Source organism: Strix aluco, chromosome W, assembly GCF_031877795.1.
Source record: "Strix aluco isolate bStrAlu1 chromosome W, bStrAlu1.hap1, whole genome shotgun sequence".
NCBI lineage: Eukaryota > Metazoa > Chordata > Aves > Strigiformes > Strigidae > Strix > Strix aluco.
The window spans coordinates 48522008-48594096 of NC_133970.1; the positions used below are offsets into that span (position 1 = coordinate 48522008).

The window sequence follows — 72089 nt, forward strand, 5'->3', positions numbered from 1 at the left end:
AAGAGGAGATCCAGCAGGGCACCTTCTCTGGTCAGTTCCCTCACCAGCTGTGTCAGGAAGTTGTCTCCCACACATTCCAGGAATCTCCAGGACTGGTCCTGCTCTGCTGTGTTGTATTTCCAGCAGATGTCTGGGAAGTTCAAGTCTCCCACAAGAAGAAGGGCAAGCAATCGTGAGATTTCTCCTAAGTGCCTATAGAATATTTCATCCACCTCTCTGTCCTGGGTGGGTGGCCTATAGTAGACTCCCACTACGACATCTGCCCTGTTTGGCCTTCCCCCTGATTCTAACGCAAAGACACTCCACCCTGTCTTCACTACACTTGTACTCAAAGCAATCATAACAGTCCCTAACATACAGCGCCACCCCACCGCCTCTCCTGCCTTGTCTGTCCCTCCTAAAGAGCTTGTAGCCCTCAACAGGCGCACTCCAGTCACGGGTGACATCCCACCATGTTTCTGTAATAGCCATGACATCATAATTTTCCTGTTTCATCATGATATAGAGGAAATATATATATAGAGGAAAGAAGCATATTTCAAAACTGTGTGTTAAGGTATGGGTCATATGCTTAAAACAATATTATTTCAGTGTTTTAAGTAATATCTGGGAAACCTGACAAATATTGTTTTCTTTGCATATTGTCCCCATAATATATACAAGTCCATTTGATTTTAGAGGGGAGAAACAAGTCAGTAATAACATAGTCCACACCAATGGACTTCAAATCATTCTACCAGTGTTTTGGAGGGAATTCAAAGCCTCCTCTGAGATATATCCCTGAGCCTGGGGCTGTGGGCAGGGATTTGATGGTGGATGTGCACCAAATCAGGAGGCAGCTCCCAGCTCCCTGCCTTTCCTTGGCACCAGCGCAAAGGGCCCAGGAAGTCGCCACCACTCCCACGAGGTGTAAGTGGTCAGGGTTGCTGTGGCTGGTTGTGCCAGCCTACTGCATCCACGTGCTGAGCCTCAACCCACCAAACCTCCACCTTCACATTTTGCTGATAATTTGCATGGTCATCTCCTGGGCCAACCAAACACTGGTAAGGACTTTCTGTTTAGCTGCAAAGATGTTTGCTGCCCCTGTGCTTAACCCCTGGGCAAGTTAGAAGACACCTGGGAAGTATTTAGGAATGGTCATATGGCAGCGGTATCTCTCTGGTGGACTATTTCTCTTTTACTAGGCCTTGTCAGATGCTCCTGAGAAATTGTTTGGATGATGTTTTTTTGTCTTTTTTTTCCTTAACTCCAGGAAAGGTTGGATAATGCCTTGTAATGTGAAGGTTTCTCTGCTGTCATCTGTGAATGTCAAGTAGAATTAGAAGTCTGCAGGAGTAGTACAAAAGCTAATCCATTTGGAGTCCTCTTGAGCACTTGATCTCCTTTAATCTTGGGGCAGTGAGCTTCACAGATTAATTAAGTGTTTCTAGGCTGTCACTCTTCAGTATCACTGGGTGCCAGCTTCCCTGAAAACAGACTATCAGCACCACCTTGTTCATGATGGGAAGACCCTTCTTAGGTGAGTATAGTCCAGCTGCAAGGCAGCACCACAGTGTTTGTAAGGTCACTGGTGAGTTGTGCAATCAGCCTGACCTGGGTAAAAGGCTACTATTGTTGGAGAATTTTTATTCAGTAGCATTTTGTGCTAACTTTGCACTGGAGCAAATGAGATGAACAGTCCAGAGAGAATCAGAAATCTATAACATTCAAGGACACATTCATTCACCTCTATGAATTCTGACTTGGCTACATAAAGAAAGCCCGTGTCATACTCTGACAGCCTCAAGTAATTCCAATTACACCCAATAAAATGCAAGAAATGCAGAAGCAAATCACTAACCCCAGTGAAAAGTAGCTGCCCCCAAAAAAACATTAATGTCTGAGCCCAGTCACCCCCTGTACATCTGAAGCCTCCCCAAAAGCCCAGATTAATAAATGGGCTGATTATAATCACAATAATTATAAGGTCAAGAATTTGGAGCTCTTTCTGGCCAAAGGGGAGGAGGAGTGAATTCCAAAACTGAGGAGCCCTTGCGTCATGCAGCGTCCCAAAAGCCCTCCTTCAGCTGAAGATACACCAGCCCCAACTCCCCCCTCAGCTGGTTATTAGCAACTCTGGGATCTTTCTTTGCAGACTGTCAGCTAGAGTTTTCCTTGGGGCTGCTTTGCTTTTGTAGCAGGAGATGGGTCGTGCTCGCCCTTGCACAGACAGCCTGTGTTTTGGGCTATGCTTGGGCCAGCCAATCAATGGGGCTGACGCATCCCTTTTGTGTTTTCTCTTGTTGTGTAACCGAGCATTTGCTCCTTGCTGTTTGAGCACCTTTAGGGTGAGGGAGGTCGGTTAAAGGAAGAGGTGAACGAGTTTGAACAAAGCCAGGCATCTTATATTTTCCACCTGGGAGTTATTAATGAATAATCATCATATTTTGGTAATACCAAAATCGCAAATCAGTTGAACTAAGCAGTAAAAGATTCAGTAGGATTTTTTTTTCAGGTTTTTTGAATTATCAGTTTGAATTCATCTTTAAGTGCTATGTAAAGCATAAAAGTAGTATGCTTACAGAGGATGGTGTGTTCAAAGCTCAGTGGATATGCTGGACATCTTAGGTCTACCCAAAACCAATTCTAAAGTCTTGTCCAGTTTGTTCACAACAGCCTAAACTTGCCCTCAGAAATCCTGGGAAGCTGCTTTAACCAAATAGTTGAGAAAAGGTTGAGCATAAAGGGCTAAAGCATGGAGTGGCTCTCGTTGAGATATATTCATGCACTTGGCAGCTTGAGGTGTCCATAGCAGGTGCTGGATTTGCTATAAATGGACAATTTATAAACAGAGCTGACAACTGGGAAAACAGAATGGTGGGAGTGTGGCATTCCAGAGCCAGTAGGACCTTGCTCATCAGATGCTCCCTGGTGCACTGTTCAGGAGAGCGACCTTGCTCAAAGAGGGCCAGCTGGCTTACAAGCAAAGGAGTGCTAACTTGGGGTGTCCACCAGTACTGCTAGGTATTTTCAACAGGCCAGTACAAATCAGTTTTTGACTTTTGTCCTTCCTTAATCAACAGTATATATTGGTTAATTCTTGCATTAACTAGTCTTTACTGTCTGCATTTTGTAAAGTGAGAAACCCCAAAACAGTTTTACTCAAGCTTACTTTTAAATGTTATTTAGGGTTTTGCTATTTTCTGAGTAAGCAGCATGGCTCATCATATGTTTGCACCTCACATGTTTTTGGAGCTAATTAATTATCTTCACTGAACATTTCTTAATTAGACTGAAGTCTTGAGTGATTTAAAAATATAGAGCATCCTCCAAAGAGGCAGGGCTTGTAGGGCTTATTATAGCAGATCTAGCTGTGAGACACTGACTCTGCAAGGTGGCTGGCTGGGCGTCATGCTTTGTGGATTAGATGATCCTTGCTTTCATTTTGATTTCTAAGGCCAAGCAAGTTCAGCAGGAACACAAGCATCTCACCACTCCTTCCACAGGTTTTGATTTGTTTTCTTCAATCTAAAACAAGCCAAGAAACAGAAAAGAAAAGGAAAAATACTGCTAGCTCTTTTTCCCCCTCCTCTTGTTTTGAGCAAGGATCCAGTTCCTCTGGGGAAGAGGAGAGCTCTGGGGTTTCAGCCCCTTCCCTCAAAGCATAGGTAGTATTGCACATGCTCTCACTTCTCATGGTGTGGTTGCAAACTCACAGTTTCATTACTTCAGTCAGGGCTACTTCTGCTTTGCAATCAGCCCTTCTCCATTCTGCTCTTCCTCATTCTTCAAGAGGTCAGATACACATAGAGATACAATTGTCATCCTTTTTTTTTTTTTTTCAGTCCTGCCCTATAATACTGCAACAGAAGCACTGCAGCATATACCTTTTTAACTCTGATGTGTTAATCTTAATGCTCCTTTTACTATTTTTCCTTCCTTATCCAGAAATGGGAGGCAAAACCTATCTCTAATCCCTACCAAGTCCAGTATAATAACTCACTTGCTTGTCAAGGCACTGTTTTAGGGCATCAGAGAGAAGTTCAAATCCTTGCTCCATCTGATTCATACTAGGAATTTGTTTAGGAGACACTTTCTCCTGCTGCCCTTTATTCACACTGTGTAAGTAATTAAATATTCATTGGGATAGAAAGAGGTGTTTTGTCCTGGGCACTAAATCACTCACAGCAGGAGGCTTTTCCCTCTCCAGGTGAAGTGAAGCTCTGAGCATCATTGTATTTGCGATTCTGCAGCAAGGCTTGTACATGTGCTCTCTGTCATTCTTCTTGTCCAGAAACTCATTCCAGGATCCAAGGAGCATTTATTGATGCAGATGATGTTTTGATTTGCTGCTATTGTTTATTTCAGCAAAGGCACATTTTCAGCAAATAACTTCATTTCTGAAGATCCTCAAGTACTTTGCTGGATGAAGGCTGTGGAGAGCAGGCCATGAGCAACAATTATGATGCCATGAACAAGAACTATGATGTCAATAATTATGATAAAATGTCACAAGTGGTCAGTACATTTTAAAAAAAAATATTCATAACAATGAAACACTCTGCATTGCAAAGATATTAAAAGATAATACAAAACTGAAGCTATGAAAAAGTAAAATCAGTTGTCCTGGTTTAACCAGGACAGGGTTAAGTTTCCCCAGCAGTGGGGGGGAGCTCTAGCCAGGTTATTCAGATACCATGCGGACGTCACATCCTGGCAGGTCACATTTCCTGGCGCGGGATCGCGGTGCACTCGTGGTTTTGTACATCTGCTCCTCTCACTGCTGTATTTGGTAGCTATTTTGCTCTGTTCATTGCTATCACTATTACTGTTATTGTTATTGTTGTTGTTTGTTGTGTTGCTATTGCACTGTTGTATTAAACCTTTCCTTATTTCAGTCTTGGGGCTTTGTATTTCACTCCCTTTGTGGGGGAGGGGCAGCGGCCGCGTGGTCTCAGACCCCGGCAGGGGCTAAACCATCACATCAGTAAATCAGGATAGCATATCTGAACATTAAAAAACATCTTGTGGATCAGCACTGCTTATTTTTAATACCTTTTGGAGTCCTGGAGAAGTTCCAGAGAACTAGGAGGCAGCTATGTTGGAGCTAATACTTAAAAGGAGAAAACAACTAAATAAGTCTAGGACTTATCCTGATCTTGATCTTAGGAAAAATAATGTTGATATAGGTTTCAATTAACAAAAAAATAGAGAGATGGCAATATAATTTAAGCCAAGATACACAGAGTTGTGGTAAATCAATCTTCCCAAGGTAGGCTGATGGGTTTTTTGAGATTGTATTGTTATAAATTGAGACCACAATGGACTATAATTCACTCTTTATTAATTATAGCAAGTAGAATATGAGCAAAGACAGCGCTGGACGGCAGGGGAGTCTGCGCTCCGCCAACTGCCGTGCTGAGTAGTTCAAACAGTCCCCTTTTATACATCTTTACTTCCGTGCTCATGAGGTAGTGGAGGTACTCCGCGCATGCTTCAGTTGTTGTTAGGGGGGGTCGTTTCCTGCCTCCTGGTATTTGTTGAGGCCGAAGTAAGAAGTCTTCCCTCTTTGTCTCATAGTTGACCTCTCACTCATATATCCTTATATGGGCTGTCTTGTCCTGTTTCTTGTCGCTTCCTGGAAATCTGGCGGTTATCTTGCATGAGCAGTATCTGGTTCAGTTTGTGTGAGCAATTGCAGTTATCTTATCTCACACAGGCGGCGTCCGGTGGTTGTTTGCATGAGTGATTTCTGTCGTCTAACTTTACATTGAGCTTAACATAAATCTTAATAAACAATACCTTAGTCCACAGTTTCTCACAATCCCCCCTTTTTCTTTTTATCCTATTGTTTATTAGGTGCTACTTTCATCTTCATTCTTGTAAACAATTTCTTTTTCACAATTTCGACATTTATTATAGCACTCACAATAATGATTTTCGCGTGGCATAATACATTCACAATAATTTTCATCTTCATTATTAGATACACTTTCATATTCTACTCTCGAGGTTAAAATAAGCAATTTAGCTGCGTCAAACCGTTCTTTAATAAAATGAAAAATATAGCGTAATATACAAGGCCCAAATATAAGTCCCAGGATCAACATAATAAGCGGTCCTGCTAAAGCCGACAACAAAGTGGTTAGCCAAGGTGAAACATTAAACCAGTTTTCATACCATGACCTGCCCGCTTCACGATCCTTTCTACGTTGGTCTAACCTTTTCTGAAGTTCGGACATGGTGTCTTGGACGACTCCCGTATGGTCAGCAAAAGAACAACATTCTTCACTGAGAGCTACACATAACCCTCCTTCCTTCAAAAACAATAGGTCTAATCCTCTTCTATTTTGTAGTACTACTTCTGATAAAGACTTTACTGAAGTGGCTAAATTTTGGATAGATTGTTCTATTTTTGCTAAATCCTCATCTACAGCCATTTGCAAACTTTGTAATTCCTGACCTTGTACTAGAGAGGCTATACCTGTGCCTGCTCCAACTCCACCCGCTATCAGTAGTGTAGCTAGGGTTACCGCTGTAATTGGTTCTCGTTTTTGTCTATTCCGGTCTCCCTCAAAGTGGTGCAATATTTCTTCCGAGGTGTGATAGATTAGACGAGGAACAATAATTACCTGCACGCAAAACTGAGATTGATTAAACACGTTTAGAGATAGACAAGGCGTTATTCCGATGTCTGAACAAACCCATTTAGCTCCTGGTGTCGGGATAGCCCATTTGTCCTTTTGATTTTTGTGTTTCTCTATATTGATATTAGTGACTGTTCGGTTGCATAAAGGCTGATACTTTTCGGGCACTGTACCTATACATTTTCCTTGACCCGTTACTAATTGAATAGTAATTCCTTGCGTATGATTCCTCCGGCCATCCCATGGACATTCTCGTGGGTTTGAACCATTAGACCATCGAATCCTTCCTGGTTTTCCAATTGCCTCAAAATATGGTGGTCTAATATTATAACATAACCAGCATTCTTCAGTTAAATTTGGTTTGCTTTCATTAAGGGTACGATAAGAGGCTTGCATTAGATTCCATAAAGGGTCTTTGGATTCTAACAACTTTAAATCCCTGGATAAGGAGAATTCAGTCATGGTACCATTAGCTGTTTTCAAGAAGGAGTCTGGGGAAGAGGTTGCGATGTTCACGGGGACAACCTTTTTTTAGAGAAAGTGGGTGGATTCAGGACCGGATTTGGTCCTACTGGTAAAGGATCGTGGGGTATCCTTTCTTTTATTATTTTGAAAAAGCTTCCTCTATCTGCTCCAGGTTCCCAATATCTAATTCCCCAGGTACGGCCAATTAACCATGTGTCATCTTCTGGTTGTTTAACTTCAATTTCTATTCTGTCGCATTCTGATGGAGATGATTTCCCCCCCCTTACAGATCCCCAGACCCCGGAGCCGTCAGATCCATGTTGTGGTGGAATGCAACCTGGAGGTCCCCAAGTGATACTTATATATTTATCTCCTTTTGTTGGCCAGTCTGAGGCTATTGTCTCGCAACCCCAATAACCGCAATAAAAATGGCCTGGATAGTTGCAATAACTCTTTCCAGGATTGGAAGCTGGACACACATAGAAGGCTTTGGAGTTGGCTTCCGTCGCCTCCCAGCCTCTCTGGATATCGACCGGAATCATTGAGACTAATTGGACAGTAAAATTCCAATTTCCCGGAGAGGTCTGGTTTTGTATTAGTCTAGATTCCTGTAAATTATATAGTTTCCAGAGCATTGGTTCATGGGGGTTTCCATTTGCTTGGGTTATTATCAATAACAAAACTAGCGGTACACCAGAAAAAAAAGGTGTCTGTCAATTTTGCCAATTTAAGTATATTTTTATCATCCCTGGGGAAGTTTGGCCATTGTTGCTTTTGTGTCCCATTGTTCTGATTCTTTTCTCCACAGTTTGTTCCTCCTCTGCCTCGCCCGTCGACTCGGTTGCTTCGAGCCACGGGGTGTACCATCTTCTCGGCAGCAAGGGAATTCTTCAGGAGAACAGCTGTTTCGGGCTTTCTGCCTGTTTATATAGGCTTCCCACTTTACAGCTTTAACTAATGGGATGAGGCAAGGCACAGTTGGTACTTCCCTTCTTACACTTTATAGCCAAGATTTCAGTTACAAAGGGGATTGGTTCGTTGGAATAGTAACAATAATATTGAGGGTTTATTCCTTTGGCAAAAATTTCCCACCACTCATGGGATTCTTAAATAATTTCTTGTTTAGACTCTAATTGCTTTGATTTTCACTCAGTGAGAGTTCTTTGGATTTTCCAACATTGTGTGCAAACCCCTATTGAAGGGTATCCACATTCACAGTGAGTCCACCATTTATCCTGGCATACCATACACTTGGAACAAGCAAACGGATAACAATTGCAGTTCAAATTATTACACTTAATTCGTATATCTAGAGTGTTTATATTATTTATATCAACATATTTTCTATATTCAATATTGTGTGGTTGCATGAGTTTAACAATTTCCTTTAGTACATTTTGTATGCTTCCATATATAATATACGAAGAGAGAAATAATTATTGCGAATATAAACAACAATACACACTTTATACCAAAAGGTAATGCGACAAAATGATCAAGCAAAGTCTTTATCTTTTCAGGGTTATCTTGGTGTCACCTGGAGTACTGATTACTTTCCAGTGGGGTCTTGTCACTGGGCCTTTAACGCGACTGGCATGAGTCCATCCACGCTCAGCAGTCCGGACAGCTGTTTCTGTTGTAAGCAAAACAAGATAAGGTCCCTCCCAATTGGGTTTTAGGGTTTCTTCTTTCCATGTTTTAACTAATATCCAGTCCCCCGGTTTGAAAGTGTGAATTTTTAAGTCCAATGGGGGTCGTTGCACAATCAGTCCATGTTCCCAAAGTTTGTTACGATGCTCTGCTAATTGTGAAACATATTCATTAATTACACGATCTCGAATTAAAACATTTGTTTGTGGACTTTCAATTCTATAGGACATTCCATATACCATCTCAAACGCTGATATTCCTATATCTGCTCGGGGTCTGGTTCTGAGTATTAATAGTGCCATGGGTAGGCACTTAATCCATGATAGTTTGGTTTCTATCATTAATTTAGTCAAAATAGTTTTGATTTCTCCATTCATCCTTTCAACTTTTCCCGAACTTTGTGGATGCCATGGCGTATGGTATTCCCACTTAATACCCAAGTTTTCTGCTAGATCTCTAACAATTTTTGACACAAAATGTGTTCCTCTGTCTGAGTCGATTACATCAGGTACTCCATATCTAGGTATAATGTGTTCAAGTAATACCTTAGTAACCTGGTTAGCAGTTGCCTTGGAGGTAGGAAAAGCCTCAACATAATGTGTTAAATGATCCACCATTACTAATAAATATTTGTAACGCCCTACTCTGGGTAGTTCAGTAAAATCCACTTGTATGTGTGAGAAAGGTCTGTATGCTGGGGAACGTCCTCCAAGAGGTTTTTGTCTCGTGTTGTTTCGATTAACCTTTTGACAGGTCTCGCAGGCTGCTGTGACTGTCTTTGCTATATTATATACGCCTATACAGGCAAACTGTTGATTGAAATGATCAACTAACGCCTGGGTTCCCCAGTGGGTTTTACTGTGTATTTTTGAAAATATTTCGAGTGCTATGCCCTTCGGCAAGACTTCTCTCCCATCTGGTAATACGTACTTACTATCCTGTTCCTTAGCTCCCATTTGTTCTAGTTTTTCCTTTTCTGCAGACTCAAAACTCAAATTTTTACTAACAGGTACTTGTTGTATAGTCAAAATCGTATTATAATTGCCTGCCACTCGTTTTGCTTCTATATCAGCTGCGTTATTTCCCCTGACTTGATAATTTGTACCTCGCTGGTGTCCCTTTATATGTACAACTGCTATTTTATTCGGCACTTTCAATGCCCCCAGAACTCGCCGAATTAATTCCGGGTGTATCAATTCTTTTCCTTGTGAGTTAATAAATCCTCTTTCCTCCCATATTTTTCCAAAGGTATGTACCACTCCAAACGCATAGCGTGAGTCTGTATATATAGTTCCATCCTTTCCCTTCAGTGACACTAATGCTTTCCACAATGCATACAGCTCACAGGCTTGAGCTGACCAGCTGGCACTCAGGGGGCCTGATTCTATTGTCTTAAATTCTCCTTTTTCCAACTTAACGATGGCATATCCGGACAATCGTTTACCTTCCACTATTCGTGATGACCCATCTATAAATAATACTTCTCCACATTGTAGTTCAACAATTAAATCCTGTCCCAACAGATTAAATTCTGCTTCAGGGACGAGCAAGAGTTCACCCATTCCAAATTTATTTTCAGTTTCGAATATCACATTTTTGATTTTGCTTACTTTAAAGGGTTCTCCTTTTGCCCCTATTACTTGTACTTTTTCAGGGGAAGCTTTACATCCCTCAGGTATTTGCCTAATAGTCGATTTCTCAGCCCCTGTGTCTACTAAAAAGGTGAACTCTTGTTTATGGGGACCTATTTTTAACTTTATCAAGGGCTCATGATGACTCCGGTCCCCTAAAATATAGAGCCCCTGACTCTCCTATTCTGCTTTCAATATTTCCTCATCTCTGATCCTTTCTCTGCAATTCTTCTTTATGTGTCCCTTCTTTCCACAGTAAAAACAACATCTCTGTTCCTTCTTTACTACTGTGTTCCCTTGTTTTATTCCAGCAGATCTGTGTTCACCAGTCCGCCCGTTGCGATCCTCTCTGACAGCTGCTACCATCATTTTTACTTGTCGCTTGCTGCTCTCTTCTTCCCGCCTTACGTAGACTTTCTGAGCTTCCCTCAATAATTCATCCAACCCTCTATTTTGCCAGTCTTCTAGCTTTTCAATCTTTTTTCTGATATCTTCCCATGATTTTGCTACAAACTGAGTTTTTAGGAGCGCTTGCCCTAAAGGGTCGTCTGGATTTACCCCAGAGTACAGTTGAAGGACTTTCCTCAGTCGTTCCAGCCACTCAGTAGGGCTCTCATCTTTCTTTTGCATTTCATTAAATGCTTTATTGATATTCTGGCCACGGGGTACTGCTTCTCTAATCCCCTGAATTACTATAGTTCTCAGATCTTGCATATGAGTTCTATGCACCGGATCCTGATTATCCCAGTTAGGTCTTTGGAGTGGCCATTTGATATCTGCTTGGGGTCCCTGGGCATGCTGAACATCCCACAGTCTCATTCCTGCTCGTCTAATCATATCTCTTTCCTCGGTAGTAAATAATTGACCAAGGATAGATTGCATCTCATCCCAAGTATAAAGGTTTGGTCCCAAAAATTGATCTAATCTTTCTGCCACTCCAAGTGGGTCCTCAATCAAGTTTCCCATCTCGGTTCTTTTAAAATCTCGTAGGTCAGCCGAGTTTAGGGGTATAGAAATATATCCAATCATAGGCTGAGGTCCCCCCATGGGCATTTCCCTTAGAGGATACATCTGAGCTGCCCCTTTTTGACTTCTAGTCACGCGTCTAGGAGGAGGGGAAGACCCTTGTTCCGACTCCGGTGGGGGAGTGGGAGCTCTGGGGACCTCGGGAGGGGCTGCGGGAGCAGGAGGAGGAATGTAAGGAGGGGGGGTTAGAAGGGTTTCGTCTAACTCTTCCTGCTTTTTCTTTTGTTTAGTTTTTACTTCATTCAGTAGGTAAAGTTTAGCTCCCGGTCTTTTTATCCATACTTCCGCATACTGACTCTCCTCCGGTTTAAGGGGTTTTTTATTATTGACCCAGAGGTTTAATTGCTGTCTTACCCAATCTTCTTCTGACCCATAGACTGGCCAAAAGGTATTTTTAGAAATCTTCTTCCCTCCCCATATCTTAGTACAGTATTCTATCATTTTCTGCTTATCTTTCCCTAGGGTTCCAGGGAAATACCTCCAATTGTCTAAGACATATGCCAAAGGGGTATTCTTAGGTACAGTGTGTACCCTTGCCATGGGAGTCGAAGGCTTGCTGCCCTTCGCCCCCATCTTCTGGAATATCCACAAACATACACTCACTCACTCCCCTTGTTCCTGGCCCAATCCCTCGTGGGAGATGGGAAACGCAGTACTTAAGAGTCCACACTCGCTTGGTTCAGTATATCGAACCTCTCATTCGTTATATTCCAGGAAACCCAGTCCCGCCCGAACAGCAAACCTGCGAACAAATTAGCAATATACTTACGCGTCCTGCGTCTTCGTCCGGACTCCCGTGCACAGAATTTTATGGGATTTTACCGGTTTCTCCTTTGCTCACTATTCTAGAATTTAGGTTCGTCGGTAAGGTTGAGGTAGGCTGTCAGTCGCGGGGCCGCGGATTGCCGCGGGGCGCCTCCCCGGAGGACAGAAGCCCACCGTTCCTTATCCGAGTCACGGCACCAGGAATTGTTATAAATTGAGACCACAATGGACTATAATTCACTCTTTATTAATTATAGCAAGTAGAATATGAGCAAAGACAGCGCTGGACAGCAGGGGAGTCTGCGCTCCGCCAACTGCCGTACTGAGTAGTTCAAATAGTCCCCTTTTATACATCTTTACTTCCGTGCTCATGAGGTAGTGGAGGTACTCCGCGCATGCTTCAGTTGTTGTTAGGGGGGGTCGTTTCCTGCCTCCTGGTATTTGTTGAGGCTGAAGTAAGAAGTCTTCCCTCTTTGTCTCATAGTTGATCTTTCACTCATATATCCTTATATGGGGCTGTCTTGTCCTGTTTCTTGTCGCTTCCTGGAAATCTGGCGGTTATCTTGCATGAGCAGTATCTGGTTCAGTTTGTGTGAGCGATTGCAGTTATCTTATCTCACACAGGCGGCGTCCAGTGGTTGTTTGCATGAGTGGTTTCTGTCGTCTAATTTTACATTGAGCTTAACATAAATCTTAATAAACAATACCTTAGTCCACAGTTTCTCACAGTATGTTGAGTGCTCTTAGTAGAAGTGTTGACATTAAAAGACATTTTATTTGGTTCTATATAAAATTAATTTAAGCATCAATAGGACATCCATGCATTATATCCTCTACTTAATATGTCACAAATGTAATTCCATGTGAGTATTTGCCAGTTAAATGTATTTTTACTGCAGCCTGTGCCATTTTATAATTTGATCACTGGCTTGGAAAAAATGTAATACCATTGCAAACAGAATTTACAATTGACATAAAGACTGAGAAGTGGAAGAGGGACGGGCTGCTGATACACAGTGATCTGGAGGGCTCTGTGGCATTGGCAGTGGGCAAGCAACGTGCTTTTCAGAAAAGCCAACTGTAAGATCATGCTCCTGAGCACAAATGCAAACCAGGCTGTGAGAGACTGAAATGTCAAATGATTGTCTCAAAGTTTGCTTGTGTGTGTGCTTTGAGTCACGGGGCGGTGTAGGTAATGCCTCAATCCTCAAGGACCAGCTGTGGCCTTTGGATTAGTCTAAGGAATGTCCCCCAAGGAAGCGGGAATGTATTGAAGGATGCACCCCCCACTCCCTTGCAGTTGTATTGACAAACTCCTTAGATAAGCCTCAAAGGGCCAGACATGGACTGAGTGAAACCAACTGTTTCCCCTCAAGCACAAGGACTGCTAATCACTGGCTCTATTGTGTAAACCAGACACCATGCTTGCCTTGCTAATGACTTTGCACTTTCGCCATTAAACTGATAAGAGGTGAGCATTTCTGCCCCAGAAGCCGGATGATTGCTCAAGAAGCATAAAGTCAGCAAAAACCTGTGGGAACAGAGGAAAAAACAAAGGTGGGCAGGGTGAGTATGCAGAACCCATGCTCCACCTTTTTCTTCATCTCTCATGGAAAGGAGTTTGTGGAACACCTGCCCCTCCCCGTCTAGTATGCTAATCAGCTGATAAAATGAACTTAGAAGGCAACAGAAAACTTTGCTGTGTGTGCACCCACCACTGAAGAACTGAAGACTGAGGACCATCTGGACACTGCTGGATCCATGGTGGTGACTATTCTTGCGACTCTATTCCGGATGCGTGCTTGATTTCTGTCTTTTCCTTCCATTCTGTCCTATCGCTACCACTCTTCACTTTTAATAACAAAAACTGTTTTGGGTGTACGGCATTTGACCTCGTTTGTGTCTTAATCTCACTTTTGGGATCATATCGAAACCTCTCCTGACATTGGATTGGGACACAGGCTTACTGCCGACGCGGAAGTCTCGGACACAACTTAGATGACCAATGTGATCAAGTTGATGCCACTTTATTAAAGGTTACACAGCAATTTATACTCTATCTCAAACTTCACGCGCCGCTATCTTATTGCTAATAGGCTAAAGCTACTTGTTCACGCGCCCTTTTGCCCCCTATGATTGGTCCCGGTGTGGCGTCCACGCGATGCTCTCCCCCCAGGTAGGCCCCCTGTTTTCGACATTCCAACATCTTTATCTCTTGGGAAGGAATGTAGTTTCTCAGGCCGTCTCGGCCTTGTTTTTGTCCTTGAACACAGCTGCAGCTTGTTGTTACAGTGAGGCCCCTCGGTTTGGATCGCTCATAATATGTCCGTTATTTTCCAGCCATTCCACAAATCCCCCTTTTTGTTTTTGAGCGATCCAGACTTCTCTTTTCTTAAACATTTGTTCACCCAGACTATTCAACATCCGTCACAAACACTGAAACAGACAGGGAAGAAGCAACATCAAGATTAGTAAACCTACTAGCACTATCAATACTCTTTTGACCAAGGTCTGCAACCAGCCCCTCATCCCGAGTCTAGTTGTCCAAGATAACAAGGACCACTGACAGGTCGTACAGGAATACCAGGCCATGCTCTATCCCCACAAATCAGAAAACACTCCAGGTGGAAGTTTAAAGCCTCCGGTGGTTTCTACGGAGAATCCTCCTGTTTTCAAATGATTCCAAGAAGAATGCCCTGTCACATTTTGACAACCTACAAATAAATCTCGGTGACCATTCTGAGCTAACCAAATATGTCATGGGTCACCAAACCAAACCACTCCTGTGCCATTCACTGGCTGCAGCTGAGGAACCACATTATGGCAATTTGGCATCTCCGTAACATCAACATACTTAACAGGTGTAACACTGGCCAACAAATCCAATTCTTGTAAGGGTAAAGAAGTTAACTGGTTTAGATTCTCAATGACTGTCTTTTGCCAAGCTGCATTACGCATGGAGGGCCAATTTAAAATGAAACAACTATCATCATCTGGTCTGCCAATCAGGTCCACTCTCTGTTGTTTCCAATATCCTTCAAAATCAGTTTCATTTTCCTGCAACGGAATGCCAATTAAACAGGTCCTAAAAGGATCATCTGCTTGTTGTAGACTCAAACAGAAATCCTTTATCCCAGATGCGTTTGCCCAGGTTACCCAAATGGTTGCTCTGGGTTCGATGTCAAGAATCCCTTCATGGCTTAATGTGAGCCAAACTAGAACAAATGTGGCCCACATTTGACGTGTAGTCATCATTTCACTTTCCTTTCTCAGGTGTCCTGGTACACCTGCCAGCTTTGAGAGCCATTCTTTCCCAACACCACAACTCTTATCTACTATCTTATTGTTCTAATTAACACACTGCAAAGCCAAATGTCTACAAAGCTTCAAACTCAATTTCTGCTAGAATCCTTTATCTAAGGTTTTCAATTAAGCCTATAACTTTAACAAACTACCGCTGTTTTCTAAAAAATTAAGCCTGCCTTTCTGTAACTAAAAGTGGATTGCTGATATGTTGGCTCGTTGGCAAATTCAGACAACCAGCTTGCTTCAGTATAAACTTCTGAACTGTGATAAGCGGCTGTATTCGAACAGCCGTGCAAAACGACTGCAAGCCCAGGAAAAGACAAAAGGCTTCTCTGTTTGCTGGATGTAGTGCTGTTAGCAACGAGGTCAGAACCAGGTTCAGTCGATGTTGATGTCTCTGAAGTGCCTCAAAACACAGGGTCCTCCGTCCAGTTTGCAGAGGCCTACGTAGATGAATTATTACCTGTAAAAACACAAGCAGGAACCCCTGCCTAGGACCTGTGAGTGAGCCTAGTGCTCTGCGTCGTTCTTCCTGACTTCCCCTTTCCAGGGCCGCACCCATCGACTCGGTACCCATCTGACGCCAGTATCTGTAACAACACAAGCATATCCCCGACCGGTCATTCTTAGTTCTGCAGGTCCTCTCCATTCTCCTGTAACGACATCCCTGTATTGAACAAAAACATTACTGTCACATTGGTTTGTACCAGATTTCAAACCCAAACTATGTATTATTACTGGTGGTTCATTTCTATCACCTGTGAACCGCAAAAAATTTAACACATACACCGCTTTTGCAAGTCGCTCTGCAGCAGCCAAGACTTCTCCCCCTTTTTGTTTTTGCAAAAGCGCTTTCAAGGTTTGATGTGCTCTCTCCACGATGGCTTGTCCCGTGGGGGAATGCGGTATTCCTGTGATGTGACGTATACCCCAGAGTTGGCAAAAATGAGTAAATTTCCGGGAAGTGCATGCCGGACCATTGTCAGTTTTGATCTCTGCAGGCACGCCCAGTGCCATAATTGCAGCATGCATATGTTTGATGACATGCCGTGCTGTTTCACCTGTTTGCGCTGTTGCCCAAAGGGCTAGAGAAAAGGTATCAATAGAAACATGCACATATTTAAGCCTGCCAAATTCTGGGATATGGGTCACATCCATTTGCCAGAGTTGTAAAGGTTGGAGTCCTCGGGGGTTTACTCCCAAACCGAGGCCTACTCCCACCTTCTGGCAATCGGGACAGGATTGCACAATTCCTCTAGCATCAGCCACAGGAATGTGAAATTGTCTGGCTAACATTTTTGCTGATTGGTGAAAAAACTGGTGTGACAGCCTGGCCTGTTCAAAGGTGTTAACGGCAGGGCCCGTCCAGGCTGGAGCGACAAGTTGATCGGCTCGAGCGTTTCCCAACGCAAGGCCTCCACATTGTTGATGACTGCGGATGTGCATAATAAAATATTCATCCTGACGTTGGTTCAAAAGTGTCAGCAATTGTAACAACAAAGTATGTAACACAGGATTTCGCACAGGTTTCACCATGCTGTTTTCCAGACGTTGTACTGTACCTACCACATACAATGAGTCTGATACTATATTAAGAGGTTCTTGAGACCAGCGTTGAAATGTCCAGATAACAGCTCGAAGTTCTAAAGTCTGTAATGAGTCACCAGGCACTCCAGGGAGTAATTGATGTTCCCAGGTGTCCCCTTCCTTCCAGGTGACTGCAGCCCTTCGAGATTTTCGTCCAGCATCAGTGAAGACAGTTATCCCTTCTACTGGAACCTCTGATCGCAAGGGTAAATGTACAAACCGCTGATGGCATAATAATGACAAAAGCTTATCCGATGGATAACTATTGGTGATAGTACCTAAGAAATCAGCAATTGCTATTTGAAAGACAGTTGAAGCAGATAATAACCAATCTAAATAAAACTGAGATACAGGTATGTAGATGACTTCTGGTTCGATGCCTGAAATATCTGAAATTCGCTGCCTCCCTTTTATGACAAGCTGTGAAAATAATTCAGGACGTGTAACTACTGTGTTTCTGGGCTGAAAAGGGAGAAAAATCCATTCCAAAATTCGTAAATTTGGTTTTGTTTCACTCAACTGAATAATAAGCCCCAATGGGTGTTCACGTTTACCCCCAGAGTTAACTAACATAAAAGAAAGAGCTTTATCATCCAGTCGCCTGTGAGTATAAGTTGTCATGATTTTGTTGCTAATTACTTGTAAGGCTTGCTGTTGATCCTCATCCAGTTGACGGCGCTCCTGAGCTTGTACAGACGTGCCCAGGAGTGGCATCAAAGGTTTCAGATCATCATTCGTAATTCCACAGATATTACAAACCCACTGGATATCCCCAATTAATCTCTGCGCATCAGACAATGTTTCTATTTTTGTGTTGATTTTAACCTTTTGAGGGTGAATCACTGCGTTTGTAATAATCCAGCCCAGATACAGCCATGGTCCCTGCTTCTGAATTTTCTCTGGTGCTATCTCTAATCCCCTCTCCCTGAGACTGCATGTTAGCTGGCCCAATATTGTCTCGCAGTCCAGTTGTTTTCCTGCTACTAAGATATCATCCATGTAATGATAAATGAGTAAATGAGGATACTGTTTTTGGATGGGTTCCAGAGCCCACGCGACGAAAGACTGACAGATCATGGGTGAATTTTTCATCCCTTGTGGTAGCACCACCCAGTGATACCTCTTTGCTGGTTCGGCCTTATTAATCGATGGCACTGTAAAGGCAAACCTTTCAGCATCCTCTGGATGTAAGGGGATTGTAAAGAAGCAATCTTTTAGATCGATAACTACCAGATCCCAGCCTTCAGGTAACATTACTGGGGAAGGCAAACCAGGTTGTAAGGTGCCCATGTCACAGATAACCGCATTAATCGCTCTCAAATCATGTAACAGACGCCACTTCCCAGACTTTTTCTGAATTGTAAAAATTGGTGTGTTCCATGGGCTAGTTGAAGGCAGGATATGTCCGGCATCTAGCTGTTCCTGTACCAAATCATTAATAATTTGCAGCCGGTCCAGTTTTAGCGGCCACTGGTTGATCCATATGGGATCATCAGTTTTCCAGGTTAATTTTAGGATTGGCTGCTCTACCGTGGCCGCGCCTAAAAAGGCGAAGTAATCAATCGAGCTCCCATTTGACTGAGCAGATCTCTGCCCACCAGTGCCACAGGTGAGTGCATCACATAGGGACGTGTGGTTACTAGCTTGCCATCCGGAAACATAAATGCTATTGTGTCTCTGCTGATGGATGTGACTTGAGTTCCTCCAACCCCTAGAATTCCTGTATTAGCAGGCAGTAAAGGCCACTGACTAGGCCATAGATAAAGTGGTACAATTGTGACATCTGCTCCAGTGTCAATGAGCATTCGTAATTTACTCGTCTGTCCATTAGGGTGTCTCATCTCCATCTGCTCCTCTGGCTTCCCCCGACTAATGTCCAGGGCTAACAAAACATCTGGTTGTCCGGTGGACCCAAAGCCTTTTTCACCTCTCTTCTTTTGTTCTGCATTAGGCACTTTTGATTCAAATGGAATTAGCTGAGCAATTTTCGATCCCTCCATGATAGTCAAAGGAGGAGTAAGTGTGTATACCATGATTTTAATTGTTCCCTCAAAGTCAGCATCAATAAGGCCTGGGATGACAAAAATACCTTTTTTAGATGCTGAGGAACGTCCAATTAATAAGGCACTTAAACCATGTCCCAGAGGTCCCACCAGATTAGAATCAACCAGATGTATTGTAGTGTCTGTAAGTGTAATAGCTACTGCTGTTGCCAAGTCCACTCCTGCGCTTCCGGAGGTGGCAGCGGAGCAGCGGTCCAAGCACCCTGGACTTGTGTCGTCGCACGAGGGCGGGGCGCGCTCTGCCTCCCGTTTCCCCTCTTACGAGACACGTGAGCGCGACATTCTGATTTAAAATGACCCATTTGTCCACAGTTAAAGCACTTCTTATCTCGCTTGCCTTTGATGTGTTTGCCTCTGACAATTGGTGTTACTGCAGCTCCCACCGCAGCAGCCATAAAGGCAGCTTTCTCCTGATCAAGCATTCGCTCTGCTGCCTCCAGCAGCTGACCTGCAGTAGATTGTCGTGGGAGAAGGCTTAAAGCTTTCTTAGTTTTGTCGTTAGCATTGTCATAAGCAAGCATATCAAGGAATTTAACTTTCATTTCATCACTTAAATCAGGATTGCTATTAATGGCGGCATGCAATCTGTCGATGAATTTTGGGTAGGGCTCCGTGGGCCCCTGTCTCACGCCTGTAAACGCTGGCGCCGCTTTTTCATCATGTACGGCTAGAATGATTTTGAGAGCCAATTCCTGGGTTAACCGTAACACTTCTGGTTGAAATCCCACTTGCCAATCTGGGCTAGCAAAAGGACCTGCCCCCATCAGCATCTGAGCTTGCCCCCCATATAGAGGGTCTCCTTGCTGACGGGGTGTGGCTGCGGCAGCGTCGCAGGCCACTTGCCAGCGCTGGAAAAACTGCAATTGTTGGGAAGCTGTTAGTAAGGTTTGTACAATCATGCGCACATCATACGGAGTCAATAAATGTGCTGTAAAGATACGCTGAATTACCGAATTTGTATATGGTGATTTCAACCCATATTGTGTTACGGCTAATTTTGCTTCTTTAATCATTTTCCAATCTAAGGCTTCCCACTCATTGCCCTGTGGGGTCACTATTACCGGGAACGTCATTGGGCCAAGTTCGTTAAACTGCTCCTCTATTATAGCATCCCGAATAACTCCCCGCCAACGGTTTGCCGGATTATTATTACCACTCGCGCGTCCCAGTGCCCCCCCTCCCCTTTGAGCCAGTGCCCCCCCTCCCATTTGGGCCAGTGGTGGCGGAGACCCGATAGCCACCGTTTCCCTCTGACCAACGCCCCCCCCCGTGTCGCGGAAGAAGGGGTTAAAAGGAAGAGGCGGCGGTGCTGTGGGGGTGGGCTGAGCCGCTTGCTGCATTCGGATTTCAAGTTGCTCTAAGTTTCTCGTTAACTCTTGCAAGTGCTGATCTTGTAAACCGTAACGAGATTGTTCTTGCGGCGACTGAGGTGTCGGGGGCGAGGACGGGGGCAGGGGTGGGTCGGCGCCGTCCTCTAAAGAGGAAGCAGCTGCGGCGGCGGCGGCGGCGGCGGCGGCGGCGGCGGCGGCGGCGGCGGGGGGGTCGGGCGGGGGCCGGCGAGAGCGGGGCCGGCCCGTGCGCTCCGGTGATTGATCTTTTGGGCTTGAGGGAGGGGAGTCGAGCTGGAGCAAATCGGCTGATTTTTGCTCGCGCCGTACGGGTGCCGCGCGTGCAGCGTCCCCGTCCCTCCTTTTAGGAGCCGCCTTGGGGAACAGGGATCCCGCGAACGTCCCAGCAGTGACGGAATCCTGAGCGCCAGCGCGTTCGGCCTCTGCTGACCAGGCAGCGAAAGCGGAGGTGGGGGTCTGCCGTTCCGCTTTCAGTTCTGTCAGAGTGTCTAGGACCAATCTCCACACGGTGGAGAGTTTCCTACTGTCTTTAGAACCTGAACTAATGTCGTCCCACAGTGCCGCGCCGATCTTTTCCCAAGTAGTTAACTCGAAGGCTGCGGTCTCTGAAGCAATTAGTTCGTGCTGCCGAGCCCACAACAGCAACCTCCTCAGGTTCCCCTCATCATAAGAAACTCCTCTCTTAGAGAGTATGTGTTGGAGGAGCTTAACCACTGCCGCTTCTTCTTTACCCAGCGCGGACCCCATCTCCTCCCCAGCCGCTCACCTGATCAGGGCGAGATTCCCGACGATTGCGCGCGCGTCTTCCCAGGCGCCGGGGCAGCGCCTGCTACGGCTGCTTCTGCCCCCTCTGGGCCGTCTTCTCTTGCTCGGGCGAGCACCGACGGGAGGGTCCCGATTCCCCAGGGCTTGAGTCCCGCGTATTCGATGAGGCTCCCTCGGGTCCCTGTTCGGGCGCCAGTTGCCGACGCGGAAGTCTCGGACACAACTTAGATGACCAATGTGATCAAGTTGATGCCACTTTATTAAAGGTTACACAGCAATTTATACTCTATCTCAAACTTCACGCGCTGCTATCTTATTGCTAATAGGCTAAAGCTACTTGTTCACGCGCCCTTTTGCCCCCTATGATTGGTCCCGGTGTGGCGTCCACACGATGCTCTCCCCCCAGGTAGACCCCCTGTTTTCGACATTCCAACATCTTTATCTCTTGGGAAGGAATGTAGTTTCTCAGGCCGTCTCGGCCTTGTTTTTGTCCTTGAACACAGCTGCAGCTTGTTACAGTGAGGCCCCTCGGTTTGGATCGCTCATAATATGTCCGTCATTTTCCAGCCATTCCACAGCTTACAGGACAGGAAAGCAATCACTGGAAAAAGGATCTGGAAAATGTGGTAGATAATCAGCTAAATGAATCCTCTCCAATTAGAGTAAGAGGATCCACAAGTTCTGTAGTCAAGGCCAAAGACTGTGGGGGCACAGCAAAATCGGCAACCTCCCTGCCAAGCGAGGTCTCTCCATCCTCTTCCAGCACACTTGGAATAGTATATTTCCCTCTCAGCTGTGCAGAGAGGAAGACCCCATCTACAGACCACTCATGACGGCTGGAGGTCATGGGAGAAGGTGCCAAACTGTCATCTGCTGTCACCAGGCAGACTGTGCCTCTGTCCATATTTGGTACACATGCATCTCTTCTTGGAGTGTTTGGATAGCTGTATGCCCAGAGTGATGCTGAAGCAGTGAAGATGTCTCAGAGAAGTGAAACAAAGAGGTTCTCAGCAGTCAGAATTGAGTATAACTGTTCAGCAGGGATTCTTTATTGGCAGCGCTGGGCAGCACTGGGGATCGCTCCACCACAAGTGCCGCACTTACTAACAAAATGCTCTGACTAATATACACCAAAAGCATACATAGGCATCAGATTCCCTGGAAAAGGCAGTCTGATGCTAATGGGTTCTCAGAATTCATTTACATAGTCTGAGTGTGCTTAGTAAAAATAGAGTGAGGGTCTTCTCCCCCCTCCTGGAGGTCCACATAGCCTTTCTCACACTGTCCGCTAGTTGAACTTTGGGCTTCCCGTGTCACATATGGTCATGAAGTTAGCTCATCCGTCCTTCGGCTCCTGTTTGCTTCAAGGTGGTTAGTTTAAACCGGCTTCCAGTCACTTATCTCGCCACTGGCACCTTCTCAGGCACTTGTCTTGCATTTTTAGGTCCCTGCTATCAGGGATGTACTCAGGGAGTTTACTGGGCTGTCCAAGGCCTGTTTTATCCCCACTAGGCAAGGAGTTACAGGTTTCAAAACATTTTACAAGTGGGTAAGACTACAGAGGGTAGTTAGGAAGAGAATATAAATGAAGTTATATACATTGCAGTAAAATACAAAAATAAAAATAAAAATAAAGTTACTGGTTTCTATACACTAACAAAGTCAGGGGGTCTTGAGAGGTGTATTGGTCTTGTAATTTCAAGTACACTTGACTTGCAGCAGCTCTTCTTTCAGAAGAGCGCTGAGAGTGACTAAGGACCAGAGAGGATCCTCTGCGGTGAGAGACCCAAGGTATTCCTTCCATCCAGGTCACTGAAGAAGAGATCACATCTCCAGTCCACCCTTCTCCATCCTCCTTTGAAATCTCTGTTCCCCTTAAGTGCTACTTCAGAACATTTTCTTGGTTTTCTAGGGCTTTCTGCACTGCAGCCTTGCTTCCAGAGGCTGCTGCCATGCTCTTCCAGATGACGGAGAGTCCCCTCCACTCCCATGCAGCTCAGTCCCTGAAGTGCTAAGGCTTGGACAACAGGCCCAAGCCAGAGTTGACCTATAGATGAATCCTGTACATTTTAGAACTGATAACCATTGTGCTAACAGGTATTATACTGAGTTATAACAAACCACCTATTCTGATGTAAACGGTGGAAGTGTTGAAGCCTGAGCAACAGGCCCTGAACTGAAACTGCTAACTCTGTATGTAGTCATTAGTGAAATATGCATAGAAGACGTAGCTTAAACATCATAAAACATGTCTATCTTGAATGTATCCTTCCTTGTGTGTGTGAGCAAGATAACAGGGCCACAGAGACAGTTGTCTGGCCCTGTGACCTGGTGTGTGACCTTGCTCATAAATCACCTAGATAAGCAGGGAAACTCCCTGAGCTTCTCCCTTGAGCCCTGGCCAGGCTCTGGGGGAACCTAATGTGAGATGGAAACCAGATGTTTCCGCTCAAGACAAAGGTGCCAGCTATTCTGGCTTGCTGATTTTTGGGTATATAAGGCTGGACCCACTCACAGCGACTTTGGAAGCCTCACCTACGGGTGGACGCACCGCGTAGGATTTCCCACTTGCCAGGACAGTCTCTGCAAATCCTCGCTGTAACCGGGGCTGCCCAGTGACTGCGGATCTGGATGATGGTAAAGTATGCAAGTGGTGATGGATCTTTCTTAATCACTATTCTCTCTCTCTCAGGTAGCAATGATTTGATGCATTACCCTGTATTTTCCTATTTGTTTAAGTGCACTATTCTGTCTTTTCTTACGGTATGTTTTCTGTAATATTCTGTTACATTATTTAGTTATTTCTAGTAAAATACGCCTGCTCTTTTCACTCTGGTGTCTGAGTTTAATTGATATCCCTAATCAGCAAAACAGTTATGTGGTCCAGTGAATATGTATATCCACACTCGATAAGTTTTTGGTAAAGTGTGCTGTTGGTGTGCAAGCTTTGTGGAGAAATCCCCTTGCACCCCGGTGCCGGAGTAAACATACCTGCTTTAGAACTCTCTCCGAGTTGTAGAGTCTGTTTTCCACAAGTCACTTCAAGGCTAATCAGTGTAATCATCTCCTGTGAGGACACAGAGAGCTCTGTGGTGGTGATGGCTGTTGTTCTGCCTAACACTTCCCTGACAAATTTTGGCCAGAGGCAATGTCATGTGTCATCCTCCCTCTTGTGTCTGTATCTAAAGTCTGTGCCCAAGGGCAACTTTTTTTTCCCTGGGTATCTGGATAATTCTCTGTGTCTTTCATGCTGGGCAAAAGGTACTAAACAATTCTGACTTTGCTACTGCTGTGCCCTGATTAGGCAGATAAAAGGGGGAGTAGCAATGGCACAAAGGATTTGCTTGGTCATTTCTGCTGAAGTGCGTTAGGGAAACCTCTGTAGACTCAATCCCATCCTGGTGGGGAACCATGCAAGCACACAACCAGAAAGGGTTCTTGTCATGAGGATCTTCAGTTCTGCAGAAGAAAAACAGACAAGAGCTGAAGCATGCTCAGATAGGTGCTGTTTTAAGTGAATTTACCCCAAAGAGTGAGTCTCGGAACAGCAGTCCTATGTGGCATTGGGTTTGCCAGGACATGCTGGGCTGCTGTAAGGCCACTGCCATGGGAGTGTGGGGTGGGAGGTTGAGACCCCAAATACAGAAACACTGCTTCCGGTAGGGCACCCAGCTTGATGTCCAGCTTACTGTGCCTGAGTTCATCAGCTGAGAGGAGGCTCTCCATGAGCAAGGGACAGATGTGAGAGGTGAGTTGTGACACTGTCAGGTGCACCTGCCTGATGAAAATGGGGCTTTCTGACTGCTGAAATGTAGTAGCCATTGATTTCTTTTTTCCATGCCCTTGTTCTCAGGGCTTTACAGTAATTGGGGCCCTCAGCCAATAAGGGCTGATATTGACCACAGATCAGATTCGGCTCGGGTATAATGGAGTCACCTGGGGGAGCCATTTTGAGCTAGTCCCCTTTGGACCAGCATGCTGCAGTCAAGGACTTTCCCCTTGGGTTGGGACGCCAACCAAGGAAACTCTTTGAGGTTCCTAGGGGTCGGGATGCTGCCCTAAGAAATTCCTTGAGATTGAGAGCCCTCATTTTTTTAAGTGAGTGACTAGCATTTTGGGTTGTCATTAAACCCTAGAAGTTTGTGTGGTGATAGTTTTGTTCTCCTCTCATGGACATTTGAACCTGCCATTTGTATGTTTGTGGAGTGCCGGTTAATTGTGTTGAAAATAAATTTTATTTATTTTGGTTGTTATTTGCTTATTTGAGAGCTTCTGCAACAGACACAATACAAGCCCTCAAGCTCTGCCCCTCTCCAGGCTCTCCCTGGCCCACTGGTCTTGCTGTCCAGGTGACGCCTCTCCCTCCTGACAGGGTTTGGTGTGGGAGGGGGAAAGCTTGCAGGGTGCCCCACTGCCTGCCCCCCTCTTCCCCACAGCCCAGCTTGTGGATGGCGAAGCAACCATGCTGCAGCCCAAGTCTAGCATGACAAACAGAAGGGATGAAGGAGGGGACATTGTGGTGCTCCAGGAAAGGAGTCACCAAACAACCCCCTAGGACTCTTGTTCCAGCAGCAGAAAAAAGGTAAATTATTTCACTGATGAACCAACAAGCTTTAGGTTTCCCCAGTTATTATTGGTTAAAGAAATGCCCTGGCTTGCTGAGGTTAAACTGTGTAGCACTGCTCAGCAATAACTAAACCATCTCTGTGTTATAATCAACACTGTTTTCATCACAAATCCAAAACATAGCCCATAGAAGCTACTATGAAGAAATTTAATTCCCTGTGGTAAGTTGACCTTGGCTGGATGCCAGGTGCCCACCAAGCCGCTCTATCACTCCCCTCCTTAGCTGGACAGGGGAGAGAAAATATAACAAAAGGCTCTGTCCTGGTTTCGGCTGGGATAGAGTTAACTTTTCTTAAGCTGGGAGGGGGCACAGCCAGAGCACAGACCTGGATTGTCCAATGAAGTATTTCATATCATGTGATGTCATGCTCGGTATGTAAAGGAGGGGCAGCTGTGAAGGAGGCGGGTTTTCTCTCATTTCTGGGATTGTGACTGTGGGTGCCGACAGGGTGGGTGGTGACTGGCACCACGTGGGCAGCAGGGAAAGGCATAGAGAGTAAAGTCTGCGGACGAGCCAAACCCAGCTGAGATGGGCTGGGTATCAGTTGGCAGGTGGTGAGCAATCACATTCTGCATTACCCATTTGTACTTTCTATTATTGTTATTATTTTATTTTATTACAATTACTAAACTGTTTTTTATCTCAACCTACGGGTCTCCCTTTATTCCTTCCCCATTCCCTGGGTGGGGGGGAGGATGAGCAACTGGCTGCATGGTGTTTGGCTGCCGGCTGAGTTCAAAACACAACAGGCTCATGGGTGAAGATAAGGACAGGGAGATCACTCACCAATTATGGTCACGGGCAAAACAGACTTAACTTGGGGAAATCAATTTAAATTATTACCAATCAAATCAGTAGGATAATGAGAAATAAAGCAAATCTTAAAAAATTTTCCCCCCACCCCTCCATTTTTCTCAGGCTAAACTCCCAAGTTCTCTGTCTCCTGCCTCCAACCGGCACAGGGGGACAGGGAATAGGAGTTGCAGTCAGTTCATCACACGTTGTCTCTGCTGCTCCGTCCTCCTCATGTTTTTCCCCTGCTCCAGTGTGGAGTCCCTACCATGGGAGACAGTCCTCCACGAACTTCTCTGACGTGAGTCCTTCCCACAGGCTGCAGTTCTTCACCACCTGCTCCAGCGTGGGTCCCCCACGGGGTCACAAGTCCTGCCAGCAAATCTGCTTCAGTGTAGGCTTCTCTTTCCACAGGGTCACAGGTCCTGCCAGGAGCCTGCTCCAGCATGGGCTTCCCACAGGGTCACTGGCATGGGGTCCTCTATGGGCTGCAGGTGGAGATCTGCTCCACCATTAACCTTCCTGGGCTGCAGGGGCACAGCTGCCTCACCATGGGCTGCACCAGGGGCTGCAGGGGAATCTCTGCTCCTGTGCCTGGAGCACCTCCTCCCCCTCCTTCTTAACTGACCTTGGTGCCTGCAGAATTGTTTCTCTCACATATTCTCACTCCTTTCCTCTGGCTGCCATTGCACAGCTTTTTTTCCCCCTTTCTTAAATATGTTATCCCAGAGGTGCTACCACCGTCGCTGACTGGCTCAGCCTTGGCCAACAGCGGGTCCATCTTGGAGCTGGCTGGCATTGGCTCTATCAGACATGGGGGAAACTTCTGGCATCTTCTCACAGAAGCCACCCTTGCAGCCCCCCGCTACCAAAATCTTGCCACACAAACCGAACTGTTGTGAGAACTGGAAGCAATCTGCACCTGCACTCAGTGAAACAACAGGAGTTCGTCATGGTCTTCCATGGGAACAGGGATGAACCTTATGGCCGCAGCCTGTCCATGCATTTTGTCTTCACTTGCTGTGTGAGCTGACACAGGCAGGATGCAGGAACAACCACAAAACCACGGATGACATGCAAAGAGTAGATTTATTCTTGTTACCTCATGACCCAAGGGGATCTCTGCAGCCGCACCTGGGCAGAGGCACGCAAGTGGGGACACAGGCACCATGGAGCTCGGTCCTTGCTAGCCAGAAAGAGGAGAAGAAAGAAAAGATCTTGTGAGAAACGCTCAGTTGCCAATTATCAACGGCTCAGACAGGATGCGGTGTGAAGCACTCACTCTTTATTACGTTCTTGCAAGACCAGGCGCCCCACCAGGTGGACGCGCCTACCAGCCATCATGCAATGGTTTATATCCCTTTCTCCCAACCGCCAGTTCCCTCCCCTGATTCCTCATTGGCTGAGTACTACAGGGTGTACAGACTTCCCAAACCGCCTACCGATACGCCCCTTCATGTCTGTGTTCATACCTGGCATGTTCATGGAAATGAACCTTGGCTTTCTCCAGGGCGGAGAAGTTAATATGCATGAGCTCATCACGCAAGCCTACTAAGATGGAAAAGTTCGCCCCAAGTCTTTCGGTATCTGCATCCATCTAAAGCCAGTTCCAAGTACTGGGTCATCACAGTTGACAAAAAGACCACTTGCCTTCTAGCCCTAGGCCAGGGATTTCAATGGTTGTGAATTGCTCTCGTTGATTGCTTTGGTGAATCGCTCCTGCCCTTCCCATCAGGCTTATTATGCGAAAACAACATTCTTTCCCTTACAATCTCGAACCTGCTGCTTTGCCTGTATACATCAGGGATTTTCGAAGGCGTACTTTTCCACTGTGCTTTGATCTTTCCCACAGCAGGGCAGGAATCTCCAGCATGTTTGATAAGGTGCCTCTGAGTCTATCACAGGCCTGTGTTATCTAAGCGCAGACATTCTACCTGTCAAGCACACAGAGCTAAACAACAATTAGTATGATATATGTTTCTCGACACCCCAGCTGCAAGTCACTTGATCCTCCTCGCCAATCTTCCATTATATTCCCACACTTGCCCAAACCCAGAGTAGTAAGACTAGTCCTGGCGCTGCCTACTGAATGCAAAGTCATTTTGAGGGACATAAAGACCTCAGATATTAAAGGATTAGGCCCTACAGCTGCAATAGGAGATGACCAAGTAGAGAAGTTTGCTTGGCTAAAAGACATGAGAGAGCAAAGACAACTCTACCAGCATAATGCCAGCGGTTGTGTAGTTTGAGTGAAAGTAGTGGCTCCCTGGCCACAATGACTGAGTAACTCTTCTCTCTGCAGCTGGACATGTGGCGGACGAGGCACCCATAGCACATCTTTTGAAGACAGTGGTGAAGCAGCCCCTGCTGCCCAGACAAGATTGCAACCCATGTGTCAGATCTGACTTACCTGTTGGGGACAGCCAATGGGAAAACGTCAGAGGAAGGATGTAAGGGCTGATCGCAGCACATCACACAGCCACCCTGTTACCGAAAATCCGGAATAAAGAACTTATCAACACCAATTTGATGCAGATAAGCAGACACATCTTCATTGACGGCCGGGCACGCAGGGGAGTATTCTCACCAACAACGCGCACACCAAGCACTAAAATCACTCATCTTATATAGAACTTTTTCATATACAATTTCCAAGGACACAGTTTCATACACAAACACAATTCCCAAGGACACAGTTTCATACACAAACACAGTTTCCTTGGCAAGTACTTGTAAGCTGTTACGGTTGTTTCCCCAAGTTTCTATTAATCCTAGACTTTGACAACTACTTGTATTCTCCTGGTCCTATATATATATATTATAAATCAACTTACAGATCAGTTTGTATTTGGTTACCCAGGTTCCAAACGTTTCTACTAAATGATTATGACCAATCTCTTCGGCCTTGGTATGGGACTGTATAGGGGATTTTAAAGCAGCAATCGGTTGCTAATTCAAACCACAACAGATAAAAATTTTACTAAATCTTTCTTATGATTTTATATTTCTATTAAATCAAACACAATTTCTTCTACTTATTGGTAAATCGATAACATTTCCCCCCTTTGAAAGTGTTGAAAATTATTTCAATACTTTCACATTTTATTAATTTTCATTTTCAAAGTTAATATTTGTTTCTCCATATTTTGGTGGTGGACTGTATTCAGGTGGCATATGTGGTACTTCTCTCATAATCCTTCGGTGTGCTGCAAGTCTATTAATAAACTGTCTTTTAAGACAGGCATAAATTAACATGATCATCACAAAGACAATTAACAGCAAAAACAAGGTCTTGATTAGGGATTTCAGCCAAGAGCTCAGGTTCCATCCTAATCCACTAAAAATCTTTCCCAACCAATCTTCGGACATATCTTCTTGAATCGTTTCTGTTTCTTTTTCGATTTTGCCTAAGAGATCTAGATCATGTTCTACATCCTGAGTGACATTAGGAATATGAATGCAGCAATGATCTGGGCTATCCTTGAGATATCTGCACACTCCATGCTCCTTTAGCAGAAGCATGTCCAATGCCATCCTATTCTGAAGTGTCATTCGGGAAGTTGCCTGTAATTGAATGTTTAATTCTTTAAATCCTTTCCTTGTGACGTTGGCCAATTTTTCTACTTGTCCTGTTAACTGATAGAGCCATTCTCTGTTTCTATATGAAGCTATTGGGTTCAAAAGGGACTCTAAGGCCCAGCCAATTTTCACTCCTGTTGATGGTTCATTCCATGTGTCATCATCTGTTTCAGACCTCTTGGTTCGTTTTAATCTTAAATCTTCTAAGGGTCCTTTGAATGGTGATTTCTTCCAAATTGGACACAATGTTGGCATGCCTAAAGTAACTTGTTTCACCTTACCATCTACTGGCAAGTGAGTTGTCCAGGTTCCATCACTTAATGCCCAAACCAAATGTCCTGGACTTTGAATGGTAGATTTCTTACAACTGAAAAAGTATCCTCTCCTGGGCGTGAATATGCTTGTCAAAGTGAGGTTATTATGAAAACCTCGACAGTAACAACCAAACTTCAGAGCAGCTGCTAAGGGAGGAATTCTTTGAATTATTGAGTCTGCATTGCTGCAATCATATACCTTTTCACACTTCCACCATGGTACTACATGTTCTTTTTCTATTTGTGTAGTACCTTTATCTACTACTGAAGGAAGAATTGCAAGTACACCTTTAATCCAAGTTCCATCCCAAGTAAAACACCAGGGGGTTTTAGCCATGTACTGAAATTGAGAAAATATGGACATCGACCATACAGAATTCCACTGTGCCTGTGTTTGTGTACTTTGACCAGTTTTGTTACACTGCCATTCCATGATGTTTCTGCTCACATTGTTTTTAATCTGTTCATCGTATGAACACCACCCTAACAACCCCTGTTCTGGACCTGCTTCTAGCCCTAAACCTAGATGAGTTGTTGGTGTAAACTGATGATTCAAGAGTTTTAGACAATCTGCCTCTCTGCGCACCGATTTCCATTGTTTTCTGATAACTTTCACCTGTTCATTCCATTGAGTCACTGGCCTTTGCTCACAATAAGTGGATTCGTTTTTATGTTCCAGGTTGGTCAAATTCATAGTTAAAATTCCCCAAGGAATAGATTCACCTACTGCTCTTGGTATTGGTAAACAAGCAGTAATCTGTGTAACATTCTGCAAATTGGCAAATCCCTTAATCAATCCTAACATCAAATTTTCTTCAGACATTTCTTTGGGAATATTAATCAATTGTTCTGTGTCTTGTCTTTTGTTTCTCACCACCAAATCAGTCCACACCAGCATCACCTGCTTAGTTAACACAAAGAGAATAATCACAAACTGATATAAATAAGTCTTTGGATCACGGCTAATAATCTTCCATGAAGTGGGCGCCTTCTTCACCCGGGTATAGTGTATCCAAGCATCTGATTCTGCAATCTTGATAGCCATAAAGGTGGTTAACAGTATCTGGAAAGGTCCCTTCCAGCGTTCTTACAGAGGTTCGGAAGTCCACGTCTTCACATAGACATAGTCTCCTGGTTGAAAGTCACGCACAGGGTTTTTAAGGGATAATGGTCTGTTCCACACTATTGTGCTCCGAATTGCAGTCAAAGTTTTTCCTAAGGAAAGTAAATAGTTATACACATCTTGTTTCCCTTTCACATGCATGTTTGGATTTGGTTCTGGGGATTCATAAGGTTTACCATACAATAATTCATAAGGACTGACTGAGGTTCCACTCTTTGGTTGTACTCTAATTCGTAACAATGCCAATGGAAGCGCTTGAGGCCATTTTAAATTAGTTTCTTGACAGATTTTGCTTATTTGTCTCTTTAAAGTTTGATTCATTCTTTCTACTTTTCCACTGGATTGTGGCCTCCATGAAGTATGTAAGTCCCAAGTGATACCCAAAATTTTGCTAATATTTTGGACTACTTCTGCAACAAAGTGTGGACCTCTGTCAGAGGAAATTCCAATAGGAACTCCAAATCTTGGAATTATTTCTCATAGCAACCACTTTACTACTTCTTTTGCTTGTGTGGTGCGGCAGGGAAAAGCTTCTGGCCATCCTGTAAAAGTATCAACCCCCACCAGGATGTATCGATACCCATTTTGTCTAGCTAATTCTGAAAAATCTACTTGCCAATAATCTCCAGGTTCCGTACCAGATTTTAACCTACCCATTTGAACTCTTTTCTTGATCACTGGATTATTTTTCAAACATACTTTGCATTTTGCAGTTATTAATTTAGTCATGTCCATCATCTTCACTGATATAACTTGTTTTTGTAAAGATGTTACTAGAGCTTCTGCTCCCCAATGACATTCTTGATGTTTGGTTTGCATTATTTCTCTCATTAATAAAGGTGGAACTACTACTTGTCCATGAGGAGTTATCCACCATCCAGCTAAATTTTTCTTGGCATTCAAAAATTGACCTAGTTTCTCATTTTCCACCGAGTATTTTGGCTTTTCTCTAGGAAGGGTGACTGTCTTGGAGGGAATTAATGCCATTTGGAATGCTCGTTCCTTTGCTATTTTCTTTGCCATTCGGTCAGCCAAATTATTTCCAACAATTTCTTTTGTGTTCCCAATTTGATGTGCTTTACAGTGCATGATTGCTACTTGATCTGGTTTTTGAACTGCTTGTAATAATTGTAAAATTTCATTTTGATGTTTATTATTTGATCCCTGGGAGGACAATAATCCTCTTTCTTTCCACAAAGCTCCATGGACATGTACTTCCCCAAAAGCATACTTTGAGTCTGTCCAAATATTTACTTTCTTCCTTTCACTTAGTTCTAAGGCTCGAATTAAAGCAATAAGTTCTGCTTTCTGAGCTGATGTGGTACCCGTCAATGCCTTTGCTTCTCTAACTGTGGTGTCTGTTGTTACTGCATATCCAGCGTATCGGACCCCTCGCTCCATAAAGCTGCTACCATCTGTATACAGTTCCCAGTCTGGTCGCTCCAATGGTACGTCCTTCAAATCTTCTCGACTGGAATAAACATACTCAATAGTAGCCAGGCAGTCATGTTCCAGTTGTCCTTCTTCCTGTGTGGAACTTAAAAACACTGCAGGATTTACCAGGTTAGTTGTTTTTAGAATCACATCATCTTGTTCAGTCAGTATTACCTGGTACTTCATCATTCGTCTCGGAGACAGCCAATGTCCCCCCTTTTGTTCTAAAACAGTTATCACCATGTGTGGGACATAGACTATTATTGTTCTTCCCAAAGTCAACTTCCAAGCTTCTTGTATGAGCATCACTGTTGCAGCCACTGCTCGAAGGCAGTTCGGCCACCCTTTACTCACTGTGTCCAGTTGTTTGGAAAAGTATCCGACCGGTCGTTTCCAGCTTCCTATCCGCTGAGTCAGCACACCCAACGCCAGATGTTGTTTCTCATGAACAAACAACTGAAAATCTTTGGTTAAATCCGGAAGTCCTAAAGCAGGTGCAGACATTAAGGCGCGTTTTAGTTCCATAAAAGCCTTTTGCTGTTGTGGGCCCCATATGAAAGGAAAGTTTTTCTGGGCCTCATACAATGGTTTAGCTATCAGACCGTGGTTCATGATCCAGAGGCGACACCACCCTGCCATTCCCAAGAACGCTCTGAGTTCATGAATATTTTTCGGCTCAGGTATACTACAAATAGTTTCTTTGGGATCTTTTCCTAATTGTCGCTGCCCTTTTGAAATTTCAAAGCCCAGATAAATCACAGTCTGGCAGGCTATTTGGGCTTTCTTCCGAGATACCTTGTACCCATTCAGTCCCAGAAAATTTAAAAGGTCTGTTGTTACCTGTATGCAGGTAAATCTTTCTTCTGTGGCAATCAGTATGTCATCTACATATTGTAAAAGTAAATGTCCAGGCCTTGCTTTATCCTGTTTCCAAATTTCAAGCTCTTTTGCCAGCTGATTTCCAAAAATCGTTGGGCTATTTTTAAATCCTTGAGGTAGTCTTGTCCATGTCAACTGCATTTTTTGTCCTGTTTGTGGATTTTCCCACTCAAAAGCAAACAATTTTCTGCTTTCCTTCTCCAAAGGTATACAAAAGAAAGCATCTTTTAAATCAAGCACTGTAAACCACTGATGAGTCTCCTTTAACGCTGTTAACAATGTATAAGGATTTGCCACCACAGGATACATGTCCTTGACTATTTGATTTACTGCTCTCAAGTCTTGCACTAACCTATATTCACCCGAGGGTTTTCTAACTGGTAAAATAGGAGTATTATACTCAGATTCACATTCTTCTAAAATTTTGTACTCCAAAAATTTATCAATTAATTTCTTCAGCTCCTGTCTAACTTCTGGTTTGATTGGATATTGCTTAATTTTTACTGTCCCTGCACCTTCTTTTAAATCTATTTTCACAGGCTCTGCCAATTTTGATTTGCCAGGAATATCTGTTTCCCATGCTGTAGGAATCACTGCAGAATCCACCTCTGGTGGAATTTCTTGCTATTTCACTTTTTCCTGTATCATCAGGATTTCTCCTGTTTTTGATTCAGGTATTTTCAAGAAAAGTTCTCCTTCTTCAAAAACAATCTGTGCATTTAATTTGGATAACAAATCCCTTCCTAACAAGGGTATCGGACATTCTGGTACATACAAAAATTCATGTATAATTATTTTATTTCCAAATTTTAAATCCAGGGGTTGCAGGAATGGCCTATTTTCCTCCTTCCCTGTTGCTCCAATTATGTTTGCTGTTTTTGTTCCAATTTTTCCTTTACAAGTATTCAATACTGAAAATGTTGCTCCCGTATCCACTAAAAATTTAACTTCTTTATCTCCCAGCTTAATTACAACCAGAGGCTCAGCTGGGTTCCCCTCCGGTCCCCTTCAGTCATCTAAAACCATCAATTTGGCTATTTCTTGCTGAGCATTCCCGTTTCTTGGGCAGTCTCTCTTCCAATGCCCTTCTTGTTTACAAAAGGCACACTGATTCACTCCTAAGGGGGTATTAAAGTTTTGATTACCATAATTCATAAATCCTCCCCTTCCACCAATTCCTCGTCCTCTTCCTCTGCCCCTTCCTCTGCCTGCTGTCTCTGTCATTACAGTTAACAATCTACTTTCTCTGGTCTTCCTTTCCTCTTTTTCCCTGTTATTATATACTTTCCATGCTGCTTCTAGCATTTTATTCAAACTCCTTGAATCCTCTCCTTCAAGTTTCTGGAGTTTCTTTCTTATATCTGGTGCCGATTGTCCCATAAAAATCAAAGCCGATTGTATCTGAGCCGCCTCCGTTTCTACTCTTAAGTCAGTATATTTTCGGGCTGCTTCCTTCAATCTCTCCAGAAACGCTGAGGGAGATTCATTCTTATCTTGTCTCACCTCACATAATTTAGACCAATTCAGAGACTTAGGCATGGCATGTTTAACTCCATGCAAAATCCATTTCTGGTATCGATGCAGTCTTTCTCTGTGCTCTACATTATTTGGATCCCACTGCGGATCCCCAGATGGAAAATTCTGCTCTACTGTTCCACCTGTTGTCCCACTCAATACAGCCACTTCTACCTGTGCTTTGCCAGTCTTTAACACCATCTGCTTTTCTGTATCATCCAGTAAATTATCCAAGATCACCTGTAAATCACTCCAGTCCGGATTCTGTGTTCTGATTATAGTATCTACCACTCTGCCTACTCTTTCAGGATCTTCTCTATATATATACCTGCTGCCTGCTTCCAAGCCATCAAATCCGTAACTGAAAAAGGCACTTTCACATACACTGGCCCATCATTACCAACGCCCTGCCGTAGAGGAGCTATTGTTTGCACCTGCTGCCGAGTTCTTCGGGAGACAGGAGTATGAATTACAATCTCAGGCGGCCCTTCCTCCACATCCTCTCTTCCACTACTCTCTGGTTCCTCTACCTGTTCCCTATATTCTCGCCCCCGATGCCTTTCTCTCCGCAGAGGGGATATATCTAATTCTGGCCCTTCATCCTTTTCAACAGAAGCAGTTCTTTTCTTTAAACAATCTTTTCCCAACTCACATGTTGAACAACACTTTTTCACCTTTTTATCGTCAGAAGTTATAGCCATTACTAAATTATCCCTACTAATCAACTTACATTCTTTCTGCCAATCTTTCCTCTGTCTTAAATAGAAAAATAAATCAACATATGGCACTTCACTCCATTTCCCTTCCCTTCTACAGAACAGCATTAACTGCAGAATGGTGTTATAATTCAGTGTCCCATTCACAGGCCATTTTTCCTGATCTTCCAAAATATACAGAGGCCACCACTGATTGCAATATTCAATCATCTGACTCTTTCGCAAATCATCATGCAAATCTCCCCAATGTGCTAACAAACATCCTAACGGAGAAGTTTTCGGAACTTTGTCATTTACGGCCAGATTACCCATACTTTTACTTTTAAACAAATGAGTCAACTTAGATGCCATAATAAATCACTTTGCAGTACAATACACAATCAATCACTCAAATCTGTCGCTTCGTTCTTCTCCGGCTGCACCCCTCGCGGAGTAACAGAAACACGGATCCGAACTCCGCACTCGCTTCGTGCTCAATTGCACGTCTCACACTTACAAACACACTCACACCTTTCCACAACTGTTACTATATACAAAGGTATATAACACAATATTATACAATTCTTAAATTCTTATACAATACTCTCCAAAAAAAAATAAACAATTTTACAATATAACACATGTAAAACTTCTAACTTCTTGTTAGAGACACTTCCTTTGAGAACGCTATAGCATATAGGTTCTCTTGTTTCCCAACCCACAATTGTCCAACCCTGCAATAGCTTTCGCTTATGTCTTACGGGCAGACGCCCAGGCTTCCAATACACGAGGATCCTCTAGCCCAACCCTGCGCAGCTTTCGCCGTGTCTGACAGGCAGGCTTATACAGTGGGACTCTAACCCACTGTGTGGGACTCTAACCCACTTTCCAAGGGTGGGACTCTAACCCACTCCTAAGTGGGACTCTAACCCACTCCTAGTACAAAAAAAGAAGTGTCTTACCAAAATCCAGGGAACGTCGCGAAGAGCCTTACGGATCGGGGATTGATGGGTATCCCCGAGAAATCCTCAGTGCCGGCTGGAACCGATCATGTCCCCAATTCCTCCGGTCTCTTACAGCGAGGTCCCATCTGGGTCGCCAGAAACTGTTACCGAAAATCCGGAATAAAGAACTTATCAACACCAATTTGATGCAGATAAGCAGACACTTCTCTATTGACGGCCGGGCGCGCAGGGGAGTATTCTCACCAACAACGCGCACACCAAGCACTAAAATCACTCATCTTATATAGAACTTTTTCATATACAATTTCCAAGGACACAGTTTCATACACAAACACAATTCCCAAGGACACAGTTTCATACACAAACACAGTTTCCTTGGCAAGTACTTGTAAGCTGTTACGGTTGTTTCCCCAAGTTTCTATTAATCCTAGACTTTGACAACTACTTGTATTCTCCTGGTCCTATATATATATATTATAAATCAACTTACAGATCAGTTTGTATTTGGTTACCTAGGTTCCAAACGTTTCTACTAAATGATTATGACCAATCTCTTCGGCCTTGGTATGGGACTGTATAGGGGATTTTAAAGCAGCAATCGGTTGCTAATTCAAACCACAACAGATAAAAATTTTACTAAATCTTTCTTATGATTTTATATTTCTATTAAATCAAACACAATTTCTTCTACTTATTGGTAAATCGATAACAACCCCAACAACTCAGTCTTCCTGGCCAGCCCCACTGCAGTAGACAAGTTCTGAGTTGCGGGCAGGTCCAGCTGGCCCTAACATTGGGCTGCAAGGTGGAGAAAGCAGTCACATATGGGTGGCTGTCTGCACTTCCAGGCAGGACAGGGTATTTTTGTTCTCTACCCATGACCTTCTCAGCCTCGCAATATGGAGGGTTTTCCAGGGAAGGGAAATGGCAGGGTGCTACACATTTAGCCCCCCCAAAACCTCCCTCTTTGCTCTCCCCAAATCCTGTGCACTGTATCAGAAATAGCGTGGCCAGCAGGGACAGGGAAGGGATCTTACCCCTGTACTCGGCACTGGTGAGGACGCACCTCGATGAGTGGGTTCAGTTTTGGGCCCCTCACTCCAAAAAGGCCATTGAATGACTCGAGCGTGTCCAGAGAAGGGCAACGGAGCTGGTGCAGGGTCTGGAGCACAGGTCTGATGGGGAGCGGCTGAGGGAACTGGGGGGGTTTAGTCTGGAGAAGAGGAGGCTGAGGGGAGACCTCCTGGCCCTCTCCAACTCCCTGAAAGGAGGGTGCAGAGAGGGGGGATGAGTTTCTTGACCCAAGGAACAAGCGCCAGGCCAAGAGGGAATGGCCTCAAGCTGCCCCAGGGCAGGGTCAGACTGGCTCTTAGGAAGGATTTCTTTGCAGAAGGGGTTGTTGGGCATTGGAATGGGCTGCCCAGGGCAGGGGGGGAGTCCCCATCCCTGGAGGGGTTGAAGAGTCAGGTTGACCCGGTCCTGAGGGATCTGGTGGAGTTGGGAATGGTCAATGTGAGGTTCATGGTTGGACTGGAGGAGCTTCAAGGGCTTTTCCAACCTTGATGATTCTGGGATTCTGGGATTCTGTATCGTTGGAGCAGTATTTGGCTCCTGCAATAAGCATGAGCACATCCATGGAAGTGAAGTGAGTTAAACCTACTATCCATCTTCTTTTGTAATTACCTTGATTTTCTGAATCTCCAGCATGTCTCAGCACCTGCTTATACACTCCCAGAATTTGGTATGGGAGTGTAAAATGATGGATCCTTTCTATATCTCTGGGCTTCTTTACAAAGTGCAGGGAATCTGTGCAAAATGAGATCATTCAGCCAGAGACTTAGTGCGTAAAACAGATGAAATAAAGAATATACACCTGCACCAGGCAGTTCAGTGTCAATAATGGATTACCTCTCTGCCTGCTGTTATGACGTGGACTGGGAGCCCAGAGAGTCATAAAGGTTCTGTGATCCCCTTGTGTTAAATTAAGGTGAAATGACACTAGACGACCAGTTAAAATGTTTTACTTGCAGTAGAAAAAGCTTAAACTTGAAAAAGGATAATAAGCAATGTGGTGTCTTGTAAATCTATAATAAAGAAAAGAAAGGAAAGGAAAGAAAAAGAAAGGAGAGAAAGAGAGTCAAAGAACTACAGATCACCACCCCAGGTTCCAGCATTGTCTCAGGTCCGGTAATCTTGGGTGGTGGGTACACACACAGCAAAGTTTTCTGTCACCTTTTAAGTTCATTTTATCAGCTGATTAGCATACTAGACAAAGAGAGGCAGGTATTCCACCAAGTCATTTCCATGGGAGACGAGGAAAAGGTGGAGCATGGGTTCTGCACATGCATTGAGGGGGAATGGGGTGCGCCAACCCCCTTGTTCAATTGAGTTGGTGGTCATGCTTGCCCTGCTGCCTTTATTTCTCCCCTAGTTTCCACAGATTTTTGCTGACTTCATGCTTCTTGGGCAATCATCCAGATTCTAGCCCTTCTGGGGCAAGATGCTCACCTCTTATCAGTCCTTATCACCTCTTCAATGGCGAAGTCATTAGCAAGGCCTGGATCATATCAGGCTTACACAGTAGAGTCACAAAGTATCAGGCTTACACAATGGAGCCAGTGATTAGCAGTACAGTTCCTCCCTTTGGGGCTTATCTAAGCAGTTTGGCAATACAACCGCAAGGGAGTGAGGATGTGCATCCTTTGATACACTCCGCGCTTCCTTGGGCAGCATCCCTTAGACTAATCACAAAGGCCACAGCTTGTCCTTGAGGTTTTTTGTGTCCATGAATGTTTGAGGCATTAATTACTTCAGTTCCTTACACTGCTGATTATCTGTCACTGGCATGATGCCCAGGAGACACAAGGGGAATATTTCCTTCTGCAGGTTGTTGGTTCCCCCCACAGACTGCAGATAAGGTAAGAAGAAAAAAAAAATGTTATTGTAAAACACTGAAAAAAAATAAATTCCGTGAGCCAAAAGTCTATTTGTCTGTGGTGTAACTCGGCTGAATTCAGTAGAGCTACATAGGGAGAGGGTGGAGGCTGTGAATTTGATCAATCTGAGAGATCTCTTTGAATCTCTCACATTTTCATCATAGAAAAAAAGAACATCTGGACATATTGTGCAAGGGCCACATTCTGCTTTCAGTTGTGTTGAGGCAAACCCAGAGTTGTTCCAATGGGATAATTCAAGATTTACCTCAGGATAAACAAGAGCAGGATCTGTCACCATATTTTTGACTTTACTGCTTTGTTCTCTAAGCTTAACCTCTTTGTGTCCAGCTTGCACTCATTTTCTGAATTTTCCTCTTCCTGAATGAGACACAGGGGCAGGAGGGAAAATCTAAGTCGTCTCCAGTTTTTCATTCAAGTGAATTTTTCATCATTCTTAGCATTCTCCAAAAACCCCTTCCTTTATCACTCTTTCTGAGCATTTTTTCTCCATTTGGCAACCTGTAAATGACTCCTGCTATCTTCCTCCCCCCTACACTGCTTATTCTTCTTTACTTTTCACTTGCAGTAGAGTGAACAACTGAGAGTTTTGTTGGTTTTCTTTTTCCACTGGCTCCAAAGGCCTCAGCTAAGAAAACAAAACAATGCAGCTCACTCAGGACCATGCTGGGAACTGTACTTTTCACCTGTCTCCACTGTATGCCTTTGACACTCTTTAGACTATGAAGAGTTTAGGGAGCAGGAAGAGGCAGTCAAATGCAGTAGTCTTGCACTTGTTTGATTTATATCTAATTCCTCTTCTTACTCTCTGACTATGCCTTCAAATCTGTCTTGTTTGGCCAGAGCCAAATATGAAGCTATGATTTTTGAGACTAAAAAGTGACTTCAGGTGCCCAAGTGAGACTTGCATGCAGGGCATGATTTTTGGAGATTTGCTCCAAACACCTGACGAAATTCAAGTTCCTTCAGCAGGGCAGCTCAAACACTTTGTGAAACCAGGGCCTCAGCTTAAGCATCCCAAAAGGAAGGCACCTAAAAGCCCTATGTGCAGCTTTGTGTCCAGAGATGCTCGGCAGCCAGAGACGGCCTTGCTCTGTCTCAGGTGCTGCACATGGGTGCCACCTTCTATGTTTAGCTGTGACACATGGAGGCTCAGGTCATGCCTCACTCTGATTTTCCTTTTTGCACAATTTCCCTAACACCTTTTCTACTGTGTATATTTATAAATGGGTGTCCTGGTTTTGGCTGGGATAGAGTTAATTTTCTTGAGCTGAGAGAGCATAGCCGGAGCACCCAACCCAGATTGGCCATTGGAGTATTCCATATCATGTGATGTCATGCTCAGTATATAAAGGAGGCGGGTTCTCTCTCATTTCCACTTCCAGTCAGCGCGGCAGGATCTTTCGTTCTGTCAGGATCGCTGCTGGGGGCGAGCTGGGTATCGGTCACCGGCTGGTGAGCAGTCGCATTGTTAGACTGGTGCGCCCCCATCAGAGGGGCAAAGCCGGGAAGGTGTCTGTCCCCTGCAATGTGTGTGGGTGTCGCTGCTACTCAGCTGCCTTCAGACACCCCAGTAGCACGGAGCTTAGAAGCTGTGGCTGGCTTGTGACTGCTGGGACAGGGAGGTTTTATAGCAAAATTTATTTATGTCAGAGTTTTATGGTGATGACAACAATATGGGCAGTGCATTGCCTCTTCTCACTGAGAGTGAAAATTATTTTGGTTATAGGATTCCTTGCCCAGTTATTATTTCCATTGTACAAATAGTATGATGTGCAAGACAAGGTGATAGAGCTGAAGAATTTAAACCTGAAGGCCTGATTCTGCTGTGATGATTTTCAAGGCAGTACTTATTCTGTTTTCAGTGTGGTGGTTCTGGTATTGACAGGTATGGAGAACCCTGTAATGATGTTGAAACTTGAATCAAAAAGGAAAACTACTACATGCTGCTTAAGTGTATGAGGATCACCAGAGCTGATCTGGCTTACTTCTGGCACCAGTTACATTTTGGATAAGGAGATGGAGCATGCAACATGTTCATGATTAAAAACAAGGAGGCAGGCAGTAAGAGTACCAAAAGTGATGGCCAAACACAATGTTGTACAACCCAGTGCTCAAGCAAGGATACTGAATTCCTCATCTACTCACCTAACAAATATTTTTGTCATTGCTTCCCTCAACTGACAGTCTTTTCCAGGCAAAGCGTTCATCCTCTCAAGGCTCAATGTTAAGCTTTACTCAATGACTGTAACAGATCTTCACTTCTCATTCAGCAAGATTAATGAGCTGTCCTGGTTTAGCCAGGATAGGGTTAAGTTTCCCCAGCAGTGGGGGAGGAAGCTCTAGCCGGGTTATTCATATGCCATGCGTGGGGTTGGCGCAGCCAGGTTTTCTCTCACTGCTGTATTGGTAGATATCTTGCTCTGTTCATTGTTATTACTGTTACTGTTATTGTTATTGTTGTTGTTGGTTGTGTTGCTATTGCACTGTTGTATTAAACCTGTCCTTATCTCAGATCAGGGCTTTCTATTTCACTCCCTTTGTGGGGGAGGGGCAGTGGCCGCATGGTCTCAGACCCCGGCAGGGGCTAAACCACCACAACTTTGGCGCCCAACGTGGGGCTGGAGAAGACTGAGATAAAAACAAAAGGAGAAGGTGTGTTAGAGCAATCTGTTAGGTGTAATTTTTTCTGGTTTTATTTGCATTTGTTTGATAAGAAACGTTTGCAATGCTGGGCAATTTGCTTGCGTGGTGGGGCTGGATTAATCCTCATCTCCACTCTGTGCTCCTAGTGCTGGTGTTTGTTCTCGGTGGAAAATGTATCAAGGGTCTTGTTCTGCTCTACTGGTTACTGTCTGCTTATAATGGGCTCGTTTTGCTGCTTGTGGGGGTGAACCCGTACCTGTTTGCTGCCTGGTCTTTTGTTTGGGGTCTCACCCCCTCTATGGGTGAGCCAGGGGAAGAGATCCTCTCGGTTTTTGAGAGTTTCAGCTATCCCTGGAGCACCCAGGCCACTGTGCTTGCGGCTCTGTGCTTTCTGAATGTCTGCCAGATCTTGTTTTGGGCCATGCGGTACTTCTCCAACAATAGCACCACCCGGAAACCTGCCCTGGGGGCAGATAGCTATAAATGGCAAGGTGTGTGGGAAAAGATGGGCAAGTGCCTGAGTCAGTGGTAACCCCCAACATTCTGGGATTTCACTCCGAACAAGTGCAGAGTCCTGATAAACTGGTGGAGTGTTTGGAAAAGGTGTGCTGCCAATCTGACAAACCCCGGGAGACACAAGTCGTTGCGATGTGCTGGGGGCTTGCCCATGCTTACCGCATCGCCCTTAACACTGATCACTGCCCTCAAGGGGGCGAAAGAGCTGCAGGGTCTGAAAGTGAACCTGCTGGTACAGCAGCTAGGCCAGGGGGACAGGCAGTGCCAGTACCCGTCGCCTCCACCAGCACAGCAGCTGGGCCAGAGGGACAAGCAGTACCAATATCAGTCGCCCCGATACGGAAAACCAAATATACCAAAAAATCCCCTCGCAGTGCACAGGGTGATAATGAACCAGGCCCATCACGAGAGCAGGAGGAAGAGCCGGAGGTAACCATCCGATCTCTATCCCTCAGTGAGTTGCGAGATATGCGGAAGGATTTCGGCCGCAGTCCAGGTGAGCAAATTTGCACCTGGTTGCTCCGGTGCTGGGATAGTGGAGCTGCTGGTTTGGAATTGGAGGGGAGAGAGGCCAAGCAGGTGGGACCTTTAGCCAAGCAGGCTGGTGTTGACAAGGCAATAGGGAAACAGGCTCAAACCCTCAGCCTTTGGAGGTGACTCCTGCTCGCTGTGAGGGAGAGGTACCTCTACAAGGATGATGCTCTATGTCGGTTGGGCAAGTGGACCGACATGGAGAAAGGCATCCAAAACCTCAGGGAAATGGCTGTGTTTGACATGATCTATGGTGATCTGAATGATGAGCAGTCACCAATGGATCCAGATCAGTCCCCTTGCACACAGCTGATGTGGGGGAAGTTCCTGCAAAGTGGACCAGAGGGACATTCCAAAGCATTAGCAGTAGCGTCCTGGTGGCGAGACACCCAGACTCAGACAGTGGATGAAGTGATTATCCAGCTCCGGCACTATGAGGGGAGTCTCCCTTCCTCCCAACATGCTTTGGTTTCAGCTGTAGAGGAACTGTCTCAGAGGCTCCAGAAAGTGGAACAGGACATGTCCTATGTTCCACCTGCACAGGCCGATGTCTGAGCTATTAGAAGCAGGCGTTTCCCCACCCAAGAGAAGGGCAGTGGAAGGTACACACCACGGGGCACCCTGTGGTTCTTCCTCTGCCAGCATGGGGAAAACATGAGGAGGTGGCATGGACAGCCCACTCCCGCCCCAGCTGCACGAGTACAGCAACTGAAAGGGAAGACCACCATGAAAGGGGAGTCTTCCAAGAGAGATGCAGCTCCAGTGTCTAGTCAGAAATCCCCCAGACAGAATAGAATGGCCAACAGTATGCTTGACCCTCTTGAGGGGACCAGGAAGTCATTCTTGCAGGAGTCACTCTTAGATCAAGTGAGTGATGGTGAGCAGGATTAGAGGGGCCCTGCCTCCAGCCAGGTGGAGGAAAGGGATAATCGGATTTACTGGAAGGTGTGGATCCGATGGCCTGGCACATCAGACCCACAAGAATATAAGGCCTTGGTAGACACTGGCGCACAGTGCACCCTGATGCCATCAAGCCACAGTGGGGTTGAACCCGTCTGCATCTGCGGAGTGACAGGGGGGTCCCAACAGCTGACCCTATTAGAGGCTGAAGTAAGCTTAACTGGGAAGGACTGGCATAAGCACCCCATTGTGACTGGCCCAGATGCCCCGTGCATCCTAGGTATAGACTACCTCAGGAGAGGGTACTTTAAAGACCCAAAAGGGTACCGGTGGGCCTTTGGTATAGCTGCCCTGGAGGAGGTTGAGCAATTGTCCACCTTACCCGGCCTCTCAGAGGACCCCTCGGTGGTGGGGTCGCTTAAGGTTGAAGAGCAGCGAGTGCCAATTGCCACCAAGACGGTGCACCGGCGGCAGTACCGCACTAACCGAGATTCCCTGGTCCCCATCCATCAGCTGATCCGTCGACTAGAAAGCCAGAAGGTGATCAGCAAGACTCATTCACCCTTCAACAGCCCTATATGGCCAGTGAGAAAACCTAATGGCGAATGGAGACTGACCGTGGACTACCGTGGCCTGAATGAAGTTACGCCAGCGATGAGTGCTGCAGTGCCGGACATGCTAGAGCTCCAGTATGAGCTGGAGTCGAAGGCAGCCAAGTGGTACGCCACGATTGACATCGCTAACGCGTTCTTCTCCATCCCAATAGCACCAGAGTGCAGGCCACAGTTTGCGTTCCCTTGGAGGGGTATCCAGTACACCTGGAATCGATTGCCCCAGGGGTGGAAACACAGCTCCACCATTTGCCATAGACTGGTCCATACTGCACTGGAGAAAGGTGGGGCTCCAGAACACCTGCAGTTCATTGATGATATCATTGTATGGGGGGACACAGCTGAGGAAGTCTTTGAGAAAGGAAAGAAGGTAATTGAAATCCTCCTGAAGGCTGGTTTTGCCATCAAGCAACAGAAAGTTAAGGGGCCTGGAAGGGAGATTCAGTTCCTAGGAATAAAATGGCAAGATGGGCGTCGCCACATCCCAATGGAGGTGATAAACAAGATAACAGCCATGGCCCCACCAACCACCAAAAAGGAGACTCAGTCTTTCCTGGGCGCTGTGGGGTTCTGGAGGATGCACATCCCAAACTACAGCCTGATTGTGAGCCCTCTCTACCACGTAACCCGCAAGAAGAACGATTTTAAATGGGGCCCAGAGCAACAACAAGCCTTTGAACAAATTAAGCAGGAGATTACCCAGGCAGTGGCCCTCGGGCCAGTCCGGACAGGGCAGGAGATTAAGAACGTGCTCTACACCGCAGCCGGGGAGAATGGCCCCTCCTGGAGCCTTTGGCAGAGAGCAGATAGGGAATCCCGAGGCCGACCTCTAGGCTTTTGGAGCCGGGGATACAAAGGCTCTGAAGCTAACTATACCCTGACTGAGAAGGAGATACTGGCAGCGTACGAAGGAATTCGAGCTGCCTCAGAAGTGGTCGGCACTGAGACACAGCTCCTCCTGGCACCTCGACTGCTGGTGCTGGGATGGATGTTCAAAGGAAAGGCTCCTTCCACACCTCATGCAACAGATGCCACGTGGAGTAAATGGGTTGTGTTGATAACACAACGGGCTCGAATAGGGAACCGCGACCCCCCAGGATTAGTGGAAATGATCATGAACTGGCCAGAGAGCAAAGATGCTGGGATGTCACCAGAACAGGAGGTGAAATGTGCTGAGGAGGCCCCACCATATAACGAGCTGCCAGAGGAGGAGAAGCGATATGCCCTGTTCACTGATGGGTCTTGTCGCATTGTGGGAAAACATCGACGATGGAAGGCTGCGGTGTGGCATCCCACACGAGAAACCACTGAAGCTGTGGAGGGACAAGGTGAATCGAGCCAGTTCGCAGAGGTGAAAGCCATCCAATTGGCTTTGGAGTTTGCTGAGCGAGAAAAGTGGCCGAGGCTCTATATCTACACTGACTCGTGGGTGGTGGCAAGTGCCCTGTGGATGTGGTTGCAGCAATGGAAACAGAACAACTGGCAACGCAAGGGCAGACCCATCTGGGCCGCTGAAGTATGGCAGGACATTGCAGCCCGGGTGGAGAACCTCGTTGTGAAGGTGCGCCATGTGGACGCCCATATACCCAAGAGTCGGGCCACTGATGAACATCAACATACCCAGCAGGCGGACCAAGCTGCTAAGATCGAGGTGGCTCAGGTGGACTTGGACTGGCAGCGTAAAGGTGAACTGTTCATAGCCCGGTGGGCCCATGAGACCTCGGGCCACCAAGGCAGAGATGCAACATACAGGTGGGCTCGAGATCGAGGGGTGGACCTCACCATTGACACCATCGCAGAGATCATCCACAGATGTGAGACATGTGCTGCGATCAAACAAGCCAAACGGGTGAAGCCCCAGCGGAATGAAGATCGATGGATGAAATATAAATATGGAGAGGCCTGGCAGATTGACTACATTACACTGCCACAGACCCGCCGAGGCAAGCGCCACGTGCTCACAATGGTGGAAGCAACCACTGGGTGGCTCGAACCTTATCCAGTGTCCCACGCCACCGCCCGGAACACCATCCTGGGCCTTGAAGAGCGAGTCCTGTGGCGACACGGCACCCCAGAGAGGATTGAGTCGGACAACGGGACTCACTTCCGAAATAACCTCAGAGATGCCTGGGCAGAAGAACACGGCATCGAGTGGGTCTACCACATCCCCTACCACGCACCAGCCTCCGGGAAGATCGAGCGCTACAATGGACTGTTAAAAACTACCTTGAGAGCAATGGGGGGTGGAACCTTCAAACGCTGGGACACACATCTGACAAAGGCCACTTGGTTAGTGAACACAAGAGGATCTGCCAATCGAGCTGGCCCGGCTCAGTCAAAACTTCCACGTGTTGTGGACAGGGATAGAGTCCCTGTGGTGCACATGAGGGACCTGCTGGGAAAAATGGTCTGGGTTAGTCCTGCGCCGGGCAAAGGCAAACCCATCCACGGGATTGTTTTTGCTCAAGGACCTGGGTGCACCTGGTGGGTGATGCAGAAGGATGGAGAGGTCTGATGTGTACCACAAGGGGTCTTGATTGTGGGTGAAAACACACCGTGAGTTATACTGTGCTTTTGTTAATTTTCCTTTGTTAATGCTAATTGCTGAATGGAAGCTGGATGTGACGCACATGGTATAGAATAAAGGGGTGGATTATGTCCTGGTTTAACCAGGATAGGGTTAAGTTTCCCCAGCAGTGGGGGGAAGCTCTAGCCGGGTTATTCATATGCCATGCTGACGTCAGGTCCAGGCACCAGAGCGCGGGAAGAATCGGTGATCGCGTGGGTTGGCGCAGCCAGGTTTTCTCTCACTGCTGTATTGGTAGATACCTTGCTCTGTTCATTGTTATTACTGTTACTGTTATTGTTGCTGTTTGTTGTGTTGCTGTTGCACTGTTGTATTAAAGCTCTCCTTATCTCAGATCGGGGCTTTGTATTTCACTCCCTTTGTGGGGGAGGGGCAGTGGCCGCGTGGTCTCAGACCCCGGCAGGGATTAAACCATCACATAAGCAAAGACCTCCAGTTGTCTGAGACATCACATCTAGATTGCTGGTTTGAAATACTGAAAATGAAACTTCAAAGTTCGCTAAGGAGAACACGTATAAGAATTTTTTCATATTGATGCTTTAATAATTATTATTCTCAAACTCCCACCCTGCTTGCCTGTTTTATGGCATATAGATAGAAATGAAGAGAAACCAGTTTGGTCTCTGCTGATACACAGGACCATAATAGATGGGAAGTATACTAGCAGGGGAGGATAGGGCTGATCTGAGGATATGTATAGCCATCCCACACTGCCTAGTCCCTGGTTCGAAAATGGAAAAATATTTGGGAGAAGACAAGACCTCAAAGTATGTCCCCAAATAAGCAAACATTAAGCCTTTTTGCTGCATAATATTGAGATTATAAGCCTACATTGCTCATTTTGTTCTGTTTTGATGAAATAATGACCCAAGTCAGAGAGCTTGTTCGGCAGCTAAACAATCTGAGTTTGTCTGAGCAAAGATGATATTCACCTCTGAATTTCTTTCATAACGTGCCCAGAGCAGCAAAGAACATGCCTGGGAAGGATTGGCCTGCTGTATCAGCGAGGGGGATAAAAGTGCTTTCCCTTTTCCAGTGGAGGTACAGTGATCTGAAGAAGGGATGGAAGCTTCTTGTCTCAATTTTCTTGTCTCAGTTTTAGTGTAGCACTCAATTGATGTGTGTGAAACATTGGCAGGCCACAAACCACATACTGACACAGGTGGGAGCAAAACTCATGCTGGTCCTTGCATGTGAGGTAGCTGTGGAGGCTGCAGGAGGAGGCAGATGCTGGGAGCAGCCATGGGCAGGGGAACAGGAGACCCAGCAGGCAGGTGCGGAGCTGCAGGGCCCTGCACCATCAGCAGAATGAGGTGAGAGCAAGCCCTTAATTCCTCTCTGGAAGAGACCAAACAATGTGGCCACCATCACTCAGGTCTGTGTCTGCATTCACAGTCTGGTCTGTGGCTTTATGACTCTGGCTGGCTTGGTCAAAAGGCACATCGTGGTTCATCTCATCACACTGAAGGACTCCTTGGCATAGGGTTAGGGAATTATGGTACTTCCCTAGGATGAATACATCAACACCAGTATCTTGGTAAGTCCTTCAGGCTGTTACCAAGGCTGGATGCTATTTGGTGGTAGTGAACTTCAAATAAAGGCAAACAATTTTCATGCTGAAAACCAGAGACTTGCTTTGTCAAAACATAGTGTGAGAGACAAGAAACCAGGCCTGCGAGAAACTAAGAAAAACAGCCTGAGAAAGCAAAAGTTGAGGCTGATCGAAGAAATGCCTCAAACACTCGCAAGACAGAACTCTGAGTCCCAGGGTGGATGGTGTGGAGGTCGAAGCTGATAAGGCTGCCCCAATAACACAAGATGCAGCTGGAGGAGGGAGCCCTGTGGAGACAGGACGGCTCTGCTCTGGGGCACCTGGCCAAAACTTCAAGGGCCATCTGTCCGGTGAATGACCTTTGCTTCATTATCCACAAAATGCATATTAAAGTTAACACCCCTCAATATGCTAACGAGGGCTAACATGATCATGCTAATTACATCATCCCATGAAACACCTTACCCCTCCCCGTACATGGGATACGTAGGTATGTGGGTGGACCTAGGGGATGGACCCAAGGAAAGTGGGTATAAATCAAGAAGGGGGGGGTGGGGGGCGCGGCCCGAGGAGAGAGTGCAGTGAAGCGAAGAAGACGGATGCCAGAGAAAAAGCCGGCTGCCTCCTGTGCCTCCTGGAACCCTCGTCGGCAGAATCAGCGCAGAAACCCAGACCGGTGATCTGTATTTCCCCATTCCCTCTATCTCCCTCTTTTCCGTTTCCTATTAAGCAATGCAAGGCATATTATATTGCTTGCCACAACTCGTTATATACTTAGCCAACTATCGTGTGTTCAATTAGTACATTGTGGGTAGTTAATAAATGTTTAGACTTGGAGACTTGTTGTCCGCTCCATTGGGGCTTTGCGAATCTGAGTCACTTGTCCCCCTCGTCTGAGCGGGACGTGACATTAAAATTGGCGTAGTCAGCAGGATCCCCTTCGGTGTCGGAAAGTCTTATGAGATACTGGTTCTCTATCTGACCAACTCGGACAGGGAGAACTGGGAATTGGCCCCTCAGCTCTATGCTGGGAAAGGGTCGGAGGGATACCAATTCTCTATCCGATAAGGACAGGGAGAATCGGGAAGTGACCTCTCAGCTCTAAGCCAGGAGAGGTTCGAGCAGTGGCAAGCCATGACTGGCCAGGAAATGTCGGTGCTTGACTGCTCCCCTATTTTTGAGAAACTGAAGGAGTATAAGGCTTGTCCTCCTCCTTTAGTAGAGGTTTGGGCCCACGATAATTGGCATCATCCAGAAGCAGTGGCAAGCTCTATCAGTGCACTTGCGGGGCTGCAAGGGTCGCAACCAGGCAAAGGAAAAGCTGTAGTGTGCGCTGTATTAGGGGCAGCACTGACTGCAGCCCAAAAAGAGAAACATGTTAAGAAACAATTAGAAGGGGAAATGATCAAATCCTTACAAGATCTGGTAAAAGCTCTCCAGGATCAATTGGTTGAGGAACGTAAAGTTACTGAACAAAAAGCTAAACTCTGGCAAGAGCAAACTGAAGTTCTGAAAAGCCAATTAGCTGCTGAGCGTAACACCACTCAGCGACTTCACACGGCTCTGTTAGATGCCTTGGACCGAGAAAAAATCTCACGGTCCGAAAAAGAGGGGAATGAACAAGAAACCCGCAACCGGACAGATTTCGGCTCTGTTCCGGATAGTGAACAGGGAGTTACGAGTCTGGCAAAAGCAGCAGCCAGACCCTTGTATCCAACAAAGGAGTTAGAGATAAGTCGAGAAACTTTTTACCCTGAAAATGAGGGGGCGAATTTAAGACCATTAATTAAAACGGAGACCACCGAGGGTCAGGGTGGAAGAGCTCCGCAGGTCACCATTCGAACTACACCATATCCAGCGACTGAGCTTGCGAAAATTCAGGAGAAATACACCAGACGAGCTCAGGAAACTGAGACTGAATACGTGTGGAGGGTGTCTTTGACTGCTGGCAACCGAATCTTGTTATCAGAAGATGAGGCCCAGGGGTACTGGGGGCCAGGGGTTTTCTTAGTTACTGACGACCAGAGAGAGCCGTGGTCATTAACTCAACGAGCTGCTTATTGGGCTGGGGGTCTGGACCCCTTGGAAAGGGGGGATCCAGTATGTATTGAGACCCCAACCGTAAATCATTTGACTGAAAGTCTGCAGAAGGCTGCTTGTCTCCAATTAATGCATGACAGGCGCTTGGTTCCGCAGCAGCCTGCCCCGATGCTATTAATTGCTAATCCCGATCAAATGACTCCCCTGATCCGGGGCTTGCCGGACTCTTTGAAATCACATGCAGTACAATTACAAGATGGTTTGCGGAATGCATTAGCCCCGCGAGGGGGGAGACGGGCGGGGGGAGAAGCCATGACCTGGGGAGAGATAGCTCAGGACTTAATAAATTATGGCCGGAGAATGGGCCTTACCAGGGGAACGGGTAAACCTAAGCCCTCGGTACGCAGAGTGGAACAGCAGGAAAATCCGTCTCCTTCCCCTCCGCAAGTTTTAAGAGCAAAGAGAAACCTCTTGTGGACTGAGGGAATTGGACAGGGGATTCCCCGAGAGTTAATGGATGGTATGCCTACTACAGTTTTAGAAAAGCTCATTCGAGCCTGGAAAGACAAAAGAAAGATGCCCCCTCCCAACCGAGCAGACCTTTCAGGCAAAGAGTGGGACAGAACTGAAAACTAACGAGATGATGGTAATTGCTTCTCAAACACCAACTGCCCCTGAAGAGGACTTGATTGATTTAGGGTCAGGAAACTGGATGCGCCATCCCCAGTAAGTGAGCCGGGGGATGGCGGGTGGGTCCACTTAAGGAGGCTCACAGAGAATACTAAAGGAGACTTGTTGATTACCTTTCCGCTCGGCCCCCTTAAAACTCCAGTTGCATTTCTAGTAGATACGGGTGCTCAGATCTCAGCACTCCAAGCGGAGGTTGCCAAGCGCAATGGCATAATTGCTGACAAAAAGCAGATCTGGGTTACAGATGTTTTCGGGGACTCTAAGCCACAGCCGACTGCTCGGGTGAAATGCTGGTTACCTGGGAATGAAACTGCAACAGAGGCTATGATGATCCTGGGAAATTTCCCCACAAATATCCTGGGACTTGACCTATTGAAGGGACAAGCCTGGGTGGATTCAAAAGGAAGGGAATGGAAATTTGGGTCCCCAACTGCCTCTATCAGACTTTTACAGCAAGCGCCTGCGCTTCCTCCTTCTAAAACTGTTAATGTGAAACCTTACGCCTTACCGTTAGGTGCCAGGGAGGGGATCGCTCCGGTAATAGCAGAGCTGCGGGAGCAAGGGATAATCATTCCAACTCACTCACCCTATAATTCCCCAGTGTGGCCAGTCCGTAAACCTAACGGAAAGTGGCGTCTGACAATTGACTATTGGGGATTAAATGCCAATACAGGTCCTCTAACAGCTGCAGTACCTACATAGCTGAACTGATTGCAACCATACAGGAACAAGCCCACCAGATCTTAGCAACTATTGATGTGAAAGATATGTTCTTTACGGTCCCAGAAAATACGGTGAAGGGGTTAAAACGTTGGTTTAGCTACTTGCCTAAGCCCAAATCGATCCAATCAGACAATGGTAGTCACTTTACTGCCGGGGTGGTTCAGGAGTGGGCTCGAGATGAAGGAATCCAGTGGATTTTCCATACTCCATACTATCCCCAAGCAAATGGCATTGTGGAACGCACCAATGGACTTCTAAAGCAGGCCCTAAAACCCCTCGAACCAGGATGGCCACAACGGGTGCAGACGCAGTAATGAGGATAAACAGCCGGTGGGGAATTAATGGGTGCCCACGACTTACCGCGTTCTGTCCTAAGCCTCTGTCCATACTCGCCAGGAAAAAAGAGACTAAAGACCCTGCAAACCCGCTCCATTCTCCTGGACAACCTGTTCTAGTAGACTTGTCCACCGTGGGGCAAGTACCCCTAACCCTAAAAACTCCCATCAATATTTGTTCATGGGTGGCTACTGATGCCCATGGGAAAGAATACCGCATCAATACCAGGTGGATTGTCCCTTCTTTCTAACCATCATTGTTTTGTTATGTATATATGTGTTTTACAGGGCATTGATCCTGGACGACAGGAGACCTATGTTACTTTTAGCACTTTCAATGGTTGTAGGCATTATTGGCTAGTTATTATTTGTAATCTGCTTACATTATTATATAATTTGTGGAATCATACCTGCTGAGTGTGGAATAAATCATTGCCAATCAATTACAATCGACAATCCAGGAAATTTTACAGGTACATTTAATGAGTCCACCTATTGGAAGGCTAACCTGGAGTTGTGCCTTAAGTTACCTTATTGGGAATCACCTCCAAAATAAAGGAAGCCTGTGAGTCACCTGTGACTGCACACTGGTGCTTGCAAACACCAAACAGATCACAGTGCTCGCTCATATAACTGGATGTGCTCCTGACAACACCACATCCACCAACAGCAAGATGCAGTCATCAAAGACTGGCTGGAGGGGTCTGATCCCACAAATTAAGCATTAATGAATTGTACCTGAATATTAAATTGTATTCCCATTTAAATCCTTATAGACCTGCTAATGTGACTGTGTAACCTCAAATAGTCTTAGAAAATTTAGCTTAGCAATGATATGTACTAACAAGGTATGCCTTTAGGGAATTAAAGGTGCAGACCCAACAAGCATCTAAGATGGCGTTGCAGAATCCGGCTAGCATTGCTGAAGGAACATGGACTGTGCGGTGAGCTGAATCTAACTGAGGGAGAACGCTGCATCCCCATCCACAGTGCCACCACCTCTATAGAGGAGACCCGTGCCACGATGAAGATGATCAACAACGGGAAGTGAGAACCTTTTTATTGACTGATGGACTAGTTTGATGGATGGAACCCTGGGTCATGGGTCACATCACTGGGATCCTCAGGACTCACGGGGTGGGGAAGATGGCTTGTAAATATTAGTATTGTGATATTATGCAAATTTTTGCTTTTAATGGTATGCCTTGCAGCAATTAGCTATATGCTCTCTCACCTTCTGTCTTCCTTTTCCCTATACCTTTTGGGATCACAATGGTCAAAGAAGAACTTGGTGTATTTGAGTCACGGGGTGGGATGTGAGAGATGAGAAACCAGGCCTGCGAGAAACTAAGAAAAACAGCCTGAGAAAGCAAAAGTTGAGGCTGATTGAAGAAATGCCTCAAACACTCACAAGACAGAACTCTGAGTCCCAGGGTGGATGGTGTGGAGGTCGAAGCTGATAAGGCTGCCCCAATAACACAAGATGCAGCTGGAGGAGGGAGCCCTGTGGAGACAGGACGGCTCTGCTCTGGGGCACCTGGCCAAAACTTCAAGGGCCATCTGTCCGGTGAATGACCTTTGCTTCATTATCCACGGAATGCATATTAAAGTTAACACCCCTCAATATGCTAACGAGGGCTGACATGATCATGCTAATTACATCATCCCATGAAACACCTTACCCCTCCCCGTACATGGGATACGTAGGTATGTGGGTCGACCTGGGGGATGGACCCAAGGAAAGTGGGTGTAAATCAAGAAGGGGGGCGGGGTGGAGGTGCGGCCCGGGAGAGAGAGAGTGCAGTGAAGCGAAGAAGACGGATGCCAGAGAAAAAGCCGGCTGCCTCCTGTGCCTCCTGGAACCCTCGTCGGCAGGATCAGCGCAGAAACCCAGACCGGTGATCTGTATTTCCCCATTCCCTCTATCTCCCTCTTTTCCCTTTCCCATTAAGCAATGCAAGGCATATTGTATTGCTTGCCACAACTTGCTATATACTTAGCCAACTATCGTGTGTTCAATTAGTACATTGTGGGTAGTTAATAAATGTTTGGACTTGGAGACTTGTTGTCCGCTCCATTGGGGCTTTGCGAATCTGAGTCACTTGTCTCCCTCCTCTGAGCGGGAAGTGACACGTCTACCATTAAGGAGGGTGCTTAAGTCTCATTAAGGGGAGGACTTGAACTGCAGGGATGTGAGAGCACAGCGTGTGGGAAACAGCACCCAGGGATTGGTTCCCTCCCAGCCAGAGAGAAGATCATGGTCACAACACGGCCAAGAGGCAGAGTGATAAGGAATGTGGGAACCCAGACAGAGGTCCTGCACAAACAGGCGGCTGTTCAGGTCTCTGCCTGCCGAGAGTGCCTGAGCCTGGCACTTGAATCGGAGGGAGTCAGAGACACCGTTTGTGTGTGGAGTGATCAAGTAAACGATCTGCTCAGGCAGGTGGTTGAACTGAGGGAGGAGGTAGAAAGGTTGAGAAGGATCGAAGAGTGTGAAAACGAGATTGACTGGTGGAGCCACACTCTGAGACAAAGGCAGCAGGTAGAGGCTCTACAAGAAATACATGACTCCCTCCCCTCCTCTCACCAGGCAAAAGGAGGGCATGTGGGGGACAGGGGGGAATGGAGTCAGGTCCTTCCTCAGAAAGGCAAGCGAAAACCTTCTTGGCCCCCCTCACCATCCCAGTTGTCATTATACAATAGGTATGAGGCTTTGGAACTAGATGGCCAGCCAAATGAAGATGGAAACGAGGACCCATCTAGTGACTCATCCACAGCTTGTCCCTCAGCCCCACGACTTGCGACTTCTTCAAGTAAGAAGGAAAGGAGGCTAATTGTAGTGGGTGATTCTGTTCTGAGGGGTACAGAGGGGCCCATATGTCGACCAGACCCATACCATAGAGAGGTCTGCTGCCTCCCTGGGGCTCAGGTTAGAGATATTAAAAGGAAGGTCACTGCTCTGGTGCGGTCCTCTGATTACTATGCCTTGTTGGTTATCCAGGCAGATAATGATGAGGTGGTAGAGAGAAGTCTTAAGTCACTCAAAAAGGACTTCAAGGCACTGGGGTGGCTAATTGAAGGCTCGGGAGCTCAGGTGGTGTTTTCATCAATCTCTCAAGTGGAAGGAAAAACCACTGATAGAGGGTGGAAAACATATCTGATTAACACGTGGCTCAGAGACTGGTGCCACCGTTGCAATTTTGGGTTCTTTGACCATGGCGAGGTTTCTAAGGCACCTGGTCTGCTGGTGACAAATGAGACAGGTGGGATGCAGCTGTCCCAGAGGGGAAAAAGGATTCTGGGGCAGGAGTTAGCAGGACTTATTGACAGAACTTTAAACTAGATATGAGGGGGGAGGGGGAGATAACTGGGCCTGTTAGGAACAAGCTCAAGGGAAGCATGACAAGGCTTGAAGGATGGTGGACTGCTGAGGGCTCTCCCTCTGCCATTTCATTTGAGAGAAGGGAAAGATGTTTAGAAATCATGGAAGCACCTGAGAAGGGTCTGGTAGGGAATGGGGCCCACACTCACAAAAGGGTGTTGGACTCATGAGCTCATCTCAAGTGCATCTATACCAATGCCCGCAGTATGAGCAACAAACAGGGGGAGCTTGAGGCCATCATGCAGCACGAGAACTATGACATCATAGCTATAACAGAAATGTGGTGGGACGCCTCACACGACTGGAGTGCTGCAATCGATGGCTACAAGCTCTTCAGGAGGGACAGACAGGGAAGGAGAGGTGGCGGAGTGGCCCTGTATGTAAGAGAATGCTGTGAGAGCTCAGAAATCAAGTACAGTGATAACGGGGTTGAGAGTGTTTGGATTAGGTTAAGGGCCAATAAAGCAGATCTTGCTGTGGGAGTCTGCTATAGACCTCCCAACCAAAGCAGTGAGGGGGATGAAGCTTTCTACAAACAGTTGGGAGAAATCTCGCGGTCACTTGCCGTTGTTCTTGTGGGGGACTTTAACCTCCCGGGTATCTGCTGGGATCACAGCACAGCAGAGAGGGAACAGTCCAGGAGGTTCCTGGAATGTGTGGAGGATAACTTCCTCACACAGCTGGTGAGTGAGCCGACCAGGGAAGGTGCCCTCCTGGACCTTCTTGTGAACAGGGAAGAGCTTGTGGGGGAGGTAAAGGTCGGAGGCCGTCTGGGGTGCAGTGATCATGAGATGATTGAGTTTTCGATCCTTGGAGAAACAAAGAGAGGGGTCAGTAAAACTGCCACCTTAGACTTCCGGAGGGCTAACTTTGACCTGTTCAAGAGACTGGTTAACCAAATCCCTTGGGAGGCTGCCCTGAAGGAAATGGGAGTCCAGGAAGGCTGGACATACTTCAAGAGCGAAGTCTTAAAGGCACAGGAGCGGGCTGTTCCCGTGTGCCGGAAAACAAGCAGGCGGGGAAGGAGACCGGCCTGGCTAAACAGGGACCTTTGGCTGCATCTCAAGAACAAAAGGAGAATCTATCGCCTTTGGAAGAGGGGCCAGGCCTCTCATGAAGACTATAAAGACGTAGTGAAGCTATGCAGGGAGAGCACTAGGAGAGCCAAAGCGCAGCTAGAGCTCAACTTGGCTACAGCTGTTAAGGATAATAAAAACCGTTTCCATAAATTCATTAACAACAAAAGGAGGATTAGGGAAAATCTCCCTCCTTTACTGGATGCAGAGGGAAACATGGTAACTAAGGATGAGGAAAAGGCTGAGGTGCTCAACGCCTACTTTGCCTCAGTCTTTAGCAGTGGAAGTGGCTGTTCCCTGGACACCCAGACTCGTGAGCTGGGAGATGGGGAGGGGAAGCAGACTGAGGTCAGCACAGTTGAAGAGGAGGTGGTCAGAGACCTGCTACACCACTTGGCTGCACACAAGTCTGCGGGACCGGATGGGTTACACCCAAGGGTGCTGAGGGAGTTGGCAGATGTGCTCGCCAAGCCGCTTTCCATGATTTACCTGAAGTCATGGCTGACTGGGGAGGTCCCATTGGACTGGAGGGTGGCAAATGTGACACCCATCTACAAGAAAGGCAGGAAGGACGATCCAGGAAACTATAGAGCTGTCAGTCTGACCTCGGTGCCAGGGAAGGTCATGGAGCAGGTCATCTCGGGTGCCATTAAAAGCCATATAATGGACAACCAGGGGATCAGGCCCAGTCAGCATGGGTTTATGAAAGGCAGGTCCTGCCTGACAAACCTGATCTCCTTCTATGACAAGGTGACCTGACTATTGGATGAGGGAAAGGCTGTGGATATCGTCTACCTGGATTTTCGAAAAGCATTCAACACAGTTCCCCATAGGATTCTCATAGAAAAACTGGCTGCCCATGTCCTGGATGAGCGAACGGTCTGCTGGGTCAAGCACTGGCTGGATGGACGGTCCCAGAGAGTGGTGGTCAATGGAGCTAAATCCAGCTGGCGGCCGGTCACAAGTGGTGTTCCTCAGGGCTCGGTGTTGGGACCATTTCTGTTCAACATCTTTATTGATGATCTTGATAAGGACACAGAGTGTATCACCAATAAATTCACAGATGACACCAAGTTAAGCGGGAGTGTCGATCTGCATGAAGATAGGGAGGCTCTACAGAGACACTTGGATAGATTGGATCGGTGGGCCAACGTCAACGGGATGGGCTTCAACAAGGTCAAGTGCCAGGTCCTGCACTTGGGCCACAACAGCCCCCTGCATGGCTACAGGCTTGGGGAGGTGTGGCTGGAGCTGTCTGGAAGAGAAGGGTCTGGGGGTTCTCATTGACAAGCAGCTGAACAGGAGCCAGCAGTGTGCCCAGGTGGCCAAGAAAGCCAACGGCATCCTGGCTTGTATCAGCAATAGTGTGACCAGCAGAAGTAGGGAGGTGATAGTCCCCCTGTGCTCTGCACTGGTGAGGCCACACCTGGAGTGTTGTGTCCAGTTTTGGGCACCTCAATACGAGAGAGATCTCGAGGGGCTGGAGCGAGTGCAGAGGAGGGCAACGAGGCTGGGGAAGGGCCTGGAGAATAAATCCTGTGAGGAGAGATTGAAGGAGCTGGGACTGTTTAGTGTGAGGAGGAGAAGGCTGAGGGGAGACCTCATCACTCTCTACAGCTCCCTGAAAGGACATTGTAGAGAGGTTGGTGCTGGTCTCTTCTCACAGGGAATTAGTGACAGAACAAGAGGGAACGGCTTTAAACTGCAACAGGGGAGGTTCAGACTGGACATGAGGAACAAATGTTTCCCAGAAAGAGTGGTCAGACAGTGGAATAGGCTGCCCAGGGAGGGGGTGGAGTCCCCATCCCTGGATGTGTTTAAGGGTCATTTAGATGAGATGCTGGGGGATGTGGTGTAGGGGAGAACTTTGTAGAGTCGGGCTGATGGTTGGACTCGATGATCCCAAGGGTCTTTTGCAACCTGAATGATTCTGTGATTCTGTGATTCTGTGGCTTGCCTAAAGGAAGGCTTAAGTGTAATTGCAATGTCTTGGAACAAAATTGCAATCCAGAAAGTCTGTATTCTCTGAAGTTATATCAAATTCTGCTCCTTCAGGTGTCCAGATCTGAGACACATCAAGCAGTCCCTCCTACTTCTGTGTGCAGCTGGTAGCTGTTCCCTCTGTAATTTAAAAGTTCCTGAAATAGGAGACATAGGTTTAGCTCCATCTTCAGCCCATGGAGATTTAGTGGCCATTTCCTGTTTTCCCAGGTAGTGCCCCAAGTACCAGAGTGTTGGAGGGCAGGAAAACATTGTCCTGCTTTCTGGCTGAAGCTGGATCCAAGAGGTGAAAATAAGATTAAGTCCAAGAATTTATAGAAGAGAGAGGGTGAGTCTGTAGTGGTTAGGAGATAAGGCTTAAATAAGGCTTTTCAGGGTGAAGGAGGAATTCAACCTGGGTCCAAGTGCTGCTCTCAGCTATGGAGGTGGGCCCTTGTCATGGTTTAACCCCAGCCAGCAACTAAGCACCACACAGCCACTCACTAACTCCCTGCTCAGTGGGATGGGAGAGACAATCAGAAAGGTAAAAGTCGAGATAAAGACAGTTTAATAAGTAAAGCAAAAGCCATGCACACAAGCAAAGCAAAACAAGGAATTCATTGCCCACTTCCCATGGGCAGGCAGGTGTTCAGCCATCTCCAGGAAAGCAGGGCTCCATCACGTGTAATGGTTACTTGGGAAGACCAATGCTATAGCTTAAACATCCCCCCCTTCCTTCTTCTTCCCCCAGCTTTCTATGCTGAGCATGTTGTCATATGGTGTGGAATATCCCTTTGGTCAGTTGGGCTCAGCTGTCCCAGCTGTGTCCCCTCCCAACTTCTTGTGCACCCCCAGCCCCTCGCTGGTGGGGTGGGGTGAGGGGCAGAAAACCCCTTGACTCTGTGTAAGCACTGCTCAGCAATAACTAAAACATCCCTGTGTTATCAACACTGTTTCCAGCACAAATCCAAACCATAGCCCCATACTAGCTACTAGGAAGAATATTAACTCTATCCCAGCCAAAACCAGCACAGCCCTTACCAGGAAAAGCTCTCAATTTGTCCTCTAAGGTTTTGAGCCTATGCTGGGGCTTCCCACAGTGCTGCAGAAGGCAGAGTGCCTGCCAAGCAGCCACAAGGCTCTGCCTGAATATACCCCCAAGGCAGGTAGTGGGAGTGTGGGGGAGTGCCACTGAGGCACACCTACACCTCTGCTCTTCCCCAGCGACTGATGAACACACTCAGAGAAACTATTTGAAGTTGAATGCAAGTTAACTTGTTGATAACCTGTGCCAAAGCAAAACCTTTGCCTCAGTTTTTGATCCTTATGGTCCAAGGAGGAATTGGGGCTGAAGTTCTTAGATCCATGTTTGTCTGTAGCTGGCACAGTCCTGGCAGGTAAGTAATAAGAGATTGCTGCTGAAGCACCCTAGCAGAGGTGATGCGGCTGCCAGGCAATGTCCTGATAGGGCTTGGGAGTGGATGCAGAGAAAAGCTAGAGAGAAGAAGGTAGCTCAGCCCTTGCAAGGTGAAGTATCTTCCACTTTGTACAAGTGTAGAAATAGAGCTGCCTGGAAACTTTACACCAGAATGTTGTTTGTGCCATGTGCTCTCTGTTACCTGGGGATAAAAGATCTGCTTTGTACTTCAGGCAGGGCAGAAGCCCCCTGTGGAGGCTGGATGGCATGTTTGCAAGGAGCATGAGCTAATGAACCTGCCTGGAAACAAGAGTAATGGGGAATGCAGAGCCTGGCACAAGGGCAATGAGCCTTCATTGACTCTGTGCCAAGTCATGGGGAATGTCTCTGAAACACATCACTCAGAAATCCTGTAGGTCCCATATTAACTTGTATTGCCATGAATAGGAGGGTCCCAGTCACCAGCCTTCATAACAGAGTGCACACTTTTAATTAAATGCTGCTGGAAGGAATTTTGTTGAGATTTCTTGTGAAAACCAGTTGAATTTTTTGGTGTTTTCTGCCCCATGAAGTCCAGTTTGACTGTTCAGAGGGTGTGGACTGTGTAATCTGCCCCTTCTGCACCCTCCTGCCCATAACAGGGACTGCATGGACCCACAATATATCATTTTATCTGAATATAATGCATGGGGCAGTGCAAGGTGGAGCTGCTGGTGGAAGAGGTCATGAAATTCCATTGCAGTAGCATTTTGAAAGGGAATACTATAAAAAAAATAGCCTGTGACACAGCTGCGGAGAAATATTCTGCACTCTGTCAATGTCTTGGCATGGAGTTAGCAGGGACTATAGGACTGAAAACAAGCAGAGAGTGGGCTTTTCTTGGCATTGGCCACAATGAATGTGGTTGTCCAAGGAACATTTCTAGGGGAGGCTGAAGGGATAGAAGACAGGCATGTTAAAGGGAAGTGTGTTCCTAGATAATGAGACATTGTAACATATGCTAAAAAAAAAAAAAAAAAAAAAAAGAAAAAGTCCAGGGCAGTGAAAGGATCTCCCCAGCAAGGAGGTTAACCAGAATGTAGTTTTGGCTTACCATTATGGGCCATTGTGTCTTTGTAGGCATGGGGCTCTTACACTGGGACCAGCCTTTGTGTCAAATCTAGCTACAGTGTCAGAGTTCCCCAAGCTGCCTCTCATCTGTGAATCAGCTTTGGTTTGTTTCTACCCATGCAGTTGCTATTTTTTATTTAGTCTAATTTTAGCATATGTGTCACGTCCCGCTCAGACGAGGGAGACAAGTGACTCAGATTCAACAAATCCCCAATGGAGCGGACAACAAGTCTCCAAGTCCAAACATTTATTAACTACCCACAATGTACTAATTGAACACACGATAGTTGGCTAAGTATATAGCAAGTTGTGGCAAGCAATACAATATGCCTTGCATTGCTTAATGGGAAAGGGAAAAGAGGGAGATAGAGGGAATGGGGAAATACAGATCACCGGTCTGGGTTTCTGCGCTGATCCTGCCGACGAGGGTTCCAGGAGGCACAGGAGGCAGCCGGCTTTTTCTCTGGCATCCGTCTTCTTCGCTTCACTGCACTCTCTCTCTCCCGGGCCGCACCTCCACCCCGCCCCCCTTCTTGATTTACACCCACTTTCCTTGGGTCCATCCCCCAGGTCGACCCACATACCTACGTATCCCATGTACGGGGAGGGGTAAGGTGTTTCATGGGATGATGTAATTAGCATGATCATGTCAGCCCTCGTTAGCATATTGAGGGGTGTTAACTTTAATATGCATTCCGTGGATAATGAAGCAAAGGTCATTCACCGGACAGATGGCCCTTGAAGTTTTGGCCAGGTGCCCCAGAGCAGAGCCGTCCTGTCTCCACAGGGCTCCCTCCTCCAGCTGCATCTTGTGTTATTGGGGCAGCCTTATCAGCTTCGACCTCCACACCATCCACCCTGGGACTCAGAGTTCTGTCTTGTGAGTGTTTGAGGCATTTCTTCAATCAGCCTCAACTTTTGCTTTCTCAGGCTGTTTTTCTTAGTTTCTCGCAGGCCTGGTTTCTCATCTCTCACATCCCACCCCGTGACTCAAATACACCAAGTTCTTCTTTGACCATTGTGATCCCAAAAGGTATAGGGAAAAGGAAGACAGAAGGTGAGAGAGCATATAGCTAATTGCTGCAAGGCATACCATTAAAAGCAAAAATTTGCATAATATCACAATACTAATATTTACAAGCCATCTTCCCCACCCCGTGAGTCCTGAGGATCCCAGTGATGTGACCCATGACCCAGGGTTCCATCCATCAAACTAGTCCATCAGTCAATAAAAAGGTTCTCACTTCCCGTTGTTGATCATCTTCATCGTGGCACGGGTCTCCTCTATAGAGGTGGTGGCACTGTGGATGGGGATGCAGCGTTCTCCCTCAGTTAGATTCAGCTCACCGCACAGTCCATGTTCCTTCAGCAATGCTAGCCGGATTCTGCAACGCCATCTTAGATGCTTGTTGGGTCTGCACCTTTAATTCCCTAAAGGCATACCTTGTTAGTACATATCATTGCTAAGCTAAATTTTCTAAGACTATTTGAGGTTACACAGTCACATTAGCAGGTCTATAAGGATTTAAATGGGAATACAATTTAATATTCAGGTACAATTCATTAATGCTTAATTTGTGGGATCAGACCCCTCCAGCCAGTCTTTGATGACTGCATCTTGCTGTTGGTGGATGTGGTGTTGTCAGGAGCACATCCAGTTATATGAGCGAGCACTGTGATCTGTTTGGTGTTTGCAAGCACCAGTGTGCAGTCACAGGTGACTCACAGGCTTCCTTTATTTTGGAGGTGATTCCCAATAAGGTAACTTAAGGCACAACTCCAGGTTAGCCTTCCAATAGGTGGACTCATTAAATGTACCTGTAAAATTTCCTGGATTGTCGATTGTAATTGATTGGCAATGATTTATTCCACACTCAGCAGGTATGATTCCACAAATTATATAATAATGTAAGCAGATTACAAATAATAACTAGCCAATAATGCCTACAACCATTGAAAGTGCTAAAAGTAACATAGGTCTCCTGTCGTCCAGGATCAATGCCCTGTAAAACACATATATACATAACAAAACAATGATGGTTAGAAAGAAGGGACAATCCACCTGGTATTGATGCGGTATTCTTTCCCATGGGCATCAGTAGCCACCCATGAACAAATATTGATGGGAGTTTTTAGGGTTAGGGGTACTTGCCCCACGGTGGACAAGTCTACTAGAACAGGTTGTCCAGGAGAATGGAGCGGGTTTGCAGGGTCTTTAGTCTCTTTTTTCCTGGCGAGTATGGACAGAGGCTTAGGACAGAACGCGGTAAGTCGTGGGCACCCATTAATTCCCCACCGGCTGTTTATCCTCATTACTGCGTCTGCACCCGTTGTGGCCATCCTGGTTCGAGGGGTTTTAGGGCCTGCTTTAGAAGTCCATTGGTGCGTTCCACAATGCCATTTGCTTGGGGATAGTATGGAGTATGGAAAATCCACTGGATTCCTTCATCTCGAGCCCACTCCTGAACCACCCCGGCAGTAAAGTGACTACCATTGTCTGATTGGATCGATTTGGGCTTAGGCAAGTAGCTAAACCAACGTTTTAACCCCTTCACCGTATTTTCTGGGACCGTAAAGAACATATCTTTCACATCAATAGTTGCTAAGATCTGGTGGGCTTGTTCCTGTATGGTTGCAATCAGTTCAGCTATGTAGGTACTGCAGCTGTTAGAGGACCTGTATTGGCATTTAATCCCCAATAGTCAATTGTCAGACGCCACTTTCCGTTAGGTTTACGGACTGGCCACACTGGGGAATTATAGGGTGAGTGAGTTGGAATGATTATCCCTTGCTCCCGCAGCTCTGCTATTACCGGAGCGATCCCCTCCCTGGCACCTAACGGTAAGGCGTAAGGTTTCACATTAACAGTTTTAGAAGGAGGAAGCGCAGGCGCTTGCTGTAAAAGTCTGATAGAGGCAGTTGGGGACCCAAATTTCCATTCCCTTCCTTTTGAATCCACCCAGGCTTGTCCCTTCAATAGGTCAAGTCCCAGGATATTTGTGGGGAAATTTCCCAGGATCATAATAGCCTCTGTTGCAGTTTCATTCCCAGGTAACCAGCATTTCACCCGAGCAGTCGGCTGTGGCTTAGAGTCCCCGAAAACATCTGTAACCCAGATCTGCTTTTTGTCAGCAATTATGCCATTGCGCTTGGCAACCTCCGCTTGGAGTGCTGAGATCTGAGCACCCGTATCTACTAGAAATGCAACTGGAGTTTTAAGGGGGCCGAGCGGAAAGGTAATCAACAAGTCTCCTTTAGTATTCTCTGTGAGCCTCCTTAAGTGGACCCACCCGCCATCCCCCGGCTCACTTACTGGGGATGGCGCATCCAGTTTCCTGACCCTAAATCAATCAAGTCCTCTTCAGGGGCAGTTGGTGTTTGAGAAGCAATTACCATCATCTCGTTAGTTTTCAGTTCTGTCCCACTCTTTGCCTGAAAGGTCTGCTCGGTTGGGAGGGGGCATCTTTCTTTTGTCTTTCCAGGCTCGAATGAGCTTTTCTAAAACTGTAGTAGGCATACCATCCATTAACTCTCGGGGAATCCCCTGTCCAATTCCCTCAGTCCACAAGAGGTTTCTCTTTGCTCTTAAAACTTGCGGAGGGGAAGGAGACGGATTTTCCTGCTGTTCCACTCTGCGTACCGAGGGCTTAGGTTTACCCGTTCCCCTGGTAAGGCCCATTCTCCGGCCATAATTTATTAAGTCCTGAGCTATCTCTCCCCAGGTCATGGCTTCTCCCCCCGCCCGTCTCCCCCCTCGCGGGGCTAATGCATTCCGCAAACCATCTTGTAATTGTACTGCATGTGATTTCAAAGAGTCCGGCAAGCCCCGGATCAGGGGAGTCATTTGATCGGGATTAGCAATTAATAGCATCGGGGCAGGCTGCTGCGGAACCAAGCGCCTGTCATGCATTAATTGGAGACAAGCAGCCTTCTGCAGACTTTCAGTCAAATGATTTACGGTTGGGGTCTCAATACATACTGGATCCCCCCTTTCCAAGGGGTCCAGACCCCCAGCCCAATAAGCAGCTCGTTGAGTTAATGACCACGGCTCTCTCTGGTCGTCAGTAACTAAGAAAACCCCTGGCCCCCAGTACCCCTGGGCCTCATCTTCTGATAACAAGATTCGGTTGCCAGCAGTCAAAGACACCCTCCACACGTATTCAGTCTCAGTTTCCTGAGCTCGTCTGGTGTATTTCTCCTGAATTTTCGCAAGCTCAGTCGCTGGATATGGTGTAGTTCGAATGGTGACCTGCGGAGCTCTTCCACCCTGACCCTCGGTGGTCTCCGTTTTAATTAATGGTCTTAAATTCGCCCCCTCATTTTCAGGGTAAAAAGTTTCTCGACTTATCTCTAACTCCTTTGTTGGATACAAGGGTCTGGCTGCTGCTTTTGCCAGACTCGTAACTCCCTGTTCACTATCCGGAACAGAGCCGAAATCTGTCCGGTTGCGGGTTTCTTGTTCATTCCCCTCTTTTTCGGACCGTGAGATTTTTTCTCGGTCCAAGGCATCTAACAGAGCCGTGTGAAGTCGCTGAGTGGTGTTACGCTCAGCAGCTAATTGGCTTTTCAGAACTTCAGTTTGCTCTTGCCAGAGTTTAGCTTTTTGTTCAGTAACTTTACGTTCCTCAACCAATTGATCCTGGAGAGCTTTTACCAGATCTTGTAAGGATTTGATCATTTCCCCTTCTAATTGTTTCTTAACATGTTTCTCTTTTTGGGCTGCAGTCAGTGCTGCCCCTAATACAGCGCACACTACAGCTTTTCCTTTGCCTGGTCGCGACCCTTGCAGCCCCGCAAGTGCACTGATAGAGCTTGCCACTGCTTCTGGATGATGCCAATTATCGTGGGCCCAAACCTCTACTAAAGGAGGAGGACAAGCCTTATACTCCTTCAGTTTCTCAAAAATAGGGGAGCAGTCAAGCACCGACATTTCCTGGCCAGTCATGGCTTGCCACTGCTCGAACCTCTCCTGGCTTAGAGCTGAGAGGTCACTTCCCGATTCTCCCTGTCCTTATCGGATAGAGAATTGGTATCCCTCCGACCCTTTCCCAGCATAGAGCTGAGGGGCCAATTCCCAGTTCTCCCTGTCCGAGTTGGTCAGATAGAGAACCAGTATCTCATAAGACTTTCCGACACCGAAGGGGATCCTGCTGACTACGCCAATTTTAATGTCACGTCCCGCTCAGACGAGGGGGACAAGTGACTCAGATTCGCAAAGCCCCAATGGAGCGGACAACAAGTCTCCAAGTCTAAACATTTATTAACTACCCACAATGTACTAATTGAACACACGATAGTTGGCTAAGTATATAACGAGTTGTGGCAAGCAATATAATATGCCTTGCATTGCTTAATAGGAAACGGAAAAGAGGGAGATAGAGGGAATGGGGAAATACAGATCACCGGTCTGGGTTTCTGCGCTGATTCTGCCGACGAGGGTTCCAGGAGGCACAGGAGGCAGCCGGCTTTTTCTCTGGCATCCGTCTTCTTCACTTCACTGCACTCTCTCCTCGGGCCGCGCCCCCCACCCCCCCCTTCTTGATTTATACCCACTTTCCTTGGGTCCATCCCCTAGGTCCACCCACATACCTACGTATCCCATGTACGGGGAGGGGTAAGGTGTTTCATGGGATGATGTAATTAGCATGATCATGTTAGCCCTCGTTAGCATATTGAGGGGTGTTAACTTTAATATGCATTTTGTGGATAATGAAGCAAAGGTCATTCACCGGACAGATGGCCCTTGAAGTTTTGGCCAGGTGCCCCAGAGCAGAGCCGTCCTGTCTCCACAGGGCTCCCTCCTCCAGCTGCATCTTGTGTTATTGGGGCAGCCTTATCAGCTTCGACCTCCACAGAATGCACCCTGGGACTCAGAGTTTTGTCTTGCGAGTGTTTGAGGCATTTCTTTGATCAGCCTCAACTTTTGCTTTCTCAGGCTGTTTTTCTTAGTTTCTCGCAGGCCTGGTTTCTCATCTCTCACACTCCCTCACCCTCCATGGTGTCCCTTTACAATAGATTTGGGGCCCTGGAACTTTTGAATGAAGAAGAGGAGGAAGAAAATGAGACAAACAAGGACGAAGACCAAGGTCCACCAAGGCCGGTTCGTTCTGGACCAGGTATTAAAACCAATTCTAAAAAGAACCCCAGAAGAGTCATTGTAGTGGGTGACTCCATTCTGAGGGGTGCCGAAGGCCCAATATGCATACCAGACCCGCTTCATAGGGAAGTCTGTGGCCTCCCTGGTGCCCGGGTCAAGGACCTCACGGCAAAACTCCCTGCTCCAGTGAGACCCAAGGACTACTACCCGCTCTTGGTTTTTCAGGTGGGTAGCGACGATATTACCAGGAGAAGTCCTAAAGCAATTGTGGTGGTTTGACCTTGGCTAAATGCCAGTTACCCACCAAGTCGCTCTATCACTTCCCCCCCTTCCCCTTTTTTTCTCAACAGGGCAAAGAGGGGAAAGAAAATAAGATAGGAAAACAAAACAACCCTTGTGGGTAAAACAACAGCAGTTTTAATATAAGCAAAGCGAAGCAAAGGTCCGCGCGCGGAAGCAAAAAAAAAAGCAAACAGATTTATTCTCTACTTCCCATGAACAGGCGATGTCGGGCCTTCTCAGGAAGCAGGGCTCCCATACGCGGAGGGGTTGCCTCGGAGGACCAAGGGTGACCCCACCCCCTTCCTCCTTTCTCCCACCTTTATACTGAGCAGACGTCATATGGTCTGGAATATCCCTTTGGTCAGTTGGGGTCAACTGTCCTGGTTGTGTCCCCTCCCAAGATCTTGCCCACCCCGTCCCACTGTGGGGGGGGGGAAATGTCAGAAAGAGCCTTGGTGCTGTGTAAGCACCACTCAGCAGTAGCCACACCACCAGGGTGCTATCAACACCCTGCCAGCTCCCAACATAAACCACAGCACCATGGGGGCTGCTACAGGGGAAAACCAATTCTGGCTCAGCCAGACCCAGTACAGTCTCCACCCCTTATTCCATACCATTTACGTCATGCCCAGGTCCCACATAACACTCATTTATCCATTCCGTAAGCTTTCTTCACTCCTCCAGATGTTCAGTGATTGGCTCCCATCTGTCAAGATGGATGTTCAGGACAGAGCAGTACGTTTGACTGCTGGACTCCAGCACCGGCTAGGTTTGGGTCATCATCGCACGTATCTGGTTCACTCTTCGTCGTTCCTACTTCCTCCATCACTTCCTGCAACATACAACTCAGCCCACAGATTATTTTCCCCCCAAGGTTAAATCTCCTTGAGGCACACACTGAGTAGCCCCATTCTCCCGCATTACCCACCAAGTACATCCAGGTCCCTGAGCAAAAACAATCCCACGAGTGGGCTTGCCTTTTCCCAAGGGAGGAGCAACCCACACTGCCTTCCCCAGCCATTGCCCTGTGTGTACTACAGGGACCTTATCTCCTCCCACAGTATGAAGGGGTTTTGTTTGGGCAGGACCAGGACGGTTAACAGATCCTCTGGTGTTAATTAGCCAAGTGGCTTCTGCTAAATTTATATCCCAGTGCTTCCATCCCCCATTGTCCAATGCTCTCAACATAGTCTTCAACAGTCCATTGTATCTTTCAATCTTTCCAGACGCTTGTGGGTAATAAGGGATGTGATACACCCACTCAATGCCGTGTTTCTTTGCCCAGGAGTTCATAAGATTATTTCGAAAATGGGTCCCATTGTCTGATTCGATTCTTTCAGGAGTACCATGTCGCCATAAAATTTGCCTTTCAAGACCTAAGATGGTATTTCGGGCAGTGGCATGATTTACAGGGTACGTCTCAAGCCAACCAGTAGTTGCTTCCACCATGGTGAGTATGTAGCGCTTGCCTTGGCGTCTTCGTGGCAATGGTCCAATATAGTCAATTTGCCAGGCCTCACCATATCGAAAACTCAGCCATCGCCCTCTGTTCCAGGGAGACTTTACTCGTGTGGCTCGCTTGATTGCAGCACATGTTTCGCATTCACGAGTGACCTGGGAGATGGCCTCCATGGTCAGGTCCACCCCTCGATCACGAACCCATCTGTACGTTGCATCTCTCCCGAGATGCCCGGATGTTTCATGGGCCCATCGAGCTACAAATAGCTCACCCTTGCGCTCCCAGTCCAGGTCCAGCCGAGCTACTTCCATTTTGGCAGCCTTGTCTACTTGCTCATTGTTTTGATGTTCTTCGGTGGCACGGCTTTTGGGCACGTGAGCATCTACATGACGTGCCTTTAGAGCCACGTTTTCCACTCGGGCAGCGATGTCCTGCCACAATGCAGCAGCCCAGATGGGTTTACCTCTGCGCTGCCAATTGGTCTTCTTCCACTCCTGTAGCCACCCCCACAGGGCGTTAGCCACCATCCAGGAGTCAGTGTAGAGATACAGTACTGGCCACTTTTCTCGTTCAGCAATCTTTAGGGCTAGTTGGATCGCTTTTACTTCTGCAAACTGTCTTGACTCGCCCTCTCCTTCAGTGGCCTCAACGACTTTTCTTGTGGGGCTCCACACAGCAGCTTTCCACTTCCGATGGTTTCCTACCACACGACAGGATCCATCAGTAAACAGAGCATACCGCCTTTCATCTTCTGGTAATTCGTTATATGGCGGTGCTTCTTGGGCACGAGCCACCTCCTCAGGCAGTGCTCCAAAATCTCTACCTTCTGGCCAGTCCATGTTCTCTTCCAGGATCCCTGGACGGTTGGGTTTTCCCAGTCGAGCTCGTTGCGTGATTAACGCTACCCATTTACTCCAGGTAGCACTGGTTGCATGGTGCGTAGAAGGGATGTTTCCTTTGAACATCCAATGTAATACAGGCAATCACGGTGCCAAGAGGAGCTGTGCTTCTGTACCAACAACTTCTGAGGCGGCTCGAATCCCCTCATATGCTGCCAGTATCTCCTTTTCAGTTGGAGTGTTGTGGGCTTCTGATCCTCGATATCCCCGGCTCCAAAATCCTAATGGTCGACCCCGAGTTTCACCTGCTACCTTCTGCCAGAGGCTCCATGTGAGGCCATGCTCCCCAGTTGATGTGTAAAGTACATTTTGCACATCTGGTCCTGTCCGAACAGGCCCAAGAGCTACCGCCCGAGCTATCTCCTGTTTGATGTGCTCAAAGGCTTGTTGTTGCTCAAGACCCCACTCAAAATTGTTCTTCTTTCGGGTTACTTGATAGAGAGGGCTCACCAGCTGACTGTAGCCTGGAATGTGCATCCTCCAAAATCCCACAAGTCCTAAGAAAGCTTGTGTTTCCTTCTTGTTGGTCGGTGGAGACATAGCTGCTATCTTGTTGACAACCTCCATAGGCACATGGCGGCATCCATCTTGCCATTTTATTCCCAAGAACTGAATCTCCTGTGCTGGTCCCTTGACCTTGCTTTTCTTTATGGCAAACCCAGCTCTCAGAAGAATCTCAATTACTCTTTGTCCTTTCTTGAACACTTCTTCTGCCTCGTTGCCCCACACAATGATGTCATCGATGTTCTGCAGATGTTCAGGGGCATCACCCTTTTCCAGTGCAGTTTGAATTAGTCCATGACAAATAGTGGGGCTGTGCTTCCACCCCTGGGGCAGTCGATTCCAGGTATACTGGACACCCCTCCACGTGAAAGAAAACTATGGCCTGCACTCTGCTGCCAAAGGAATTGAAAAGAATGCATTGGCAATGTTGATTGTGGCGTACCACTTGGCTGCCTTTGACTCCAGTTCATATTGGAGCTCTAACATATCTGGTACAGCAGCACTCAGTGGTGGCGTCACTTTGTTCAGGCCACGATAGTCTACTGTCAACCTCCACCCTCCGTCAGACTTTGGCACTGGCCATATTGGGCTATTAAAAGGCGAATGTGTCTTACTGATGACACCTTGGCTCTCCAGTTGACG

The 72089-nt window shown here is 46.5% G+C and overlaps 1 protein-coding gene across 1 annotated transcript; it reads right to left on the minus strand.

Annotated features, from left to right (window-relative positions):
• Positions 1-15571: 15571 nt before the first annotated feature.
• On the minus strand, positions 15572-26615 carry LOC141917624 (uncharacterized). The gene is made up of 6 exons (XM_074810956.1): positions 26512-26615; positions 26186-26362; positions 25646-25711; positions 24611-24692; positions 17036-17575; positions 15572-16059 (listed from the first exon to the last, which is right to left on the minus strand). The coding sequence occupies exons 1-6, from the start codon at positions 26613-26615 to the stop codon at positions 15961-15963; spliced, it is 1068 nt and encodes a 355-aa protein (XP_074667057.1). The 3' UTR covers positions 15572-15960.
• Positions 26616-72089: the final 45474 nt, after the last annotated feature.

Excerpts from the sequence above, each read along its gene's own strand:
- LOC141917624 (XM_074810956.1), bottom strand. The coding sequence starts at position 26,615 with ATGAGCCTGTTGTGTTTTGAACTCAGCCGGCAGCCAAACACCATGCAG. Across the intron at positions 25,712-26,185 it reads TACTTCATTGGACAATCCAG|ACTTGGGCTGCAGCATGGTT; the intron begins GTCTGTGCTCTG and ends TTGTCATGCTAG. Across the intron at positions 17,576-24,610 it reads ATGGGATTGAGTCTACAGAG|TTGAGTGAAACAAAACCAAA; the intron begins GTTTCCCTAACG and ends CTTATTATTCAG.